The sequence below is a fragment of the Malus domestica genome, chromosome 04, assembly GCF_042453785.1.
Source record: "Malus domestica chromosome 04, GDT2T_hap1".
Lineage (NCBI taxonomy): Eukaryota > Viridiplantae > Streptophyta > Magnoliopsida > Rosales > Rosaceae > Malus > Malus domestica.
This window is the reverse complement of record NC_091664.1, coordinates 24005701-24069427: the sequence shown is the minus strand read 5'-3', so window position 1 is coordinate 24069427 and position 63727 is coordinate 24005701. Positions and strand designations below refer to the sequence as shown.

Genomic DNA, 63727 nt, shown 5'->3' with positions numbered 1-63727 from the left:
GTCACATGTTTGTCCACAAACATTACTGCTAAACCTCATGGCTGATTAAGGGTTCACCACCCTACTTATCCTTTAAGGTCCGGGAGACTGGATAATGCCGGAGAGTTTATATCGAGGGTTTTCGATAAAGTATTGCATGTATTTTGGGTTTATAATTGAACATCGAATTCCCATGTTCACCCCAAATAGCCTCACCTAACGATCATAAAGCATAATTTAAATGATCGCCTGAATTTTGGTAAACGTACAAAGTTTTCGGTTTCTCCGTAGGGCTATGCAATCCTTGTACGTAGTTATGTTGGTCCGCCTTGAGGCCCATTGCCACCTAACCTATATGACGTTACAGTTGGTTACTAGGTATGAACCTGATGATTTTCGTATTTACGCATTTGGGTGTGCATTCTATGTGCCAAGTTGTGCCGCCGCAACATACCACCATGGGTCTTCAAAGAATGATGTGTATCTTTTGTTGAACATGATTTTCCTTCACACTAGCTCTCTTCAGCCCTTGCACGCGATCTCTTTACTGCTCATTTGAGGGTTGTCACTTTAATGAGACAATATTCCCGTCGTTATGGGGAGATAAGAACGCCAACGTTCCTGTAGAACGACGTGAATTTGCGTGGACGTTGCCCACTATGTCTCATCTCGATCCACATACCGCACAAATATGATAAGCAAGTGCGATGAATTCTAGATTTCAGAATGTTGCTCCAGATGCATTCCTCTGATCTAGCTAAAGTGACAAGATCATACCATCTGCAAATATGCCTGCAAGGATAGACGTACTTAACGGACGTCGAGTCAACATCACTGGAAGGTATGCCGCCCCTGTTAGACGATTTAGACGTCATTGTTGGACGGTCCGGTACACCGGGGATAGCCAATCAATCTGTCTTGGCCTGGAGCACGACAGATCATTCGGTTCGTAGGATTCACTTCCCTAAAAGAGGAAGATACAGCACAACAATGAATCTAAACTCGATCGCTGTCTCAAATCATTTCCATCTCATGAGATTAATCTGGATTTCTCCCGAGACTTAAAGTTCTTGGTCCAGTATACTAGTTTGGATGAGCTAAATGGAATTGAAATGAGATTATCATCGATGATGTTTTCACTTATATGGTAACTACCGACATAAATGAAAAGCGCTGATATCGAACTGTGTTCCGTTGATTAAGTAGCAACGTAGAACTGATTGGACAACTAAAGTTACAATCTAGGTCAAATTCCTTACCAAAGTGTGTATTGGACCTGTCATTCCTACACTGCCCAAGGTAACCCCATTGTGTTCCGAGTGGGAAAGGAAACATTATGAGATGAATGAAATGGTGCGATATGATGCACGCCTTACGGCGCAAGGTTTCTCTCAAATGTCCTGTGATTGATAGCAGCATTATGAAATGTGGTTAGTGTTTTCTCCATGGGGATATAGATACGGAGATTTACATGTAAGTTCTTGAAGAATTACATGGACTGGTTTAAATAGTTCCAAAACCACGGAACACCCCTTTTAAGTTGTTTTGAGGCGTTCACTTACAATTCGACGGATGTGGTATACTCGCCTAAGTGATTATTTGATCAGTCAGGGATATGAATTATGCCTTTGCATGTTAAACTATGAAGTCTTATTCTAAATTACTAGAGTTACAGTTTATGTCGTTAACACGAATCTCACTAAGACTCTGGAAGAGCTTGAGAAAACTGTCTCGCACCTGAATATGGAATTTGAGATGAGATCTTAGGAAAACTCATTTATGCTTTGACCTGAAGTTAAAGCATTGTTCTGACGGTATTTTGGTCTACCAATCGAACTACACCCTGAATGTGTTGCCTTTAAGTATACCTATGATCGTCCATACGTTATATGCAAATGAGACCCTTGAAGAGGTTATGGAATATGAAATTCCATATCTAAGTTCAACTTTGCGCTTTGTTGTACTTAGCTCATTGTATTTAGATAGGACATCTCATTTGCTGTTGATCTTGGTAAAGATGCAGCACCGCGCCTACACGCAACCACTGAATTGGTCTTAAAGACGTACCCTGAAGGTACTACATGGGCAAATCCCAACGCATCTTAGCGGATCCAACCCCCCTGATCCTCAGAATGATGCTTGCCTTGTTTATTATGCTGACGCATGTTACTTATCAAACCCGCACAAGGCAAAATCCCCAAATGGTTATGTCTTTACCGTTAAGGATATCGCAATATCTTGGAGGTTCATGATATGACCTTAGTTCTGAAATATTCGAATCGTTCCAAGACTCACCTTACTTCACTATGCCATAAGTGAGATATAGTTAGGAGTTCTTGTTGAGCATTTCTCGAAGTACTTGTTGTTTTCATCCATCGTTGAAGTCCCAAAGATGATCCATGAAGATTATGTCGCATGTATCCATCCGACCAAGCCATGATACATCAACGAAGTCAACACCAAGACATATTGCATCCACATCTACATCAGCAAAGCATTAGGAGATTGAAATCATGCAAGCCTGTCCCAGACAACCTTGCTGACCTCTACACGACGTCATTGCCAAAGTCAACCTTCCAGAAGCTTGTTCGAGGAATTGGTATGCCTAACTATTCATATGCAATGCTTGTAGTTCTCATTTGGAAGTTATGTCAAACTCAGGGGGAGTATCCAAAAGTATACTCACTTGATCTTAATGTACTCTTTTTTCATACAATTAGGAGCATTTTTTCCCACTGGGTTTTTGCTACCTAACTAGGTTTTAAGGAGGCATCCATCTTGGGCTGATCATACCCTTGTGAGCTATTCTACTTGCGTCTAAAAGACGTATAGTTTTGACTTAATGCAACTTCTCACGTTTCTCCTTAGACTATAGGTTTTTCCCCACCTTGGGTTTTACTATAGCGAGGTTTTGTGAGTTTTACTTTTTATGCATTCTTCCAATGATTTGAGACTCACATTCACTCATTGTGCCGACGACTTCATCAACTGTATTTGCTTCATCACTGAAGACCTGATGCGCCATTTACTTGAGTATTTACACACTCAAGGGGAAGTGTTGCAGTCCTATTAGATTAGGAATGTGATTGTGTAAATCATAGTAGATATGAGAATGTATCTTATATTCCTATTAGGAGTAGATTACCTATTAAATGTTGTAATTCTAAAGGGAAAGGCTTTTACCTATCCTACTACTATAAATAAAGGCACAATAGGGTGGAATAGAACACACCCACAATTACATATCCCTCTCTTTCTCTCTATCTATGCCGCACCTATCCTCTCTCTGGCCTCCATAATTGTTCAGTAAATTATGCCTACAACAATGTGCCTATTTTTTACATACTATACCTTTTACTAACTATGCTTAACTTTTGACCTTATTTCTATTTTTACCACTTTCATTTTATTTTTTTGAGTCCTATCAAAACATGCCAATTTACCTTCCCACCATAAAAATAAAAAATTATAAGACTAATGAAAAATGCTTCACAAACTTATTGTTATCCAAAAATATCTGATGGAACTTTTTTTTAATCATAAGGAAAATTACAAATTTTATGAAGAAATAGTTGTCAATGACACTAAACTTTAACTTATTTACGACAATGCTACCGCACCCAAAGTTAAACTCATTTACGTACTATCACCACCGCTCTCTTGTTTTTGTCGCTATCATTTATAGTAATTCATTAAGTGTTTTTTAATAATTATATAAGCCATTTTCATAAAAGTAGAGTTATAATCATAAACATTTTTTAATTTTCACACAACCTGTTAAATCTTGTCAATTGTTTTCGTTTGATTTATTGATCTAACAATCAAAATTAAAAAGAGTGTGAGAAGTCAGGATAAGTGAAAATCATCTACCCAATAATAAATAAGAAAAAAAATTTAAAAAAAATGAAATTGTCTTGATTTTAATGAGATTCCAATTTTGTAGCTCTTGGTTTTGGCTTGCATCAAATCAAACAATGCAACTTCAATGTCCAGCTTCTTCCTCACTCCCTTTGGTCAAGATCAACATCATAATGTTGGTAAGAGGGTGAAGGGCTCATCAGCAAATGGAAGAGTGTTCAGAGGGGCAGCAGCTTTCAGAAAGTTCTGCAAGTCCAAGGGGCAAACCAAAAAAACACAAAAATTTATATGCACCAACCCCTAAATAGAAGACCAAATCCTAATTGCTATTGGTCAGGCGGTGTCGAAGATCAACTCTAGGACATAGACCCTCTCCTTCTGGTGAATCTCAACATGAACTCCAGCACTGTTGTTGTATACGTTGATGTAGCTCGGTGGTAGCAATGGACCCAAAGATTGGAAGATTGAATTGAGGTCATTGGACCTAAGCTTTTCGTCGGTCGAAATTTTGGGCCAGGGCGGGTCTGAGGTAGCAGTAGTAGTGGTAAACGAATGTTCATCAACAACATAAAGATCTCTCCTCTCCTTTCTTCATCTTCTTCGGGAGAAGATCGTCGTTGTGTCATGGAGAGAGGGGGAGACAACATAACAGAGAGATCCGGAAGATTAGACAGACAAAAGACTTGCCCTTATGGGTAAAATTTGAAACTCATTGTTTGGACCATTTTAATTAGACTAGTTTAGTGTTGGACTTTGTCCTAACCATTAAATAAAGTTAGTACATGGTTGTTTGTTAACATTTAAAGTTTTCAAACTTTTTTCATTAGTTTTTCTAAAATTATAAACTAATGAAAAATGCCTCGCAAACTTATTTTTATCCAAAAAATATTTCATGAGCTTTTTTCTAAACATAAGGACAATTAGAAATTTTATGAAGAAATAGTTGTTGATGACACTAAACGTCAACTTATTTACGAAACAACTACCGCACCCAAACTTAATGTTTTTTGTCACTATTATTTATAGTAATTGATTAAGTGTTTTTTTTTATTAAATTATATAAAGCCATTTTCATAAAAGTGAAGTTATATAAACATAAACTCTTTTCAATTTTCACACAACTTGTTAAATCTTGTCAGTTGTTTTTGTTTGATTTATCAAAATTGTTATCAAAATTAAAAAGAGTGTGAGAAGTTAGGGTTGATGAAGATCATGTACCCAATAATAAATAGGCTTAAATGTCAAAATGGTCCTTGTGTTATAGCCATATAGTCAATTTACTCCCTTTGTTTTCGATTTGATTAATTTAGTCATCGTGTTTATCTCTTTTAGCCAATTAAAGACATTTCATTCAATTTCTTTTAAAAAATTTATAAGAAAAATTATATGAGATATAGTTACCCTTCATCCAGTGGCGAAGCCAGAAATCGTCAGGGGAAGGGGCGAAACTTAAAAGGGTAAAATATCTCAAAAATGTAGACAACCAAATCGGAGTAGACAATATTAACGCCGTTCATAATTTATCAATACAAACCAAGGTTTTAAAAGACACTAAACACTAGCAGGGCGGCGGGCTGGAAGCTAGTCTAGGCTTAAGCGGATTTACGTAAATTTTGTTATGTATCATATAAATAAGTATATATTGCACTTAATAAATGTACTATAATCTATAAATAAACATTGAACCATACTTATATTTTTTTTTTAAAAGGATAACAAAATGTTTACACGTTATTTGGGAGTTTTTTATTTATTAACAAACAATATTATTTATCTTAAGGGGAAATTAGCTAAACTTCACATTGGGCTAGCCATAATAAAATGGTTTAGATTCGTTTTTGACGATAATCGAACCTAAGACCTGCTATTTGGGAGTTTTAGGTAAATATTTTTATATGGAATACAATTGAGAAAGAGGAAGATGGTGGAATAGAGAAAATGATGAGGAAATTAAAATGTTAAAAAAAAAGATAATACAAACAAAAAGTCAGCAAAATAGAATATGGTGGAGTTAAAACCGAAATGTGGCGGGCCCAAATTAAAAAGGAGAAGAGGGGATACAGTGATGACTGGTCCCCGTTTAAATAATTATTTTTTCTTTAACTCAATAACAGAACAACGTCGTCCCACTAAAGGAAGGATTTTTTAATTTTTTTCAAGCAGGACCAAAACGCCTTCGCTTTCTGGCCTGGTTTTTAAAAAAAAAATTAGAACCCTGCGCGCAGCAGCAAGGAAAACCCAGAAACATACAGCATTTCATCATTTCCGGCGGGACCAGAGGGGCGAAACCATCCCTCCAAGGCTAGATTTCCGACGAGGGGAGGGGCGGACACCCCTCCTTGCGCCTCTGTAGCTTCGCCCTTGCCTTCATCTTTACATAAAAATGCAAATCAATGAGCCAATATGAAAAATAATTAAGGTTGTGACATAAAAAAGAAGAGGGTAATGTTAGCAAGGAGGTCGGGGAATTGGGAGAAGAATAATTTTTCTTTTAATTTTTAATTTTATTTTATTTTTAAATATGTGAAATCAAATAAATAATTTTATAAATAAGTTTATAATAATTTATATATATTTTTTTTACAAAAATAAGATGGAAATGTCCTCAATTGGCTAACGAATATGATCAAATTGGTCAAATTTAAAACACATGAACTAAAATTGACTCAATAACTAAAACTCAGACGCCATTTTAACATTTAAGTCTAATAAATAAGGAAAAAAAATTTAAAAATTCAAATTGTTGTATGAATTTTTAATTGAAACTTAAAAGAAAACAAAACATTAGCCCTATTCGATTCTCGCCGAGCCCTACTTCCCCAATCGCGCCAATTCCCCCATTTGTGCTCTTATCTCTCATACAGTAGCAGCCCTTGATCCGAGTCCTCTCCAGCTATATTCGGTAAGCATTGGTCCCTTAGCTATTCGTTCTTCCTCTCTAGCTTTCGCGTATGTAGAAATTGCTGCTTAATTTTGAATTTTTTCCATCTGAAATTCAAATTTTAGCGGAATGCACATTCGATTACCTGTTTTTGTTTTCCTTTTCTGTTCAATTCATGAATCGTTTCATCTATTTACACAGCCATTTTAAATCCCACAATTTGTTTTCTGTGATGGGAATTAGGCAATATCGCAAGCGCCCAGAAGTTGAAAGAGTAATTAGAAATTAAAAAAGGAAAATAAATTGGATTTTTGTGGGTATGGGTCAATGAACTGCTTTTCATTGATGATTAAATTGCACATTTTCTTGAAATTACATTCTTTGTTAGTTCGTACTCAGATGAATTGGTGTTACAAAAGTAAACCACTTCTATTATTTTTGTGCATAGTTGCAAAAGAGTTTGCAAATATTCGTAGCTGATCGATCGATTTGGCGTCAGTTTCGTGATTTGTGAATATAAACACCTTGCAATTTGGCATGAAATTGTTGAAATTATGCAGATTTGCAAATTGGGTTAGTCTTTAAATTTTGAATTTGTAGAAGCGTTATCAGTTGATGCAGGAGCATTTTCTGAGGGGCTTCCGAAAGCTAAGTGAGTCCGCTTGCTAGATAGCTGGCTAGGGTTCTAGTTAATTTGGGAGTTTTTCATCTTTTCTTCATGTTTTATGTAGTCTTTATTTATAGGATCAGGATTTATTAAGTAGTAGGAATATGATTAAATTTTAATTTGGTAGTTCCTAGTAGAATAAGTATTTCTTAGAAATAAGGTTTGGGAATTCTAGGCTGCTGTCCTCTAGTATAAATAGGCTATGAATGTATTCAGAATTATCAATATATATGATCAGAAATCAGAGTTTCCTCATGGGTTTCTTGCCATAGGACTCAATTATCTTCGTTCCAACTTCGATTATATTGTTCTTTTATCTCCTTTTTGTGTTATTATTGTTTGGATTCTGTTTCTACTGCAATTTGGCTCTATTCTATCTGTTGGACAGCATCTTACTTTACCCTGTTGTTGTAGGAACATGGCGAAGCATCATCCTGACCTGATTATGTGCCGGAACCCAGAAGCAACCTGGAATAGCTATTGGAAGGTTGTGTGAGAAGTGTGACGGTAAGTGTGTAATTTGTGACTCTTACGTGCGTCCTTGCACGCTTGTTCGGGTTTGCGATGAGTGCAACTATGGATCTTTCCAGGGAAGGTGTGTTATCTGTGGAGGGGTTGGAATTTCTAATGCTTATTACTGCAAGGAGTGTACTCAGCAAGAGAAAGATAGAGATGGCTGTCTGAAAATTGTGAATCTGGGAAGTGCCAAAACAGATCTGTTCTATGAACGGAAAAAGTATGGTTTCAAGAAAAGATGATCTTAGTAGGTCAAGTTTCGTTTAGTTCCGGAAATCATTTTGTTGTGTTCACTATTATTGCTGGTATGTTTGACTCTTGTATTTTCTCGTTCGATATGTTTCCAACCAACTGTAATTCTGTGGCTAGTCTAGCTAAGTAATTTATGATTTCGGTAATTCTCCCTCGTAATCTTTGAAGTAATTTTAAATATGCGATTTTATGTTCATTATCTCAACTTGGCGTTTCCTTTTATCTTCTACTGAAGTTGCGAAGGGATTCTGCTAAAGATTGCTTGTTGGTTAATGGTTCAGTATGTCAATGCCATACTCTTTAAAAATCCTTCAAAATCTCAATTGAATTCATCCCGCTTAGTGATTTTGGCCAGGCAGTGTGTCTTGTCCAACCTTTTGCTCCAGAATTTGATCCCCTTCCCGTAGATTATGGTAGTTAACAGAAAAAAACCCGGGTATACAATGCGATCCGAAACTTATGCTCTGCAGGTGAACACCATACAGATTTCGATACCAACCATTCAGATTTCGATCAAGCCTTATACGGTTATGGAAAAACCGTATATTTCAGTATGTATATGTATATTACGTTTATGGTAAAATACAAATCATTTTGATGTGTACCGCAAACTGAAGCACTTGTAAATTTACGAACGAGGATAAACAATTAAAAAATAGTTATATTGTTGGTCGTGACATCAAACCTCATTGGATTTCCAGCTTTATGTATGAAAAAAAAAAATTAGAGACTTGCTGAGGTGATAAGGACAACCAAATTTTATGTCCCATGCCACGTGGTAGTCCCCTGTACAATCATTGGCTGGTCAAATTGCCAATTGGCCATACCAGCATCCCGTAAAAGATCATCACTTGCAGCAACTGGAACACGTCCTGAACCAATTTTAACAAAAATGTCAATTCAGCAGCAGGTTGCTGCTGAATTTATCTCATGGCAGCCAAATTCTGTCATCAGTAGAAGTCGAGGAAAATTTGTCACCTTCCCTTCAACTTCATTGCAATTCGCAATCACTTGGAACTGCGGTTTAGTTTGATACCTATTAAGTGACTGATCCATTGAATGACCTAACTCAACCTTTCCTCTTAGAGTAGATTATCCCCTCTGCTTAGACGTAAAGTATTGTGGTATCAGAAAAGATTTTTCATGCAGCATAAATGCTACCTCAAATTCGTATACTATCATGTGGAAGAGATAAGACACATAAAAATGTGTGATTGTTTCATCATAACATCACATGTGCATAGTGTACAAATCATCTGTAGAATGCAAGTGATCGGTCTGGAAGATGTGTTGAGAGACAAACAGTTTCCTCAATTCCTCAAATGAGTCTACTGTCTCAGGTGGAAGACGGCAATACCAGTTTAGAGCTCCGCCAGAGAGGGTGGAGGGGAAGAGAAGACATCGCTTATCGTCGGTGTGCATTCGATATGCCATGGTGGACTCAAAGAGGTTAAGGTGTTCAATTGGGTCCTCCCTTCCAGTATAGAGTTGTAAACCAAGCTTTTGTTTTGTCTTCGCTTGAAGGGGGGTGTCGAGGATCCTTCTTGTGAGAAGGCCATGCCTGAGTTGGTTCCAGTCAAGTATCTCGGCCTAACGTTCGGCCTTCAACTTGTTTACTTCCTCAAGGAGCTGTAGGATAAGGGGGTCATGAATGGAGTTATGTAGCACTTGAATTTTCTTTCATAAGTCTCCATCGCCTCTTGGAAGTAGGAAAGTTTGAGCATGGGCGTGTGGTTTTTTCTTGGACTCGCCGTACTGACTTCTAGTGCAAATTTGTCGGAATACCTCAGAGTCCCCTACCTTCATGTTCCTCTAGGACCTGTCATTCCTTCCCTAGATTGGCAGCTGGCCTGGGTCGTGGGAGGGGACCGAGTCTTTCAGAAACCCTTGGGTCATTGATCTTCGAGCATATGTGGAGGGGATTCTCTCGACGTTGCTTTAGGAAGTCTCGGCAGTCACGATAAACAGGTTTCGATCCTTCCAACCCTTCTGCAAGGAGGTTTCTTCCTCCACTTCTTCTACTTCAGGTCGAAGCATCTAGGTTGAGAGAAGTCTCATGTTGATCAATGTTTTGATGATTAGCTCGCTCCTCATCAGGAATACCCATGTCGAAGGGAGGTGGCCCTCCGTGTTGGGGGCACCCAGATGATGGTTGATGTCCACAGGGGCAACGAGCTCGCGTGTTTGAGTACGCCTAGTTTCGTGGAGCGTCTCAAAGAGCTTCTCATACTGCTCCTAGAGGACCTCATTCTTCATTGCTATCTTGTTGTTCTAAGCTTCTAGCTCATCGACTTTAGCTTGAAGAACAACCCTCTTTCATTCATTCTTTCGTTGCTTTGCACTAGGTGCAAGATGGGTGTCATTCTGTGTGCTGTGGCTTCCTTCGCTTCCAATGTTAGAAAGGGATGCTTGGTCAAAAGAGAGTGTATGAATGGTGGAAACCAGCTTGGCAAAGCTGAAGAGAGTGGGAATAAGTGTCGTTCCCACAGACGGCACCAAATGTTGATGCACAAAATCAGCGAGGACTTTGGTACAACAGAAAGTGTTAAGTTTGTGACCTTCGCTAGATTGCTCCGGTCACTAGTGTGGATAAGTAAGTAAATGGATAGGGACATGGAAGCAAACACAAGATGTACGTGGTTCACCCAGATTGGCTACGTCCACGGAGTAGAGGAGTTCTCATTAATTGTGAAGGGTTTACACAAGTACATAGGTTCAAGTTCTCCTTTAGTGAGTACTAGTGAATGATTTAGTACAAATGACATTAGGAAATATTGTGAGAGAATGATCTCTATATATAGAAGAGAGTTTCTAGTTTCATTCTGACATTGACACGTGTCGTGTTGTGATTGGCTTCTGATGTTGACACATGTCGCATTATGATTGGCTTCTGATGTCGACACGTGTTGCGCTGTGATTGGCCTCCTGGTTGGAGGGAAACTCTTCTGGGTCCTTAACGGTATAATGTTGATCGGTGCTCAGTAGTTTCGGGATTGGTCAAGTATGGTACAAACAGTGCTCCCTTAAGTTCCCGAGTGAGGGAAGTTCCTCGGTTGGGGACTTGCAAGATCCAAGCCATTGAGTAATCACAAAACTTCTAAGTACCGAAGTGTGATATCATTTTCACTTACCTTATCTGTCTCATATATAGATGTGGCATCTTCTCTGGAAGTACTTTTCCTCCATCCAGGGGTGGTATCTTTAACCGATGAAGATGCACAAGGTAATGTATCAATTTCACTTGAAGTTTACTTGTAGTTTCGGGCTTGGTCAAGTGCGATACAAACCCTATAGTAGGAGTCCCCCCAAGTCGCCGAGCTTGGAGATTTGCCGAATGAGGTAACAGAAAAAGTAAGCAATTAGACTTCCAAGCAAGCAACCTGGATCGGAGGTTCGACTTCGACTTTCGGTTGATTGTTCTCCTTCTCTTTATGTTGTAAACAGCAACAAGGATAAGGAGAAGCAAATGGAGAAGAGATGATATGAGATACTTTTCACTTGCTTTATCTGTCTCATATGTAGATGTAGCATCTTCTCTGGAATTACTTTTCCTTATCCAGGGGTGGTATATTTAACCGATGAAGATGCATAAGGTAATGTATCGATTTCACTTGAAGCTTACTTGTAGTTTCGGGCTTGGTCAAGTGCGATACAAACCCTATAGTAGGAGTCATCCAAGTCATCAAGCTAGGAGATTTGCCGAAAGAGGTAACATACAAGGTAAGCAATCAGACCTCCAAGCAAGCAACCTGGATCGGAGGTTCGACTTCGGTTTCCGGTTGATTGTTCTCCTTCTCTTTGTGTCGTAAACGATAACAAGGATAAGGAGAAGCAAATGGAGAAGAGATGATATGAGATACTTTTGCTTTTGAAGAAGTAACTTTCCACAGGCTTATTCTTGAACTGGGCTGGAGGGTTTTCTAGTTTCATTCAGAGTATAAGGCCGACTCAAGAATTTGAGGGTCAAAACAAGTCCATCAAATCTAGAATACGTTCGACCCTGATGATATGGGATACTTTTGCTGTTGACAAAGTAGTGGATGTATCGGCACGTGTTCTGTTATGCTTGTCTCCACATGCTTCCTTGTATCCTTCTCACTTGCCCTATCTGTTCCTCAGGCAGATGTGGTATATTCTCTGGAAGCATAAGATGTTGAAGATGAGTACTCGAGAGTAATGCCACGTAAGTAATCAGGCAAGGGGTTTCAGGTAGTCAGTTCCTGACTGGAAGCTTGATTCCAAGTGTTGACTAATTGCTCTATTTCTCTTTGTTTTGCAAATAAGAACAAGGCCAAAGGAAAAGACAGGGAAAAAGCATGATATATGATACTCTTGCTTTTAACCCTGATGATATGAGATACTCTTGCTCTGGTGTGGCTTGTTTGCGGATATATTATCGGGAGGAAAAGAAGCTGAGTATTTCGAGAGACTCTGCTGAGAGTGCCCTCTCGGATGTGAAGAAAGTTGAGCATTTTTTTTATTTGCAGGTCTGCCTGGTTGTGGAGGATGGCGGTCGACATATATAGGAGTCTCCCTAACAACAAGTAGTAGTGCTATTCATTTACCCTTCTTGGTCATAGCAATGTAGTGGGAGCTGCAAGCTTCACATGTTTTAACTTTGTCAAAGCACTTTGAAAAAGTGGTCTGTGGTATCTGGAAAGCTGATGTTGCGTGTGAAGTTTGCAGACAAGTTTTATCCAAGGAAATCTGGCTCTCGAAGTTTGGAGAGTGGTGCCTCTTCGGTTTTCGAACAAGCAATCCTGTCGGGGATTTGGCTCTCGAGATTCAAAGAACGGTGCCTCTTCGATTTTTGAGAAAGCAATCCTGTTGGAAGTTTAACTCTTAAGATTCGGAGAGCAGTGTCTCTTCGATTTTTGACAAAGTAATCTTGTTGGGAGTCTGGCTCTCGAGATTCGGAGGGCGGTACCTCTTCGATTTTTGAGCATGTAATCCTGTTGGGAGTCTGGCTCTCGAGATTCGGAGAGCGGTGCCTCTTCGATTTTTGAGAAAGCAATCCTGTTGGAAGTCTGACTCTTGAGATTCGGAGAGCAGTGTCTTTTCGATTTTTGAGAAAGTAATCATGTTGGGAGTCTGGCTCTCGAGATTCGGAGGGCGGCACCTCTTCGATTTTTGAGCAAGCAATCTTGTTGGGAGTGTTTTCTCGAATATGAGTAAAGGTTGGGCATTTTTACCAGTCTGCCTTGCCACGGAGCACGGAGGTTGACACACATTGGGACTTTCTAGTTATCAAGCAGTGGTGATGTTCCTTTACCATTGTGGGTAATAATAGGGTAGCTGGACCTTTCATGATATTGTTTGAACGATTTCATGATGTCATTCAGCACGTAATATGCCTCTCTCTTTCTCATACATTAAGCTTCAACTTTATATGATCCTTATGAATCTTTTTTGTAAGTAAATAAATAAAATATGATTCTTTCTGAGAAAATGAAGTCCCGAAATCAAATGGATATTATTAAATATAAGTTTAAGATAAAAGGTATTATTGAGGGATAGGGATCCTCGGATCCCTTCCATCAATTCCACCAAGTTTGAGAATCCGGACCGTTGAAATTTGATCCAATGACTACAAACAGGGAGCTTCTTTAAAAGGTATAATAACTATAATCGTTTGATCAAATTTCAACGGCTTGGATCCCCGGATTTGGTGGATTTGGTCGAAGGGATCCGGCTCTTTCCTTCATTGAGTTCTACAAATATAATTAATAAGTAAATTGTAGCAATGGTCCCTCAATTTTAATTAAATTGGAGCAATGGTCTCTCAACTAAAAATCTATTACCATTAGTCCCTCAACTCATCAAAATGTGTAGTTATGGTCTTTTTATTCAACTTTGTTAGAATTTTGTCAAAATAAGTTATGTTGGAAAGACCATTGCTACAATTGGGGTCTCTCAACTCATCAAAATGTGTAGTTATGGTCATTTTCTCCAACTTTGTTAGAATTTTTTCAAAATGAGTTTTGTTCGAACGACCATTGTTACAATTGGGTTAAAGTTGAGGGATTATTGCTCCGTTAAAGTTGAGGACCATTTTTCCAGTTAGATTAAAGTTGAGAGACCTGGTAATGGATTTTTAGTTGAGGGATTATAACTGCATGTTTTGATGAGTTGAGGGACCAATGGTAATAGATTTTTAATTGAGGGATAATTGCTATAATTGAGTTAAAATTAAGAGATCATTGCTACAATTTACTCTATAATTAATACATGTGTCATCCACCAATCGATTAAGATTGTCCTACAAACCAAAGAATTCAAGTGATTGAAATGATGACACTACTACAAAAAGGGATATCACTGGCGCTATACAAACAACAACAACAAACCCTGGCGCTATACAACCGACAAAAAACACCACTTACTGTCGGATTTTTGGTAAAAATCCGACATTAAATCGTGCAATGTCCGATAGTGGAAGCGACGCCAATACTACCGTCACAAATGGGTATTGACGTCGCTTATCTTCCTTAATCCGCTACCAAGAAGGAAAGTAATATAAAATAAAAAAGAACAACAGCGTCGCTTAAAAGAGACATCGGTTCTTACGTCGCTTAAAAGCGACATAGAAATCTGATATGATGGCAGTTCAAACCGACATTAAGTAACAAATAAACAATTAAAATATCACACTTACTGTCGGTTCAAACTGACTTCACCTAACTTAAATAAATAAAATAGTCAAGCTACTGTCGGTCGTAACCAACATTACCTACCATCTAGATAAATAAAATAATTAAGCTACTGTCGTCCATAAGCGACACCAAATATATTAATAATAAAAAAAATCCATTTTTAATTAATAATAACCAAAATGACCAAACCCATATGAAATTGGTAGCTAAAACCAGGTCTGTTGCTGGCTAGGTTTTCTCATAGTGGGTAAAGAACAAAACCCAACAATAATTCACAGTAAATCGCAAAACCCATATGAAATATAGAATCTTTAACAACAATTCACAGAAATTCGAACCTAATTTCATAGAGTGAAATTAGGATATGATCCTTTGGAAGCCCATGGTGAAAGAATACGTCAGCCACACAACTTGTCATCCCTTCATCAAGTGGGTATGTATCTGTCGATGTGTTTCGCATATCTATCATCTTATGCATTTCTCACTTTTAAACTTAAAAAGTACAGATCTAAAGTAAACCTTCCCCCTTCCCCTCAACTATGCAGCCGCCGCCACAGTGTCCCCGTAGCAGCAGAGGCCTTCCCCGGGAGAGAGTCACAGACGAGGCAGAGTTAGGAGAGATCATCTCTAGAAGACAATCTCAAAGGCTCGATCGGACATGTATCAGCAAAGCAGACCTGAGAAGGCAACTGAAAGACTTTCCATCTGGGTTCCGATAAAAAACCATAAACTGAAACTAAAAACTAAAAAATAATTATCAATTTCGGCATCATAATAGTTAGACTACAAAACCATAAACTGAAACTAAAAACCATAATAAAATGAAAAAGTACCACGTTTCCAAAAAAAAAAAAAATTAAAAATGGACAACCTTCAACTTCTTCCTCTTCGAATTGGAGTTCATAATAAGTGAAAGTTGGTGTCGGTTTAAACCGCCACTAACTTCTCACATTCATTATACACCACTTTCTGACAAAATTTATTGAAGAAAACCTGGCATCGGTTTAGTTGTACTTGATGTCGGTTTAAACCGACACCACCACTGACATGGATTAAATCAATCACCTACTTCTGACATAGTTTTTTAGTCTTTTGAACAAAACTGGCGTCGGTTTAGTTACACTTAGTGTTGGTTTAAACCGACACCACCACTGACGCATTAAATCAATCAATGACTTCTGACATAGTTTTTTGAAATTAATAAGGCGTCGCTTTAATAAACATTGGTGTCGATTAAAACCGACACCATGGTCTGACAAGCTTTAATGAGGTGGCCTTTGCGTCGGTTTAGTTTCACTTGGTGTCGGTTTAAACCGACACGACTACAAGCGGGAAAGTTCCTGCCTAGTTTATTTTGAATATCTAGAGTGCAAAACAAATTAATTTAATATAATATATTCTTATATTACTAAATATTATAATTTTATGTTATATTTAAGGGTTTTTTTAATAACACCCCACTTAATATTTAATGTTAAATGACTTGTATAAAATGACTATTTAAACTCTATTTTTCTCAAAAAAAAAATCTAAAATAAAAAAAGAAGCAATTATTTTCTTCATACACCCAAATCATGAAAAATAAAATCCTAAAACTACCCGTAAGTTTATTTATAATTTTGTAGTTTGTACACACCTGCACTCACAATGTCTTGTCATTATGTTTTTTTATTAACTGTAAAGTATTCTGCAACATAATAGACAAAGATATATTCTGAATTATTCAAATCTTCTTTGAGATAGTTTAGTGGTGTTTTTTTTTCTTTTGCTAAACTTTTTTAAGCATGCTTGCTGCTTATTTCTTAGGATGGGTGGGGTTGCAATATCATTCAAGCATGATTGCAAAACTGAATTTTTAACTTGGGAACAATAGGGTATAAATGGTCTCTGGTAAAAAAAATGATCTTTGTGGCTAAATTGGTAGTGGGCACTGAACTTTTCGGATTTGACATTTAGATAGATTAGTAAATTATGAGCTCTGGTAAAAAATGATCTTCATGGCTAAATCGGTATTTAAACAAAGCAAGTGAATATCATCATCCCTAACCAAGATGCCAACACATAGTCCGCTACGTTAACACGAGTCACCGAGAGATAGTTCAACATGTTAAATGAAAGCAAAGGAGAAAGCCAAAGTAGCAAAACTATCTGTTGGACAAAAAGAAGGAAACGAAAGATCATTCATACAAAGATTTGTGGTATCCACTAGTGTAAATATTTTAAATTGAAGATCAAATTGATTCATTGTATTCATATAGGGTCAAGGAGTGTAACTATAAAAAATCATCAAAATTGAAGTTAAAATAACCATTAAATCGTGATTTTTCGTTTATCACCGTCGAAAAGTTTTGTCCCGTTACTTGATCTTTGAATGTTTGTTTTTTACGATTTTTGGCGTATGTGATCTCGAATCATATACAAACAAGTTTGACGGTTGGATCATAGAAATTAGTTTCATAAGATGCGTATCTCATCAAAACGATATATTCACTAACACTTAAGAGTTTATTTATACTTTCATTAAGTATAACATAAGATTTGTGGTATCCACTAGTGTAAATATTTTAAATTGAAGATCGAGTTTATTCATTGTATTCATATAAGGTCAAGGAGTGTAGTTATAAAAAAAATCATCAAAATCGGAGTTAAAATAACCGTTAAATTGTGATTTTTCGTTTATCACTGTCGAAAAGTTTTGTCCCATTACTTAATCTCTGAATGTTTGTTTTTTACGATTTTTGGCGTATGCGATCTCGAAGCATATACAAACAAGTTTGATGGTTGGATCATTGAAATTAGTTTTGTAGAATGCGCATCCCATCAAAATGATAGATTCACTAACACTTAAGAGTTTATTTATATTTTCATTAAATATAACATAAGATTTGTGGTATCCACTAGTGTAAATATTTTAAATTGAAGATCGAATTCATTCATTGTATTGATATAGGGTCAAGGAGTGTAGCTGTAAAAAAATCATCAAAATCGGAGTTAAAATAACCGTTAAATCGTGAATTTTCATTTATAACCGTCGAAAAGTTTTGTTCCGTTACTTGATCTCTGAATGTTTGTTTTTTGCGATTTTTGGCGTATGCGATCTCGAAGCATATACAAACAAGTTTGATGGTTGGATCGTTGAAATTAGTTTCGTAGGATGCGTATCTCATCAAAACGATATATTCACCAACACTTAGAGTTTATTTATACTTTCATTAAGTATAACATAAGATTTGTGGTATCCACTAGTGTTAATATTTTAAATTGAAGATCGAGTTCATTCATTGTATTCATATAAGGTCAAGGAGTGTAGTTATAAAAAATCATCAAAATCGGAGTTAAAATAACCGTTAAATCGTGATTTTTCATTTATCACCGTCGAAAAGTTTTGTCCCATTACTTAATCTCTGAATGTTTGTTTTTTACGATTTTTGGCATATGCGATCTTGAAGCATATACAAACAAGTTTGATTGTTGGATCGTTGAAATTAGTTTTGTAGAATGCGCATCCCATCAAAATGATAGATTCACTAACATTTAGACTTTATTTATATTTTCATTAGTGTAAATATTTTAAATTGAAGATCGAATTTATTCATTGTATTCATATAGGGTCAAGGAGTGTAACTATAAAAAATCATCAAAATCAGAGTTAAAATAACCGTTAAATTGTGATTTTTCGTTTATAACCGTCGAAAAGTTTTGTTCCGTTACTTAATTTCTGAAGGTTTGTTTTTTGCGATTTTAGGCGTATGCGATCTCGAAGCATATACAAACAAGTTTGACGGTTGGATCATTGAAATTAGTTTAGTAGGATGCGTATCTCGTCAAAACGATAAATTCACTAACACTTGGAGTTTATTTATACTTTCATTAAGTATAACATAAGATTTATGGTATCCACTAGTTTAAATATTTTAAATTGAAGATCAAATTCAATCATTGTATTGATATAGGGTTAAGGAGTGTAGCTGTAAAAAAATCATCAAACAGAGTTAAAATAACCATTAAATCGTGATTTTTCATTTATAACAATCGAAATTAGTTTCGTAGAATTCATATCCAATCAAGTTCAATGGTGTGTGTGTGTGTATATATATATATATTTATTTATTTATTAAGTAGATTTAAATTTATTTATTTTGTATGTATAACACTTAAGAAATTGAATCGTATGTATATTTAAGCCAATCCAATGGTCACCAATTTTTAAAATTTAATTTAATATATATATATAATTATTATAGTTTTTAGGGGTATAAAATTTAATTTAGTATATATATATAAAATTTATGTCGCTTAAAAGCAACTCCAGTATTTAAAAAATACTTTATGTCGCTTAAAAGCGACACTAGTATTTAAAAATTATTAAAATGTATGTTTACATCGGTTTAAAAGTGACATAAATATTTTATGACGCTTATAAGCGACAGTAAATCCGACGTCATGTTCAGTTAGTGTCGCAACTATCTTATCCGCCACTATATTAGATTAAAGCGACACCACCCACTGACACTATAACACCCTTTTGTAGTAGTGTGAAAGCGCATAACAAAATTTATCCAATATATTAAGACAAAATCAAAACACGAACAGATACCTTCTAGCATAATATTCATGTAGAGAAAATTTTCTTAAAAAAGGAAAACAACTAAAATTATTGACAAATAGATACAGCAAAAAACAAAATTCACTGGAACTCCTGTAATGGAAAAGAAAACCTCATACCTAGTTTTGGTTGTGTTTTTGCTGTTTATGAGAGGGATAAACAGAATGCAGAAAATAAGAAGTAATATTTACCGGAAAAAAATCATCAAATGCATCTCATTCAACCCAAGCAAATACAGATTACAAAAAAAAAAAAAAATTAAAAAAAAATAAAAATAAAGAACTTCTAATTAAATCCAAGTTGATGGGTTTAGAAAGAAGACTAATGCCAAACATATATAGAGCTACAGTAAAACAAAGCACAAATTGTTTGATTTCCTTAAACATACCTGGCTTCAACAACTTTCTTCTTCACTTATTTAACCTTCTTGTGATTGTTGACTACAATATCAACTTCACAAAAAATTAATTATGAAGAAAATTTGATATAGAATCAAAGATATTGAGAAAAGAAAACAGTGCAAAACCTTTGAGCTGGTTTCTCATCTCCTCACAAATATACAACAACAACAACAACAAAGCCTTTTCCCACTAAGTGGGGTCGGCTATATGAATCCTAGAATGCCATTGCGCTCGGTTTTGTGTCATGTCCTCCGTTAGATCCAAGTACTCTAAGTCTTTTCTTAGAGTCTCTTCCAAAGTTTTCCTAGGTCTTCCTCTACCCCTTCGGCCCTGAACCTCTGTCCCGTAGTCACAAATATACGAACAAAAAAAAAAAATGAGTGCAAATAAAACCTTTTGAATTTCAATACAATTTTTATATTTTCATACTTTCTGCATATCCCAAGAAAGCTTATAACTTAACTTCATTTTACTGTAGTGTAAGCATGTTCAAAAGGGAGGTGAAATGATTTCTTAACAAAAAAGGTAGATACAAAAAGAAAAGGAATAGTGAGTCAGACTTTTATGGACACGAAATGTATCTCCTCTCAGAATTTTCAAGGGAAATTTGTATTATGTCTAACATATTGTTGTACAACGATATTTTACATGAGTATAAGATCCATTTTGTTATACAACGATATTTTATTTTAGACAATAAGGTGAGGCAATTGACTATCACAGAATAAAAGTCAAACCTAAAACCTTTTACTTTTAACAGAAAATGATATGTGCAAAAAAATTGAAATCATTATTGTTCATCAAACTAATAAAAAAAAGGTACACATCCATAAACATTATATATCTTAAATACAAATATATAATCTCTTATTCATTTTAATTGTGCAATATCTCTGTTGTTTTTCTTTTTGTTGTTTCACTATCTTTCATAACTATTAATAATAAATTCAATATATCTATATAGTAGACTGGTAATTATCATTTCAAAAGTTATTAAGTATAGAACTTTTCCTGACCTAATTTAACCAAAAGCCAAAACAACATTAGTAAGGAATTCAATAATTACCAGGCGACAGGGTTTAGAACTGAACAAACTTAGCAAAATGTTAGAAGAAGAACTACATTGCTACCCCTTTTAAGCCTTAATTGGCTCCGCCCTTGGCTCCATACGTATATGATAATGATAATCAAGGAAAGTCTTTTCTGACATACAAAAAAAAGAGACATGACCATGCATTATACTATAATCCATCAACAATATAATCCATCAATATATACTATAATTATCACATCCTGATCCGGGCTCCTACCACATTCCGGGGTTGACTCTGTCATAGCACGATATTGTTCGCTTTGGGCTCCAACCACGCCCTCACGGTTTTGTTTCTGAGAACTCACACGAGAACTTCCCAGTGGATCCCTTATCCTGGGAATGCTCTCGCACGAACTCCTCGTGCTAGATAGAGATGTGAATATACATATAAAGCTTACAAGATCCACTTCCCTGAGCGATGTGAGATGTTATAATTCACCCCCTTAAGGGCCCTACGTCCTCGTCGGCACACTTTCGGTCAGGGATTGGCTTTGATACCAAATTGTCACATCCTAACCCGGGCCCCCACCACATCCTAAGCTTTACTCTATCGTAGCACGATATTGTCTGCTTTGGGTCTCGACCACGCCCTTACGGTTTTGTTTCTGGGAACTCACACAAGAACTTCCCAGTGGGTCACCCATCTTGGGAATGCTCTCGCGCGAACTCATTTAACTTCGAAGTTCTGATGGAGCCCGAAGCTAATGAGCTCTCACAAGGTCTCGTGCTAGGTAGAGATGAGAATATACATATAAGGCTTAAGGGATCCACTCTCCTGGGCGATGTAGGATGTTACAATAATCCATCAACAATATAATCCATCAATATACTTATATACATTATATTATTAATATATTATAATACAGTAATATACTTTTATATTGTAATACAATAATATACTTATATACATTAAGGCCTGGTAATTATAGTATAATGCAAGTCTGGCACAAAATCAACAAAATAGAGGAAAAGATGACTTACACATATTTAAGGTCTACTGCAAGCGTGGGACTTCCCCTTTGTTTATCATCATTTTCTCATCCAAAACCAAATTTTAGAAAAGAAACAGTTTGTAAAATTCAAATTCAAACTCAGCACAACGCACACACCAAATTTAGAATAGGAAAAGCCCTCAATTCCCCAAAATCCCACCATATTTTCATATCGACTCTACAAATTCAAAAACCTCCACATGCAATCACTAAAACCGATTAAATTGGTTCAAAAGAACCGGTTTCTCACAACTACTTAAAAAATTAGCAAAAACAAAACCGGAAATTGAGAGCTGTTTATCAAAACATTAACTCCCAAAATTTCAAATTATTCGGAGCCGATAAACCTTTTCAGAACCCTAAGGCCATCTCCAACTGATGGCTGGCCAGATGGCTCGTTTTAGCCCTCTAGCCCTCCAAGATTCTCCAAGATATTAATATTTTAATGAACAGTACAGGGCCATATTTACCTCCGTCTCCAACCGAGGGCCAGAGGATTCATTTTAGCCATGTCACAAAAAACCGTCTCCAACCGAGGGTCAAAGGGTCATAGGGTCAAACATAATTTATTATTTAAAAACTACAACAACTTAAATTTAAAAACAACAACAACTTAAATTTAAAAACTACAACTAAAATTTAAAAATGACAAATTAAATTTAAAAACTACAAATTAAATTTGAAAACAACATTAACTTAAATTTAAAAATTTTGTGAGGAATGGTGAATGAATGGTTTAGGTATTGATAGGTAAAAAAATAGATTTTTTGTGAATTAAAAAACCTATAAAAAAAAATTGAATCCAACGGTAACTGGCGCCAGCTAGCCGTTGGATTCAAAATTCTTTTTAAGAATTCATGTCGATTATAATCAACATGAATACATTTATATTAAATAATATAAATGTATTCATGTTGGTTATAACCGACAATATTAAGCAATTTTCTGGCCAACCCCGGGCTGGCTAGTTGGCTGCTTATAGCCAGCCCTGCAGCCCTCTCCGATTCCGTGGGGCCCTTTCAGATTCCACAGCCCTCTGGCCTAGCCCTTGGTTGGAGACGATTTTCGGACTATTTTCAACTCTCTGGCCCTCTGGACCCTTCAATTGAAGATGGCCTAAAAATCACATATCGGAGGTACTTACTCGTTATAGGATTTAAGCAGACCCGAATTGAGCCATCAAGGAGAGGACAACGGCGAGGAATTTTCGAAGGAGAGAGAAAGGGACTTTTAGAGAGGAACCAAAGACACCAATCATCTCCCCTTCATCTCAGAAACTAACATCACTCGATACATGCCTCGTTACGGTTCCGGGGAGGAGAGGGTTTTTTTTTTGTTGGTTTGGTTGTCGTCGCCAGTTGAGTCAAGGAGAAGAGTGAGAGGAAGAGAGAAAGGAGAATGAAGAAGCCAATACAAGTGAGACTTAGGGCTGGTTTGGTATTGCTGTGCTTTGAAAAAAAGCTGCTGTGAGAATAAGCGGCTGTGCTGTGAGAATAAGCGGCTGTGAAATAAATCAGCAGAGTGTTTGGTAAACTTTTTTGTAAAAGTGCTTTTGGAAAAAAAAGCAGTCTAATAGTGGGTCTTTTCATTAAAGAAGCACTGTAGCTTCGAGTGCTTTGAAAAAAAGCCAGTTTTCCAAAGCTACAAATAGCAGCTTCAGCTTTTTCCTTTGATTTCAGCTTATTCTCACAGTAGCTTCCAAAATAAGCCCTTTTTTTTCAGTTTACCAAACACCTAAAACTCTCACAGCTTTTTTTCATGGGTGCTTTTTTTTTAAGCACCTCACTCCCAAACTAGGTCTTAAACTGTCAAAAGCTCTCCGGTTAATAATCCCAATATCCTTTAAACTTTTCCTTCTAAATGTTACTTGGGAACGATCGCATCAATCAGACTCTTGTGTGTCCAAAGATTAATTAAGAATTGACAAGGTTTCCTTTACATTTGAAAAATCTCCTTCATTCCTTGTAAGATGTATGGCAGGACAGAGCTCTATGATTTTTGGTACTTATAGTTGCCATCTCATTTTTTGTAAACATACTGAATCAAGTTTTTCTTCTATGTGATAACATTTCTTCTCTTTTATGCATTTGTGCAAATTCAACTTCGTTAATTAACCTATTTTCCTCTCTGTCTTAGAACAATGATGGAGCATTCACGTACCAATCGTAAGCTGGTTTTGTTCAAATTCTTGCATGGGTTCATTCTTTTATGCATGACCACATGCCTTCAATCTGCAGCACTTCGTAGCCTTACTATGCTTGGAAATGAATCTGATCACTTGGCACTGCTAGACTTCAAGAAAAGAATAACCGATGATCCCTTTGATGTCATGAGCTCGTGGAATCATTCCATCCATATCTGCAGTTGGGTTGGGGTTTCTTGCCACCGTTCCACCAAAAGAGTCTTGATGTTGAACCTGAAATCTAGAAAATTGGTAGGCTCCATTCCACCTTCAGTTGGAAATCTTACTTATCTTACTGCAATCAATTTGAGAGACAACAATTTTCATGGGAAAATTCCTCTAGAAATGGGTCGACTACTAAGCCTACAATATATCAACCTTTCTCATAATTCCTTCCGTGGGAAATTTCCAACTAATTTGTAGCAATGCACATAACTAAGATGGCTTGATCTACAAGTCAATCAGATTAAAGGCTCCATTCCGAACCAACTCAGTTCATTGTTCAATTTAAAATATTTATTGCTTTATGGTAACAATCTCACTGGAACCATCCCACCTTGGATAGGAAACTTTTCTTTGTTGAGCTATCTTTATCTTGGCGACAACAATTTTCAAGGCAACATACCCAATGAGCTGGGGCATATACCAGGCTTGGAGAGGTTTGTAGTTGAGCTGAATAATCTATCTGGTATGGTCCCTTCTTCGATTTATAATATTTCCTCCATAGAAATTTTCAGTGTTGTTAGCAACCAGTTGCATGGAGAGCTACCACCAAATCTCGGCACTATGCTTCCTAATCTCGTACAATTTTATTGCGGTGCGAACAAATTCGAAGGAAACATTCCTATATCATTGTCAAATGCTTCTAGACTTCAGGTGCTTGAACTTCCTCAAAATGACCTCTCTGGGACAGTCCCTGGTGAAAGTCTAGGAAGCTTGCAAAGCTTAGTTCTGCTAAACATTGCAGATAATCAATTAGGAAATAGAAAAGTTGGTGACTTGAATTTTCTCAGTTTATTGGCTAATTGCACTAGTTTGGAGAATTTGTCTTTTGGCTATAATAATTTGGAGGAGCAATCCCAGGATCCATAGCCAACTTTTCGACCCAACTTAATTATCTCACATTGGGGGAAAATTTTATACATGGAAACCTCCCTAACGGAATTGGAAACCTTATAAACTTGACCACTCTAGAATTAGGAAATAACTATTTGGGCGGTAGTGTCCCACATGAAATTGGGAAGCTAGAGAAGTTAGAGAAATTGTATTTGGATAGTAACATATTTTCTGGGTCAATCCCGTCTTCCCTTGGTAACATGACTTCATTGTTAAACCTCTACATGGGGGGAAACAGGTTTGAGGGTAGTATACCTCCGAGTCTTGGAAATTACCAAAACCTATTAGATCTTTCCCTTTCCAGTAACAACCTTATCGGCACCCTCGAGTCTATCTGATAATTATTTTATTGGTACGCTGCCCTTTGAGGTAGGTGATTTAGTGCATCTAACGAAGCTAAATGTATTAAGAAACAATTTATCTGGTGAAATCCCGAGCAGCCTCGACGATTGTGCTAGTTTGGAGTGCTTGTATTTGCAAGGTAATAAGTTTCAAGGAACAATTCCTCAATCTCTTAAAGATTTAAAAGCCTTGGAAAAACTTGATGTTTCAAGCAACAACTTGTATGGGCAGATTCCTGAATTCATAGGCAAGTTTGGTGTTCTCAAGTATCTCAATCTTTCATATAATGATTTTGAGGGCGAGTTGCCCAAAGAAGGTATTTTTACAAATGTAAATGGTGTCTCTATTCTTGGAAATCATAAGCTCTGTGGTGGCATCCCACAATTATATCTACCTCCATGCCCCCCAAAAAAACACCACTCATCTCGAGGATTACATTCCCCAAAAGTAGTCATCCCCATAGCCTGTGTACTTGGAATCATAATTGCCTTAAAAGTAGTCATCCCCATAGCCTGTGTACTTGGAATCATAATTGCCTTATCTTGCTTCTTTGGTGCTTGTTCAAAGCTAAAAAAGTCAAGAGATAGACTTGCAACTTCACGTTCTTATAAGGATTGGAAATTAGGTGTCTCATACTCACAACTCGTTGAATCAACTAACGGGTTCTCTGTGGATAATCTTATTGGTTTGGGAAGTTTTGGTTCTGTATATAAAGGGGTAATTCCTAGTGATGGAACAACAGTTGTTGTTAAGGTATTAAACCTTCAACAACAAAGAGCTTCCAAGAGTTTCATAGATGAATGGAAAGCTTTAAGGACTATAAGGCACCGTAGTCTTCTCAAGATCATAACTGCATGCTCGAGCATTGATAACCAGGGCAAGGACTTTAAAAGTCTAGTTTTCGAGTTGATGGCAAATGGAAGTCTAGACTCAATGTTGTATCCAAGATATGAGGAGAAATCTCCAAGTAAAAGAATGAGTTTTATGCAAAGATTGAACATTGTCATTGATGTTGCTTCTGCGCTAGATTATCTCCACCACCATTGTGAAATGACCATTATTCATTGTGATTTAAAGCCGAGCAATGTACTTCTTGATGAAGATATGGTAGCTCATGTTGGGGATTTTGGTTTAGCAAGGTTCCTCTTTGAAACATCAGATGATCCCTCCTTCAATCAAACAATGTCATCTTAACTAAAGGGTTTTATAGGCTACATTCCTCTAGGTATGAGTTTTTATCAGTCTAACTTCCTTTTTATGTTCTTAGTAAATTATCACTAAAGATCAACTAATTAATCTCTATTTATGAAAAATACATTACTTCCTCTCTTTTTTCTTGGAAAATAAGTAGCCTGTAAATCTAAAAAAGATATTGTTCTAATAGTCAATTGCATACGACATATTGTATGTATGTCCTGGCAAAGTACGGCACAGGAGGCCAAGTTTCCATACTTGGAGATGTTTACAGCTATGGGATACTATTGCTGGAAATGTTCACAAGAAAAAAACCTACCGATGACATGTTTAAAGGCGGTCTAAGCATTTACCAATTTGTAGCCATGGCTTTGCCTGACCATGTCATGGACGTTGTTGACCATTCAATTATCCTCGACCTCGAAAAAAATGGTGATGTCAACAATGACATAGTGCGAGAACGAACTCCATCCAGACGTAACAATGATGCAGATAGGACTCTCTTGCTGTGCAATGTTACCAAGGGAGCGGATACTGATGGACGCGGTTGTCAGAAAAATGAGCGCAATCAAAGTCTCGTACCTCAAAGTTTAAGAAGACTTGAGAAGGACAAAGCATGTTGCCCAAAAGAGAAAGGACATGATCACTCATCGATAATATTTTCCACTCCCTACTCAACAAAATTTCCTTTCTATTTTTGCTTTCTTTCTCTTGGTATCACTTTGAATTTTGTCTGGTTGATGTTTGTGGTGTGTTTTACTTATATGACCAAGCTTTCAAATTTTAATTTGTGTGGTGCTTTTTAGAATTTTAATGATTAGTGGTTTTTGTTCGATAATTGTTTTTTTTATGTTCTTTGTTGAATGGCTAATTATGCAAAAAGAAGAGTTTAAATATTCTAACCTCACTCCAACTAACACTGAGGTCTTTTGTGATAAAACCCCACACCTGACGGATTGTGCATGTGGTAATTACAAGTTGGGGACAATATCGGTGTTGTTGGAAGTGGGCCTTTGGCCCAGCTCTTTGATAATTCTACATGGTATTAGAGCCAGAGAGCGGGCCTGTACAGTACTGCCATGTGATGGGTTAGTCCCCTTGGCCCCGTGCGATGTGTGGATCACCCAATTAGTGTGACCCACTAATTGGGTCTCACGTGAGGGGGCGTGTTGACATGTCTCATATCGACCGTATCATTGAGAAAAGAATAGTTTAAATATCTTAATCTCAATCCAACTAATACTGAGGTCTTTTGTGATAAAACCCCACACCTGACGAATTGTGCAGGTGGTAATTACCAAATTGGGGATAAAATCTCACACCTGACGGATTGTGTAGGTGGTAATTACCAAGTTGGGGACAATATCAATGTTGTTGAAAGTGGGCATTTGACCCGTCTCTTTGATAATTCTACAAATAGTAAGAAGCAGAAAGTTACGTGATGGTGAAAGCTTAAGATTAAGGTTTAGTGCAAAGGGTTTGGAGTACGCTCATGTTAGGAGCATTTTTTGTTGTAGTTGAAGTTCTAGGATCGATTTTCCACTCCATAAAATCGTTTTTGTATAAAACAAAACAATATATTTAATATAAAAATTGCTAACATTTCTTACCATATGTTTTATTAGAAAAGAACATAATGATTTTTTCTTTTTGAAGTATCAATACCAATTTTCATAATATTTAGCATTGTCATAGTAAATTTGCATATAATATCCTTATTATATATGTACATACGTATTTTAACAAGTTTTGTTTTCAGTACACGTATTAATGATCCGTTAAATTGTATGTTTTTTAAAAAGAAAAACTAATGAAAAGAGCTTGAAAACTTTGAGTTTTAATGATAAGGACAAAATAAAGAGTAAAGTGAATAGTACCAGGATTGACTTTTTAGTGTAAAAATATGGTTTTTCGTTAAAGTGAACAGTACCGGATGCTTTTCGTTAAAGTTCCCTTTTTAAAACTCCAATGTACAATACATTTTTTTTTCATGTTTAAAACATGTTATTTTCACCTGTCTTTCAATAATACATATAAAATTCACACACTTTACCCATATTTTTAACATATTGTCGATTAAATAAATATTAAAATTAAAAAAAATGCCGAAATTTTCAAAGTATTATTTGAGTAAAGCTATACACGTGCTTCACATACTATACTTTTTACTAACTGTGCTTAGCTTTTGACCTTCTTTTTATTTTTACGACTGAGTCCTATTTAAACGTGCCAGTTTACCCTCCCACCACAAAAATAAAAAATTATAAGACTAATGCAAAATGTCTCACCACCTTATTTTTATCCAAAAATATCTAATGAATGTTATTTTAATCATAAGGACAATTACAAATTTTATGAAGAAATAGCTTTTAACTTATTTACAATATAGTTACCATACTCAAACCAAGGTCTAAAATATTAATATTATCCCGATATTTCTATCGAAATTTCCGTGTATTTGGACTACAGATATTTCTAATATCATCGATATTTTAGACCTTGATAGAAACTCTATGTGGTACTAAGTCACTCATGTCTTACCATGCAATGTATAAAGTGTAAAATATTGTACTAATTCATTATATATAAATGATTATGGTGTGTTTAAACATTTTTCATTAATTACTACATATTTTATACACTCACAATGTTTGCCAACTCGCTATATAATCAATTTAAATCAGTTAAATTCATCATGCAATGCATTTCCTTCTAATTTTTTTGTGGTAAACTAATAGATAATTGACTAAATAAATATCCTGCAAAGTTTCAATAAAATTTTTCAAGTTTTTCTTACAATTTCAGTGGTTTTTATTCAATTTTTATCGATATCAATAATATTCTAATATTTCCATTGAAATTTCCGTATTTTTAGGTTACCGATATTTCCGATATCATCGATATTTTAGACCTTGACTCAAACTAAACTCATTTACAATACTATCATCACCGCTCTCTTGTTTTTTGTCATTATTATTTATAGTAATTCATTAAACGTTTTTTATTAAATCATATAAAGCTATTTTGATAAAGGTGAAGTTATAAACATAAATACTTTTTAATTTTCACACAACCTGTTAAATCTTGTGAATTGTTTTCGTTTGATTTAGTAATCTGGCTATCAAAATTAAAAAGAGTGAGAGAAATCATGATAGGTGAAAATCTTCTGCCCAATAATAAATAAGAAAACAAATATAAGATAATTGAAATTGTTGTAAGAATTTTTAATTGAAACTTAAAAGAAAACGAAACATTAGCCCTATTCGATTCTCTGTGTCATTTGAGCTCTCATCTCTCAAACCGTAGCAGCCCTTCGTCCGAGTCCTCTCCAGCTATCTTCGGTAAGCATTGGTCCTTTAGCTACTTGTTCTTCATATCTAGCTTTCGCGTATGTGGAAACTGCTGCTTAATTTTGAATTTTTACCATCTGAAATTTAAATCTAGCCGAATGCGCATTCGATTAGCCTTTTTAGGGTCCCTTTTCTGTTCAATTCATGAATCGTTTCATCTATTTACACAGCCTTTTTAAATCCCACAATTTGTTTTCTGTGATGCGAATTAGGCAATATCGCAAGCGCCCAGAAGTTGAAAGAGTAATTAGAAATTAAAAAGGAAAAAAAAAGGGTTTATTTTTCTGTTTTTGTACTTATGGGTCAATGAACTGCTTTTCATTGTTGCACATTTTCTTGAATTTACATTCTTTGTTAGTCCTTACCCTCATGAATTGGTGTTACAAAAGTAAACCACTTTTATTATTTTTGTGCATAGTTGTAAAAGAGTTTGCAAATATTCGTAGCTGATCGATTTGGCGTTAGTTTCATGATTTGTGAATATAAGCACCTTGCAATTTGGCATGAAATTGTTTAAATTATGCAGATTTGCAAATTGGGTTTGTCTTGAAATTTTGAATTTGTAGAAGATGCAGGAGCATATTCTGAGGGGCTCCCGAAAGCTAAGTGAGTCCGCTAGCTACGTAGCTGGCTAGGGCTCTAGTTAATTTGGGAGTTTTTCATGTTTTCCTTTACGTTTTGTGTAGTCTTTATTTATAGGATTAGGATTTATTTAGTAGGAATAGGATTAAATTTTAATTTGGTAGTTCCTAGTAGTAGTAGAATAAGGATTTCTTAGAAAAAAGGATTGGGAATTCTAGGCTGCTGTCCTCTAGTATAAATAGGCTATGAATGTATTCAGATTTTATCAATATATTCTCAGAATCAGAGTTTCCTCTTGGGTTTCTTGCCATAGGACTCAATTATCTTCGTTCCAACTTCGATTATAACTTCGATTATATTGCTATTTTATCTGTTTTTTATTGTTTGGATTCTGTTTCTACTGCGATTTGGCTCTATTCTCTCAGTTGGACAGCATCTTACTTTACCCTGTTGTTGCAGGAACATGGCGAAGCATCATCCTGACCTGATTATGTGCCGGAAGCAACTTGGAATAGCTATTGGAAGGTTGTGTGAGAAGTGCGACGGTAAGTGTGTAATTTGTGACTCTTATGTGCGTCCTTGCACGCTTGTTCGGGTTTGCGATGAGTGCAACTATGGATCTTTCCAGGGAAGGTGTGTTATCTGTGGAGGGGTTGGAATTTCTGATGCTTATTACTGCAAAGAGTGTACTCAGCAGGAGAAAGATAGAGATGGCTGTCCGAAAATTGTGAATCTGGGAAGTGCCAAAACAGATCTGTTCTATGAACGGAAAAAGTATGGTTTCAAGAAAAGATGATCTTTAGCAGGTCAAGTTTCGTTTAGCTTCCGGAAATCATTTTGTTGTGTTCATCATTGAGGCTTAGGCTATATTACATTCAGGTATTTTTCTTAGGAAGCTTGCTTATCCCTCCACTTTGCCGCCTTGAGACGTGCTGCCCCGTCATCCGGGCAGATCCTAAATCCCCCATTAAGCTAACACAAAACCACCTTCCCTTTCTTGTCAAATCGAAATCCCGCTCTGACAAAAACAATTGTGAAAAAAATACACACCCCCAAAAGAATCACATAATAACAAACCTTTTTTTAGAGTAGGCTAAAACCTCACAATGAGATACCCATAATAATTTGGTTCGAGTTCGCATTTGGCGAGAATTGAACAAAATAAGAATATTACTAGACCATAGTACTAAGTATCGTCTTTATGTATTTGTTCTCTTTTAATTTACTAAATCAATATGTTAAAATAAATAAATAAATAAACATAAAAAGAGAAATTGGGAGTTTTTTTTCTTTCCCAATAGGGAATGTGCACATATTAATAAATTTTCTTATAACATATGTTTACCGTATAAATTTCTTAATGAAAACCATTCAATTTCTTAATCTTGGTTTGAAAATTATTTTTACAAAAAAATTATTTGCATTGGCGTGTCATGATGAGTGCTAAACTTTGGCAAGCAGCTAGTAGTGTGTGAATGTGACCCATTGTCATTTGCTTTCTTCAACAATGTGCAGGGAGAGTTCAAATCTTCTTCACCCATTAGTACACGTAGGATCTCTTGAAATTTTGACACATCTAAATTACATATTAATAAAAAAAAATTTGTCCACCAAAAGAATGTAAAAAAACTATTTAATCTTCTATTATTATAAAAAAAATTATGAGCAGTAATAAAATTCATAAAACCAAATTTGTTGTTTTTTATTTAAACCTCGCCTACATATATTTTTAGCATATTTCGAATATTAAAATAAAATTAAAAAAAAAAAAAAACCTTTCTTCCCCTCCCACTTTCTCATTCTCCCTATCTCCTTCCCATTTTAAAAACAAATAAATTTAAAAAAAAAAATTTAAATGTTAACACACACAAAGTGTGAAGGCATGTGTTAGTGTCCGCTAACTGAACCAAAACCTAACAGAGTTAACTCTAATTAAAAAAGCATATTAATGGTAAAAATAAAAAATAAAAAATAAAAAATCTCGGAGTAGTTTCCAATGCCGTAGCCTCCGGTTTTGAGTGGGTTTGGTAATGTGGAGGATCTGGAAGGAGATGACGATAGTTGGGCTTCTAGATTTGTGGTGTGGAAGATCTGGAAGGAGAAGATGGATGTTCGTTGGTGCAGTGGTGGTGGTCGGTGTTGAGCGGGAGTGGCTGGGCAGTTGGCCTTCTGCCTTTTCAAGTTCCATTTTTGTTATTTATTTATTTTTTAATTATTTGTCAAAAAGTTGATAGTGTTTAAGCGTTGAGTAAGGGGTAGACGGGTGTCAAATTTCCCTTTCCTTAGGTACCGTTTGTTACGTGGGACAGGATGGAACGAAGTGGAACGAGATGTTCCGTCCCACATTTGGTGTACCTAACACGGGTGGAATGCGTTGTTCCACGGAACGAATTTTGAATGAATTTTCGTTCCGCCTCACCTTCCTAGAACGACTCGTTCTACATATGTGGAACACAAAATTATAACATTTTCGTCTTCTTCTTCTTCGTCCTTGTTTTCATTTGAGAGTATCTTTACTCCCTATCTGTTTCGTCCGGTCATATATCGTCCTGTCCGCATAACAAATGATACCTTAGTTTCGGCGCTTTCTTCCACTTTCCACCAGACAAATTGCAGCAGGGAAGACTTAAAGTCAACATATCAATCCATAAAGCAATCTCATAATTACACGATGATGGGACTCATCTCACACTGTTACATTGACCATTGAAACATGAAGACAAATTTAATGCAAAGTTGGTGTAAATTTGTAACCTTTAATTATGTGCCATTTTCTACATGTTATATGATACAACTCATAGTACGTTGTAGGAATGATTTTTCATTTTGAAGAGACTAAAAACAGTAGCAAAGATTAGTGTAAATATAGCGTTTTTCCACAAACAAAAAAAAAAAAAAAAAAAAGCTCTTGCCTCTAGACCCCAGTTGTGGATTAACATTGGCCTTACTCTTCCATGATTTAAATTTTACTTAAAATTGTATTTATTTCTGCTTCCTAAATGAGCTCGCGTGTTTGAGTACACCTAGTTTCGTGAAGCGTCTCAAATAGCTTCTCATACTGCTCCTGGAGGACCTCATTCTTCATTGATATCTTGTTGTTCTGAGCTTCTAGCTCATCGACTTTAGCTTAAAGAGCAACCTTCTTTCCTTCCTTATTTCGTTGCCTCGCACCAAGTGCAAGTGGGGTGTCATTCTGCGTGCTGTGGCTTCTTTCGCTCCCTATGTTGGAGAGGGATACCTGGTCAAAAGAGTGTGTACGAATGGTGGAAACCGGCTTAACAAAGCTGAAGAGAGTGGGAATAAGTGTCGTTCCCACAGACGATGCCAAATGTTGATGCACAAAATCAGTGAGGACTTTGGTACAACAGAAAATGTTAAGTTTGTGACCTTCGCTAGATTGCTCCGGTCACTAGTGTGGATAAATATGTAAATGGATAGGGACAGGGAAGCAAACACAAGATGTACGTGGTTCACCCAGATTGGCTACGTCCACGGAGTAGAGGAGTTCTCATTAATTGTGAAGGGTTTACACGAGTACATAGGTTCAAGTTCTCATTTAGTGAGTACTAGTGAATGATTTTGTACAAATGACATTAGAAAATATTGTCAGAGAATGATCTCTATTCATAGAAGAGAATTTCTAGTTTCAGTCTGACATTGACACGTGTCGTGTTTTGATTGGCTTCTGATGTTGACACATGTCGCGCTATGATTGGCTTCTGATGTCGACACGTGTCGCGCTGTGATTAGTCTCCTGGTTGGAGGGAAACTCTTCTGGGTCCTTGACAGTATAACGTTGACCGGTGCTCAGTAGTTTCGGAATTGGTCAAGTATGGTACAAACAGGTTTAAATTCATAAAAAAAAAAAAGAATTGAATACAACGGCTAGTGACTGGCTAGCCGTTGGAATTCAAATTAGAATTCAAATTAGTGTCGGTTTTAACCGACATTGTTCAAACTGATATTACACTAACATTGCTATTAGTGTCGGTTATAACCGACACTAATAATATAGTATATATTATTTCTGTCGGCTATAACTAACAGAAATAACAAAGCATTAAAAAAATAGCCAGCCCACCAGCCCTCTCCGATTCCGTGGGGCCCTCCCAGATTCCAGAGCCCTCTGGCCTAGCCCTCGGTTGGAAACAATTTTCGAATTATTTTCGGTCCTTTGACCCTCTGACCCTCTGAACCATTCGGTTGGAAATGACCTAAGCGTTAAGTAAGGGGTAGTTTCAGATTCCCCTTCCCTTAGTTTCGCCACTTTCTTCCACTTTCCACCAGACAAAGTGCGCAGGTAAGACTAAAGTCAACAAATCAATCCATAAAGCAATCTCATAATTCCACAATGATAGGACTCATCTCACACTGTTACATTGACCATTGAAACATGAAGACAAATTTAATGCAAAGTTGGTGTAAATTTGTAACCTTTAATTATGTGCCATTTTCTACATGTTATATGTTTATACAACTCATAGTACGTTGTAGGAATGATTTTTCATTTTGAAGAGACTAAAAACAGTAGCAAAGATTAGTGTAAATATAGCGCTTTTCCAAAAAAAAAAAAAAATGGCTCTTGCCTCTAGACCCCATTTGTGGATTAACCTTGGCCTTACTCTTCCATGATTCCTTAGTTGAATTTACTTAAAAACTACTGAGGATTAAACATTTAAATTTTACTTAAAATTGTATTTATTTCTGCTTCCTAAATGTGGCCACTAAATTATTTATAGCATGTTTACTTCCTTAATGAGTTGGAATTTGTTTTGGAATTATTTTCATTCTTCATTGCTCTACATTTGTTAACACATTTAAAATTTAAATTATGTGGATCTCACATTGCAACGGGTAATTCAATATACACCTAAAAATTCTGGATTAAATTGATTAGAAGAAAGAGGAGATCATGATCTCATTACCGATTTCACAAATTCCAGTGAGGAGTGAGGACACGACAATTTGTCGACAAGTAGGGCAAAGACTCCAAAGTCAACACATCAACCCAAAAAGAAACCGCACAATTCCAATTTCCACAATGTGACATAATCAATGTTTTTAAATATCGGTTTTAACATATATTCCCTCAAGTAGAAATGCTACGGAGACTCTTAAATGTAAAACTCTCAATGGACTCTCTGCCGCCTCATGTTTTTTATACAACATTTTATAATGTTAGCACGAAAATTGACGTTAAAATGTAAGGTGACTAAGAATCCATGAAGTATACTACTTTAAGAGTTTCCTTAGAATTTCACTTTCTCGAGTCTATGAAAATGAAAGTGAATTTGGTTAATATTTTTAACAAGACTTAAACATGTTTTCTGTTTTTCTTTCAAATTTTCCTCAAAAAAGATTTATTTTTTTATTTTTTTTAGTAATTACTAATTCAACAGTTTCCATTACATGATTCCCATTTTCTCATAGAAATTTCCGAGTTGATGATCGCTTTATTCCAAGTCCTTGGCCACCCCTCTTTGAATATGACTCGTTTAGTGCTAGACTTAGATTGGGTTGGTTAAGTCATAAAACTCAAGGTATATTAAAAGGAAAAGTCTTTTGTCACTTAGTAATACTAGTTAAAGATATTTCTCTTACAAGAGCTCTTAGATTCGAATATCGAGAGTGACGAGTCTGCAACCAATTTATTCTGCCCCCTTAGAGTGTGTATATATTGATTACCACTCTTGCTTTTGCTTCCTCTCCTTACTCTGCCCTCACATTTAAACCCCATCTCTCTCTCTTTCTGCATACTTCTTTTGCTTTCCGTTTCTAGTTAATAGTCTAGAGTCCACACACACCCTCCATTTCTAGCTTTGCCTTCAAAGCCTTTTCTTCTCGTGACAAGGAGGGAGCAATTATGTCACCATCCTTTTATTCATGACTGCACGGTGACTCAAGCGATTGGTCATGGAGTAGGCACTCAAAACATGCCGAAGGTTATGAAAGAAAAAAAAAGGTGACCGCTGCTTGTTTTGTTTTTGTTTTTATTTGTTTGATATTTTTGTTTAGTATGTATGATTTGGAAGAACTTTTGAAGACAGATTTGAGTGCTCTTTCATGATATTATTTGAAAATTTTCATGATGCCATTCAGCACGTAATCTGCGTCTCTTTCTCAAATACCAAAGCAATTGGTAACGAAGTAGGCACCCAAAACGTCACTGCAGCGGCCAAGGTTACGAAAAAAGAGGTGACTACCGCTTGTCTTGTTTTTGTTTATATTTGTTTGATATTTTTGTTTTGTATATATGATTTGGATGAACTTTTGAAGACAGATTGAGTGCTTTTTCATGAAATTATATTGTTTGAACAATTTTCATGATGTCATTCAACATGTAATCTGCGTCTCTTTCTCAAACATTAAGCTTCAATCTTATATGAATCTAATGAATCTTTTTGTAAGTATTTGAATAAAATACAATTCATTATTTATTAAAATAATTCCAATCCCTTAAGTTTAAAATGATGTTATTATAAATAATTGTCTCTTTAATGACAAAATTTACAATAAAAATTAAATTTCTTTCTAATTGTCTCTTTAATTATTTATTCTTACTTATTTTTCTTTTTGTTATGTATGTTCTTCTTCTTCTTCCTGCTCTAAACCCCATTTATAGATTTAGTTTTTAATTTTTATAATCTATCTATATCACAGGTAAATTGTATTTATCTATTATATGACTGATTCTTTTTTTATCATCAACTTATATCACAAATTAATGTCTTGTTTGCAGGTATATTATTTTTATATATTTTAGTTAGGTTTCATATCTCGCTTATAGATACTAAATGAATATTCATGCAGTTGTAACACCATATCTGCAAATATAATATTTATATGACTAGAATGGCCAAAGACTAACCTGTAGAAGCTCCAGAAGATGATGCCATAGTCAAAAACTCTCCTAACAAAACTCAGTGAACCTTTCCTCTCTTGCAGAAAATAATACGCTCGACTCATAATAGTTTTAAGTCCAATAATGAGCTTAGTATCTGTGACAGTAGTAGAGACCACCATATATCGAACATAATCCTAGACAAAACTAATGAGGAATCCGTATTAAAATCCATATAGGAAACTGAATATATTTCCCTGTCCAGTAGGAAAATCAATTCCAACGTCATAATACAATGCTAATACAACAAGGACTAGCATTCCTCTTTTAATAAGACTTTTCTATATCAATTGAACCTTGTATAGCTGGCCTTAATGTTTAACCTCATATTTATAATCTTATAGCAGTAACTGGGAAGGAGAAGTCATGAATGAAAATAATTCCAATTCCATGTGTTTGAAATTTCGCATATACGAGCTTTATTGAATGGACTATATTCATAAATATTAACCGCGTAGGAAAAGTGAAATTAGCATTTAATTGTTGCTCATGTTGGTTAACCCACTTAATTAGCACTTTAATTGTTGTTAGTTCTGTTGTGCTAGGATAGCACCAAAACCTTATGGAACCAACTCTTGATAACTCACAGAAAATATATCAAATGAAATGCAAGAACAAAATATTAAAGACACCAAGATTTTAACGAGGTTCATCAACAGTCAGTGTAACTGGAGTACGTCATCGGAGCAGTAGGAGCTCACCCAATAATCCACTATCAACCAAATGGGAGTTTACAAAGTGTTGGCAATCTCACAATCCAAATAACCCAATACACCCAATAGCTCTCACACACCAAAGAAACAAATAGAGGAAGAAATATCTATACATATAGCTCAAAGCTATTACAACAACAACTACTTTGGTAGATGATTACTAACCAATAAAGCAGCAGCTTCTTCTTTCTTTTTGGGCTCTCTGCAACTCTCCTTGCTCTCGGTAGCTCTAACTTCTCTCTTCAGAAAAATGAGCCCTCTTTTCTTCTCCTCCTTTCTTCTACCCGAAAACCAAATAATTATGGCTTTAAAAAAGCCACAAAACAAGGAAACATAATCATGTTGTCCTTTCCCTTTTTTAATTTGTTTTGTTGTCCACTTTTTTTCTTTATAATTTTTTATAGCCAAAAGTTGGCCACTTGGCCACATACTCCAACAATTTCCACCTTGGCCAAGTTCCGAAATCACCATGATAAGCCAACCAACACAAAAATACTCCCAAACACTCCCAAACACTAGCAAGAGAACAACTCATGCAGAGCCAAATGCTCCAAAACTCCTACTGCTCAACGCCTTCTTTATATAGGCAAAATATGAGCCAAGTTCAAGCAATGAACAAACTTGGCTACACCAACAACCTTAGTCAACATATCAGCGGGGTTGTCTTTAGTTGGAATCTTCTGGAGAATGATTTCCCCTTCACCAACAATTTCACGAACAAAGTGATAACGCACATCTATGTGCTTGGTCCTCGCATGATGAACCTGATACTTAGCCAAATAAATAGCACTTTGACTATCACAATGTACCTCCACCTGCTTCTGATCAACCCCCAAATCTCTAATCAGCCCATGTATCCAAATGGCCTCCTTTATAGCTTCAGCAACTGCCATATATTCAGTCTCTGTAGTAGACAAGGCAACAGACGACTGCAAAATGGACCTCCAACAAACTGGTCCTTTAGCCATAGTAAACACATAGCCTGTAGTAGACTTTCTTCCATCCAGATCACCTGCATAATCTAAATCAACATAACCAACTGCAAAATGACCAATACCAGAGTCATCTGTCTCAAAGCATAAACCAACATCTCGAGTACCATGGAGATACCTCAATATCCACTTAGCTGCTTGCCAATGCTCTTTACCTGGATTATGCATATATCGACTCACCATGCCAACTGCATAAGCAATATCCGGTCTAGAGCATACCATTGCATACATCAAACTACCAACCAAATTTGCATATGGTATATTTTTCATTTGCAGCTTCTCTTTATCAGTTTTAGGACACTGTAGAGAACTCAATTTAAAATGAGGAGCCAAAGGAGTACTAACCGGTTTGGTTGAATCATGAACTCCAAACTTCCGAATCAACTTCTCAAGGTATTGTTTTTTATTTAAACTGACCAAACCCTTCTCTCTATCTCTAGTGATCTCCATGCCAAGGATCTTCTTCTCTTCACCAAGATCCTTCATCTCAAACTCATTCTTCATTTGCTTCTTCAATTTTTCAATCTCTTCAACATTCTTTAAGGCAATCAACATATCATCAACATATATCAACAAATAAATGAAAGACCCATCTTGCAACTTCTTGAAGTACACACAATGATCATATTGACTTCTAGAATAATTTTGGCTTCTCATAAATTTATCAAACCTCAAATACCATTGCCTTGGAGATTGCTTCAAGCCATAAAGTGATTTCTTCAATTTGCAAAACAAATTCTCCATCCCTTTCACTATATACCCATCCGGTTGACACATATAAATCTCTTCATTCAAATCACCATGTAGGAAAGCCGTTTTCACATCAAGTTGCACAAGCTCAAGATCATACTGTGCAACAAGAGCTAACATAATGCGAATTGAGGAGTGTTTCACAACTGGAGAAAAGATTTCATTGTAGTCAATGCCCTCCTTTTGTGCATACCCTTTAGCAACTAATCTTGCTTTGAATCTCACATTGCTTTTCTCATCAGCATCTTCCTTCTTGGCATACACCCATTTGCAACCGATAGCTTTCTTGCCCTTAGGCAATTTAGCTAACTCCTAAGTCTTGTTCTTCAAGAGAGAATTCATCTCATCACCCATGGCATTGCACCACCTCTCCTTTTCTTCACTCTCAATAGCTTCCTCAAAATTGGATGGAATCTCATCAGTGATAATAGGAAGAGCAAAAGAAACATAGTCACTATACCGAGCTGGCTTGGTAATTTTTCTCTTTCCTCTGTTCTTGGCAATAGACTCTTGAGGTGAAACTTCATCTTCAACTTGAATAGAATTTTCAAGTTCAACTTCTTCAACATCCTCATGGTCTCCAACTTCTTCACTTGTAGTGGCTTCGACATCAGCGGAAATAGGATTTGAAGTACCAGAGGCAACTTTCTCAAGCTCCACATGTTGGACATCTTTCACATTCTTCTCAGAGACTTTGTACATACTTTCTTCATCAAATGTCACATCTCTGCTGATTACAAGTTTTTTCATCTCTGGGCACTACAACCGTAACCTTTGACACCACTACTAAAACCAAGAAAGATAGCCTTTTTGGCTCTTGGATCAAGTTTATTTTCAGGCACATGAAAATAAGCAGGTGAACCAAAAATACGGATATAGTCATAATCAGAAGAAGGTTTTCCAGTCCATACCTCCATTGGTGTCTTACCCTGAACAGCAGCTGAGGGTAACCGGTTGATGATGTGACATGCATAATTAACTGCTTCTGCCCAAAATGACTTGCTTAAACCCGACTGAGACAACATACATATAACCTTCTCAAGCAAGGTTCGATTCAATCTTTCTACAACTCCATTTTGTTGTGGAGTTCCCCGAACACTAAAATGTCTCACAATTCATTCCTCTTTGCAAACTTTAAAGAAAGGGTCGGATGTTTATTCACCATCATTATCCGATCTCAAAATCTTAATCTTTCTCCCAGTCTGGTTCTCAACCATTTTCTTCCAACTCAAGAAAATGCTCAATACCTCACTCTTGTGCTTCATAGTGTAAACCCAAGACCTTCTTGAATAATCATCAACAAAGGTCACGGACCAATGTCTACCACTCAAAGAGGGAGTCTTTGTAGGACCCCAATGCACATAATCAAGAATGCCCTTCGTCTGATGTACAACAGTACCAAACTTCACTCTAGTTTGCTTCCCCAAGACACAATGCTCGCAGAAATCAAGCTTACAAGTCGTGGCATCTTTTAGAAGACCTTTTTTCACAAGCCCTTGTAGAGCTTTCTCACCGGCATGGCCTAATCTCATATGCCACAATCTAGTAGTATCTGAATCAGATGTGCCCATATTTTCAGAGACTACAGATGCTTCACCTGTCACAGTGCTTCCCTGCAATAAATACAAATGGCCACATCTAGGAGCTTTCATCACAACAAGTGCACTATAAGTAACTTTCAATGTCTGTCCATCTGAATGAAACCTAAAACCCTTGGATTCCAAAGTACCCAAAGAAATAAGATTTTTCTTCAAATTCGGTACATACCGAACACCTGTCAACTCTTTAACCATGCCATCATGCAACTTCAACCGAACTGTACCAATCCCTTTTGTTGTGCAAGGATTGTCATCTCCCATGAACACAACTCCACCATCAAACTCTTTCAAGCTTGAAAACCAATCCTTGTGAGGAGTCATATGATGAGTACAACCCGTATCCAACACCCATTTAGTAGCACAATCAAATGATGAGGAAGTGGTTAAAGCAAAATCAGAAAAATTTGTTTCAACCTCAGCAACATTAGCTTCAGAACTTTCTTTGCCTTTGGTCTTCAACCTAGGACAATCTTTCTTCCAATGGCCCTTATTATGACAAAAGGCACATTCATCCCTTTCCAAAGGTTTTCTACCTTTAGAGTTTCCTCTAGGTCAAGACTGTGATTTTTTCTTACTAGAAGATGATCTTCTCTCCGATGATCTACCTCTAACAAATAAAGCTTCAGATGTACTATCATGATTTTTATCTCTATGCCTCATTTCATAATTCATCAAGGCATTTCACACATCTTCAAATTTCACAGTTTCTTTACCATGCATAATAGTGGTAACAAAATGCTCATAAGAGTCCGTCAATGAATTCAACAATATTAAGGCCTTATCTTCATCCTTAATATCCTCATCTAAATTTAACAAGTCGGCAATCAACTTATTAAAAGCATCAAGGTGTCTAATCATTTTTGTACCTTCTTTGTATTGGAAGCGGTAGAGCTTTTTCTTCAAGTGTAGCCGGTTCTCTGCACTTTTTGTCATATACTTGTCTTCCAATTTTTGCCACAACACACTTGCTAATGTCTCCCGCATCACAAAATACTTCTGAGTTTTTGCAAGGCACAACCGAATTGAAGAGCAAGCCCACAAATTTAATTTCTCCCATTCCGGCTTCGACATAGCTTCCGGCTTCTCTCCCAAAGCGGCAAGTAGATCTTGTTGAGCCAACACATCTTTGACCTCACATTGCCACATCCCGAAGTTGTTTGTGCCATCAAACTTTTCCACTTCGAACTTTGCATTTTGCACCGTAGTTCTTGCAAACCCGGAGCTGCTTCCAAAAGGATTCTCATCTTGCCCGTCTGACATCTTTGGCAACTAGACAGTACCCAAGAGCAACCAGTGCTCTGATACCAATTGTTGTGCTAGGATAGCACCAAAACCTTATGGAACCAACTCTTGATAACCCACAGAAAATATATCAAATGAAATGCAAGAACAAAATATTAAAGACACCAAGATTTTAACGAGGTTCCTCAACAGTCAGTGTAATTGGAGTACGTCCTCAGAGCAGTAGGAGCTCACCCAATAATCCACTATCAACCAAATGGGAGTTTACAAAGTGTTGGCAATCTCACAACCCAAATAACCCAATACACCCAATAGCTCTCACACACCAAAGAAACAAATAGAGGAAGAAATATAATGAATAATTTCTTCTCTATACATATAGCTCAAAGCTATTACAACAACTAATTTGGTAGATGATTACTAACTAATAAAGCAGCAGCTTCTTCTTTCTTTTTAGGCTCTCTGCAACTCTCCTTGCTCTCGGTAGCTCTAACTTCTCTCTTCAGAAAAATGAGCCCTCTTTTCTTCTCCTCCTTTCTTCTACCCGAAAACCAAATAATTATGGCTTTAAAAAAGCCACAAAACAGGCCACAAAACAAGGAAACATAATCATGTTGTCCTTTCCTTTTTTTAATTTGTTTTGTTGTCCACTTTTTTTCTTTATAATTTTTTATAGCCAAAAGTTGGCCACTTGGCCACATACTCCAACAAGTTCTATTCACTATTCACAAAAACTTTTTTTTTTTTTTTTTTTTTATTTACAAAAATGTTACTCTTGCCACATATTTGTACCATTATTTATTCCATTTCTCTAATAAAGATGAGACTCAAATGCATTGGCAATCCCAACCTATATTAAAGAGATGATATAAATGATGGTTCAAATAAATAATAAGTGTAAGATTATTCTTTTGTTTTTAGGGAAATGATAACGGACTCTCCCTCTACCTATGAGTTCGGCTCAAAAAATAAATGTTGTATATGGGTTCCACTAATAACACAATAAAAGGTAAAAGTTGGAATTAAAAATTTCTCTATCTTCCCTCACCCTCTCTCTCTCCTCCCACCTTCTCTCCTTCCCAATAAAACCCAGAAAATGCAAAAAATGCAACCCAATGGGGTGATCTAAAATATTGGGGTTGCCAAAAAATGCAACTCAATGGGGAGATCTAAAATTCCAAATTGTTGTCCCTCCACCTGTTGATTAAGATTGTCATAGAAACCAAAGAATTCAATTGATTGAAAAGATCAAAACTCATATCCAAATTTATCCATTATATTAAGACAAAAACAAAACCCGAACAGATACCTTCTAGTATAATATTCATGTAGAGAAAAATTTCTCTCAAAAAAAAAAAAAAACTAAAATTATTGACAAATAGATACAGCAAAACTAAAATTTATTGGAACTCCTGTAATGGAAAAGAAAACCTCATACCTGGTTTTGGTTGTGTTTTTGCTATTTATGAGAGGGATAAACAAACTGAAGAAAATAAGAAGCAATATTTACCCAAAAAAAAATCATCAAATACAACTCATTCAACCCAAGCAAATACAGATTACACAAAAAAAAAAAAAAAAAAAAAAAAAAAAACCTTCCAAGTAAATTCAAGTTTATGGGTTTAGAAAGAATACTAATGCCAAACATATAAAGAGCTACAGTAAAAAGGCACAAATTGTTTGATTTGCTTAAGCATACTTGGCTTCAACAACTTTCTTCTTCACTTATTTTACCTTCTTGTGATTGTTCACTACAATATCAACATTCACAAAGGATAATTAATTATGAAGAAAATTTGATATAGAATCAAAGATATTGAGAAAAGAAAAAGTGCAAAACCTTTGAGCTTGTTTCTAATCTCCTCACAAACATACGAAAAAGAAAAAGAAAAAAAAAATGAGTGCAAATAAAACCTTTGAATTTCAATACAATTTCCTTTGATAATATTCATATTTTCATACTTTCCGAAAATCCCAAGAAAGCTTATAACTTAACTTCATTTTACTATAGTGTAAGCATGTCCAAAAGGGAGGTTAAATGATATCATAACAAAAAAGGTGGATATAAAAAGAAAAGGAATAGTGCGTCAGACTTTTGTTGACACAAAATGTATCTTCTCTCAGAATTTTCAAGGGAAATTTGTATTATGTCTAACATATTGTTATGCAACGATATTTTGCATAAGTATAAGATCCATTTTGTTATGCAACCATATTTTATTTTACCCACTGAGGTGAGGGAATTGACCACACAGAATAAGAGTCAACCTAAAACATTTTACTTTTAACTGAAAATGATCAGTGCTAAAAAAATTGAAATCATTATTGTTCATCAAAAAAACAAAAAAGGTACACATCAGTAAACATTATATATCTTAAATACTAATATATAATCCCTTATTCATTTTAATTGTGCAGTATCTCTGTTGTTTTTCTTGTTGGTGTTTCACTATTTTTCTTAACTGTTTATTATAAATTCAATATATCTATGTTGTAGACTGAAGGGTTTAGAGCTGAGCAAACTTAGCAAAATGTTAGAAGAAGAACTACACTTGCCATCTGTTTATCATCGTTTTCTCATCCAAAACCAAATTTTAGAAAACAAATAGTCTGTAAAATTTAGAATAGGAAGAAACCTCAATTCCCTAGAATCCCACAATATTTTCAGATCGACTCTACAAATTCAAAAACCCTCTACATGCAATCACTAAAACCGATTAAATTGGTTCAAAAGAACCGGTTCTCACAACCACTTCAAAAACCAGCAAAAACAAAAACCGGAAATTGAGAGCTGTTTCTCAAAACATTAACTCCCAAAATTTCAAAATTTCAAAATTTATGGATTTGTGCAAATTCAGTTTCGTTTATTAACCTGTTTTGCTCTCTGTCTTAGAGCAATGATGGAGCATTCACGTATCAACCGTAAGCTGGTTTTGTTCAAATTCCTGCATGGGTTCATTCTTTTATGCATGAGCACTTGCCTTGAATCTACAGCACCTCGCAGTCTTACTCTGCTTGGAAATGAATCTGATCACTTGGCTCTGCTAGACTTCAAGAAAAAAATAACCGCAGATCCTTTCGATGTCATGAGCTCGTGGAATCATTCCATCCATTTCTGCAATTGGGTTGGGGTTTCTTGCCATCGTTCCACCAAAAGAGTCTTGATGTTGAACCTGATATCAAAAAAGTTGGTAGGCTCCATTCCACCTTCCGTTGGAAATCTTACTTATCTTATTGCAATCAATTTGAAAGACAACAATTTTCATGGGGGAATTCCTTCGGAAATGGGTCGTCTACAAAGCCTACAATATCTCAACCTTTCTCATAATTCCTTCCGTGAGAAAATTCCAACTAATTTGTCGCAATGCGCACAACTAAGAATGCTTAATTTGCAATACAATCATATTAAGGGGTCCATTCCGAACCAACTCAGTTCATTGTTGAATTTAGAACATCTATGGCTTTATGGTAACAATCTCACTGGAACCATCCCACCTTGGATAGGAAACTTTTCTTTGTTGAGCAGTCTTTATCTTGGCGAAAACAATTTTCAAGGAAGCATACCCAATGAGCTGGGCCTTATAACAGGCTTGGAGGAATTCGTAGTTGAGGGGAATAATCTATCTGGTATGGTTCCTTCCACAATCTATAATATTTCTTCAATATACACTTTTAGTGTTACTGAAAACCAGTTGCATGGAGAGCTACCACCAAATCTCGGCATTATGCTCCCTAACCTCGTAAAATTTTTCTGTGGTATGAACAAATTCACAGGAAATATTCCTGTATCTTTGTCAAATGCTTCTAGACTTCAAAGGTTTGATATTGCTGCAAATAAGCTCACTGGGTCAGTCCCTGGTGAAGATATCGGAAGCTTGAAGAGCTTAGTTTGGCTAAACTTTGAATCCAATCGACTGGGAAATGGAAAAAACGGTGATTTGAATTTTTTTAGTTTCTTGGCTAATTGCACTAGTTTGGAAACATTGAGTATTTTCCAAAATCATTTTGGAGGAGGAATCCCGGGTTCCCTTGCCAACCTTTCAACCCAACTAAAGTCCCTTACTCTTGGGGAAAATTTGATACATGGAAGCCTCCCTAATAGCATTGGAAATCTTATAAACTTGAACCGTCTAGGAATGGAGCGTAACTATTTGGATCATAGTGTCCCTAATGAAATTGGGAAGCTTCAAAAGTTAGTGGTACTTTTTTTGGGTGGCAACAAGTTTTCTGGGCCAATTCCGTCCTCCTTGGGTAACATCACTTCGTTAACAGAGCTCTACATGGAGGACAACGGGTTTTCTGGAAGTATACCTCCACAACAACAACAACAACAAAGCCTTTTCCCACTAAGTGGGGTCGGCTATATGAATCCTAGAACGCCATTGCGCTCGGTTTTGTGTCATGTCCTCCGTTAGATCCAAGTACTCTAAGTCTTTTCTTAGAGTCTCTTCCAAAATTTTCCTAGGTCTTCCTCTACCCCTTCGGCCCTGAACCTCTGTCCCGTAGTCACATCTTCGAACCGGAGCGTCAGTCGGCCTTCTTTGCACATGTCCAAATCACCGGAGCCGATTTTCTCTCATCTTTCCTACAATTTCGGCTACTCCTGCTTTACCTCGGATATCCTCATTCCCAATCTTATCATTTCTCGTGTGCCCACACATCCCACGAAGCATCCTCATCTCCGCTACACCCATTTTGTGTACGTGTTGATGCTTCACCGCCCAACATTCTGTGCCATACAACATCGCTGGCCTTATTGCCGTCCTATAAAATTTTCCCTTGAGCTTCAGTGGCCTACGACGGTCACACAACACGCTGGATGCACTCTTACACTTCATCCATCCAGCTCGTATTCTATGGTTGAGATCTCCATCTAATTCTCCGTTCTCTTGCAAGATAGATCCTAGGTAGCGAAAACGGTCGCTTTTTGTGATCTTCGCTAGATTGCTCCGGTCATTAGTGTGGATAAGTATATAAATGGATAGAGATAGGAAAGCAAACACAAGATGTACGTGGTTCACCCAGATTGGCTACGTCCACGGAATAGAAGAGTTCTCATTAATTGTGAAGGGTTTACACAAGTACATAGGTTCAAGCTCTCCTTTAGTGAGTACAAGTGAATGATTTAGTACAAATGACATTAGGAAATATTGTGGGAGAATGATCTCGTAATCACGAAACTTCTAAGTATTGGAGTGTGGTGTCGTCTTGACTTGCCTTATCTGTCTCATAGGTAGATGTGGCATCTTCTCTGGAAATACTCTTCCTCCATCCAGGGGTGGTATCTTTAACTGGTGGAGATGCACAAGGTAATGTATCAATTTCACTTGAAGCTTACTTGTAGTTTCAGGCTTGGTCAAGCGCGATACAAACCATGTAGTAGGAGTCCCCCAAGTCGCCGAGCTAGGGGGTCTGCTGAAAGAGGTGACAGACAAGGTAAGCAATCAGAGCTCCGACTGATTGTTCACCTTCTCCCCATCTTGCAGCAGCATGAAGGATAAAGAGAAGAAAAATGAGAAGAGATGATATGAGATACTTTTGCTTTTGAAGAAGTAACTTTCCACAGGCTTATTCTTGAACTGAGCTGGAGGGTTTTCTGGTTTCCTCCAGAGTATAAGGCCGACTGAAGAATTTGAGGGTCAAAACAAGTCCATCAAATCTAGGGTACGTTCCACCCTGCTGATATGGGATACTTTTGCTTTTGACAGAGTAATGGATGTATCGGCACGTGTGCTGTTACGCTTGTCTCCACATGCTTCCTTGTATCCTTCGCACTTGCCCTATCTGTTCCTCAAGCAGATGCGGAATCTTCCCTGGAAACATAAGATGTTGAAGATGAGTCCTCGAGAGCAATGCCAGGTAAGTAATCAGGTAAGGGGTTCCAGGCAGTCAGTTCCTGGCTGGAAGCTTGATTCCAAGTGCTGACTGATTGCTCTCTTTCTCCTTGTCTTGCAGGTAAAAACAAGGCCAAAGGAAAAGACAGGGAAAAAGCATGATATGGGATACTCTTGCTTTTAACCCTGATGATATGAGATATTCTTGCTCTAGTATAGCTTGTTTGCAGAGGTATTATCGGGGGGAAAGAAAGCTGAATATTTCGAAAGGCTTCGTTGGGAGTGCCCTCTCAGATATGATGAAGGGTTGGGCATTTTTGCAGGTCTGCCTGTCCGTTGGGGATGGGGGTCGACATATATAGGAGTCTCCCTAACAACAAGTAGTAATGCTATTCCTTTACCCTGCTTGGTCATAGCACGGTAGTGGGAGCTGCCAGTTTCACATTTTTTAACTCTGTCAGAGCACTTTTGAAAAAGTGGTCTGTGGTATCTGGCTCTCGAGATTCGGAGAACGATGTCTCTTCGATTTTTGAGAAAGCAATCATGCTGGGGGTCTGGCTCTCGAGATTCGGAGAGCAGTGTCTCTTCGATTTTTGAGGAAGTAATCATGTTGGGAGTCTGGCTCTCGAGATTCGGAGGGCGGCCTCTTCGATTTTGGAGCAAGCAATCTTGTTGGGAGTGTTGTCTCGAATGTGAGTAAAGGTTGGGCATGTTTGCTAGTCTACCTTGCCACGAAGCACAAAGGTTGACACACAGGGACTTTCCAATTATCCAGCAATGGTACTGTTCCTTTACCCTCTCTTCGATTTTGAGAAAGTAGTCATGTTGGGAGTTTGGCTCTCGAGATTCGGAGAACGGTGCCTCTTCGATTTTGGAGCAAGCAATCTTGTTGGGAGTGTTTTCTCGAATGTGAGTAAAGGTTGGGCATGTTTGCTAGTCTACCTTGCCACGAAGCACAGAGGTTGACACACAGGGACTTTTCAATTATCCAGCAGTGGTACTGTTCCTTTACCCTTGTGGGTAATAATATGGTAGCTAGACCTTCAAAATTTATGTGTCTAAACTTTGTTAGTGCTGTTTCTTTGCTATTCTTTTACCTTTCTTGGTCAGAGCGATGTAGTGGGAGCTGCAAGCTTCACGTGCTCAACTTTGGCAGAGAACTTTGGCAAAGTTATCTGTGGTACCCATGAGCTATTGTTGCGTGTGGGAAGTGGGTGATTGAACAGTAAGATTCATGTGCTTTCTACTTCACCAGAAGTCTTCGACAGAATGCCCATAATTTCTGCAAAGCTGAGTGTGCGTGTGACAGGTGCTGACAAGGCTAGAAAAGTAGGTGCCTCTTCGATTTCTGAGATCGGCCCTCGTGGTCTCTGAGCAGCCCAGCTTTTGAGAAAGCGAGCGCCTCTTCGATTGATTCGGAGAACGATGCCTCATCGATTTTTGAGAAAGCAATCATGCTGGGGGTCTGGCTCTCGAAGATTCGGGGAGTAGTGTCTCTTCGATTTTTGAGAAAGTAATCATGTTGGGAGTCTGGCTCTCGAGATTCGGAGGGCGGTGCCTCTTCGATTTTGGAGCAAGCAATCTTGTTGGGAGTGTTTTCTCGAATGTGAGTAAAGGTTGGGCATGTTTGCTAGTCTACCTTGCCACGAAGCACAGGGGTTGACACACAGGGACTTTCCAATTATCCAGCAATGGTACTGTTCCTTTACCCTCTCTTCGCAATCTTATTGGGAGTGTTTTCTCGAATGTGAGTAAAGGTTGGGCATGTTTGCTAGTCTACCTTGCCGCGAAGCACAGAGGTTGACACACAGGGACTTTCCAATTATCCAGCAATGGTACTGTTCCTTTACCCTTGTGGGTAATAATATGGTAGCTAGACCTTCAAAATTTATGGGTCTAAACTTTGTTAGTGCTGTTTCTTTGCTATTCTTTTACCCTTCTTGGTCAGAGCGATGTAGAGGGAGCTGCAAGCTTCACGTGCTCAACTTTGGCAGAGAACTTTGGCAAAGTTATCTGTGGTACCCATGAGCTATTGTTGCGTGTGGGAAGTGGGTGATTGAACAGTAAGATTCATGTGTTTTCTACTTCCCCAGAAGTCTTCGACAGAATGCCCATAATTTCAGCAAAGCTGAGTGTGCGTGTGACAGGTGCTGACAAGGCTGGAAAAGTAGGTGCCTCTTCGATTTCTGAGATCGGCCCTCGTGGTCTCTGGGGAGCCCAGCTTTTGAGAAAGCGAGCGCCTCTTCGATTTCTGAGATCGGCCTTCGTGGTCTTTGAGCAGCCCAACTTTTGAGAAAGCAAACGCCTCTTCGATTTCTGAGATCAACCCTCGTGATCTCTAAGCAGCCCAGCTTTTGAGAAAGCAAACGCCTCTTCGATTTCTGAGCAGGCGCCTCTTCGATTTCTGAAGCTCCGTCGAGTGCAGATTTTTATAGGGGCTGGCATTAAGTTCCAAAGCACACTTGAATCTCCACCAGTAGAAGCTTCATTCTTGCACTTCTAAGATCTTGATTTGTCCGACCTCTTCTCTCTTCAACACCTTTGAAAATGTCTGGCCCCTCCGACCGTCGTTTTGACTTGAACCTTGTTGAAGAGGCAGCCCCGCCTTCTCCAGACAACATATGGCGCCCATCCTTCGTCTCCCCTACTGGTCCTCTTACCGTTGGGGATTCCGTGATGAAGAATGATATGACCGCTGCGGTGGTGGCCAGGAACCTTCTCACTCCCAAAGATAACAGACTACTTTCCAAACGGTCTGATGAGTTAGCTGTTAAGGATTCGCTGGCTCTCAGTGTTCAGTGTGCAGGTTTTGTGTCTAATATGGCCCAACGCCTATTTGCTCGAACCCGCCAAGTTGAATCATTGGCGGCTGAAGTGATGAGTCTCAAACAGGAGATTAGAGGGCTCAAGCATGAGAATAAACAGTTGCACCGGCTCGCACATGACTATGCTACAAACATGAAGAGGAAGCTTAACCAGATGAAGGAAACTGATGGTCAGGTTTTACTTGATCATCAGAGATTTGTGGGTTTGTTCCAAAGGCATTTATTGCCTTCGTCTTCTGGGGCTGTACCGCGTAATGAAGCTCCAAATGATCAACCTCTGATGCCTCCTCCTTCTAGAGTTCTGTCCAGTACTGAGACTCCAAATGATCCCCCTCCGGTGCCTTCTCTTTCTGGGGCTCTACCGACTGCTGAGACTTCTCCTAAGCAACCTTTGTGAAGGCTCTCTCTTGTGTGTTTATTTTGACTCATGTATATGTACATATTTGTAGCTTATCGGGGATATCAATAAATAAGCTTTCCTTCATTTCAACGTATTGTGTTAAATACACCAAAGCCTTCTTCGCTAAGTTCTTTGAATTTTCTTTTGTTGAAGCTTGTATGTTGAAGCTTTCTGAGTGGAGCATGTAGGTTGGGGTAGTGTTCCCTTAATTTTCCGAGTGAGGAAAACTTCTCGGTTGGAGACTTGGAAAATCCAAGTCACTGAGTGGGATCGGCTATATGAATCTTAGAACGTCATTGTGCTCGATCCTGTGTCATGTCCTTCGTTAGATCCAAGTACTCTAAGTCTTTTCTTAGAGTCTCTTCCAAAGTTTTCCTAGGTCTTCCTCTACCCCTTTGGCCCTGAACCTCTGTCCCATAGTCGCATCTTCTAATCGGAGCGTCAATAGGCCTTCTTTGCACATGTCCAAACCACCGTAACCGATTTTCTCTCATCTTTCCTTCAATTTCGGCTACTCCTACTTTACCCCGGATATCCTCATTCCTAATCTTATCCTTTCTCGTGTGCCCACACATCCAACGAAGCATCCTCATCTCCGCTACACCCATTTTGTGTACGTGTTGATGTTTCACCGCCCAACATTCTGTGCCATACAGCATCGCCGGCCTTATTGCCGTCCTATAAAATTTTCCCTTGAGCTTCAGTGGCATACGGCGGTCACATAACACGCCGGATGCACTCTTCCACTTCATCCATCCAGCTTGTATTCTATGGTTGAGATCTCCATCTAATTCTCCGTTCTTTTGCAAGATAGATCCTAGGTAACGAAAACGGTCGCTCTTTGGTATTTCTTGATCTCCGATCCTCACCCCTAACTCGTTTTGGCCTCCATTTGCACTGAACTTGCACTCCATATATTCTGTCTTTGATCGGCTTAGGCGAAGACCTTTAGATTCCAACATTTCTCTCCAAAGGTTAAGCTTTGCATTTACCCCTTCCTGAGTTTCATCTATCAACACTATATCGTCTGCGAAAAGCATACACCAAGGAATATCATCTTGAATATGTCCTGTTAACTCATCCATTACCAACGCAAAAAGGTAAGGACTTAAGGATGAGCCTTGATGTAATCCTACAGTTATGGGAAAGCTTTCGGTTTGTCCTTCATGAGTTCTTACGGCAGTCTTTGCTCCTTCATACATATCCTTTATAGCTTGGATATATGCTACTCGTACTCCTTTTTTCTCTAAAATCCTCCAAAGAATGTCTCTTGGGACCCTATCATACGCTTTTTCCAAATCTATAAAGACCATGTGTAAATCCTTTTTCCCATCTCTATATCTTTCCATCAATCTTTGTAAGAGATAGATTGCCTCCATGGTTGAGCGCCCTGGCATGAACCCGAATTGGTTGTCCGAAACCCGTGTCTCTTGCCTCAATCTATGCTCAATGACTCTCTCCCAGAGCTTCATTGTATGACTCATTAGCTTAATACCCCTATAGTTCATGCAATTTTGTACGTCGCCCTTATTCTTGTAGATAGGCACCAAAGTGCTCGTTCGCCACTCATTTGGCATCTTCTTCGTTTTCAAAATCCTATTGAAAAGGTCAGTGAGCCATGTTATACCTGTCTCTCCCAAAAGTTTCCACACTTCGATTGGTATATCGTCTGGGCCTATTGCTTTTTTATGCTTCATCTTCTTCAAAGTTACAACCACTTATTCCTTCCGGATTCGACGATAAAAATAGTAGTTTCTACACTCTTCTGAGTTACTCAACTCCCCTAAAGAAGCACTCATTTCATGTCATTCATTGAAAAGATTATGAAAATAACCTCTCCATCTGTCTTTAACCGCGTTCTCTGTAGCAAGAACCTTTCCATCCTCATCCTTGATGCACCTCACTTGGTTTAGGTCCCTTGTCTTCTTTTCCCTTGCTCTAGATAGTTTATAGATATCCAACTCTCCTTCTTTAGTATCTAGTCGTTTATACATATCGTCGTAAGTCGCTAACTTAGCTTCTCTGACAGCTTTCTTCGCCTCTTGCTTCGCTTTTCTATACCTTTCACCATTTTCATCGGTCCTCTCCTTGTATAAGGCTTTACAACATTCCTTCTTAGCCTTCACCTTTGTTTGTACCTCCTCATTCCACCACCAAGATTCCTTTTGGTGTGGGGCAAAGCCCTTGGACTCTCCTAATACCTCTTTTGCTACTTTTCGGATACAACTAGCCATGGAATCCCACATTTGGCTAGCTTCCCCCTCTCTATCCCACACACATTGGGTGATTACCTTCTCTTTGAAAATGGCTTGTTTTTCTTCTTTTAGATTCCACCATCTAGTCCTTGGGCACTTCCAAGTCTTGTTCTTTTGTCTTACTCTTTTGATATGTACATCCATCACCAACAAGCGATGTTGATTAGCCACGCTCTCTCCTGGTATAACTTTGCAATCCTTACAAGTTATACGATCCCCTTTCCTCATTAGAAGAAAATCTATTTGTGTTTTTGACGACCCACTCTTGTAGGTGATCACATGTTCTTCTCTCTTCTTAAAGAAGGTGTTGGCTAAGAAGAGATCATATGCCATTGCAAAATCCAAGATAGCTTCCCCATCCTCGTTTCTCTCCCCAAAACCATGGCCACCATGAAAACCTCCATAGTTGCCTGTCTCCCTGCCCACGTGTCCATTTAAATCTCCTCCTATAAATAACTTCTCCGTCTGAGCAATTCCTTGCACCAAGTCTCCAAGATCTTCCCAAAATTTCTCCTTTGAACTCGTATCCAACCCTACTTGAGGTGCGTACGCACTAATCACATTGATAAGTTCTTGTCCTATTACAATCTTGATTGCCATGATTCTATCTCCTACCCTCTTGACATCTACAACATCTTGTACCAAGGTCTTGTCCACGATGATGCCAACACCGTTTCTCGTTCTATTTGTGCCCGAATACCAAAGTTTAAACCCTGAGTTTTCTAGATCCTTTGCCTTACTACCAACCCACTTAGTTTCTTGTAGGCACATAATATTTATCCTTCTCCTCACCATAACTTCCACTACTTCCATAGATTTTCCCGTTAAGGTTCCTATATTCCACGTTCCTAAACGCATTTTGCTCTCTTGAACTCTACCCTTCTGTCCTAGCTTCTTCACCCTCCCCCGTCTAATAGGATCAAAGTACTTCTTTTGTGTGTCCCGGGTAAAGTTGATAGGAGCATATGCTCCCAAACAACTTTGAGTGGAGTCGTTCGAAAAGAAGTTTCTATGGCCCCCTTGCTCATTTAACACTGCATCCGGGTGCCGATGGAGATACAGCGACCCTTGCTCACTTATCACTGTGCTCGGGCCACACAGCGCGCCACTTACGGGTGACGCCCTAGCTTTAGCGCGATTTTGTTCTGGATTCATTTTCATAAGGATTCGACGTGATCATGGAGTGCCGGCTGTTGACTACCTGACGCCCTCCCCCTCCAATCGAAGTGTGGAAACTTTTGGGAGAGACAGGTATAACATGGCTCACTGACCTTTTCAATAGGATTTTGAAAACGAAGAAGATGCCAAATGAGTGGCGAACGAGCACTTTGGTGCCTATCTACAAGAATAAGGGCGACGTACAAAATTGCATGAACTATAGGGGTATTAAGCTAATGAGACATACAATGAAGCTCTGGGAGAGAGTCATTGAGCATAGATTGAGGCAAGAGACACGGGTTTCGGACAACCAATTCGGGTTCATGCCAGGGCGCTCAACCATGGAGGCAATCTATCTCTTACGAAGATTGATGGAAAGATATAGAGATGGGAAAAAGGATTTACACATGGTCTTTATAGATTTGGAAAAAGCGTATGATAGGGTCCCAAGAGACATTCTTTGGAGGATTTTAGAGAAAAAAGGAGTACGAGTAGCATATATCCAAGCTATAAAGGATATGTATGAAGGAGCAAAGACTGCCGTAAGAATTCTGGAAGTATACCTCCAAGTCTTGGAAATTGCCGACAATTATTTGACTGGTTCACTGCCAAGTGAAGTAGGCGATTTGGTACATCTCACAATGCTAAATATATCAAACAAGTTATCAGGTGAAATCCCCAGCACCCTCGGCAGATGTGTTAGTTTGGAGTTCCTGTACTTGGAAGCCAATAAATTTGAAGGAAAAATTCCTCAGTCTTTTAAGGATTTAAGAGCCTTGGAAGAACTGTACATTTCAGACAATAACTTATTTGGACAGATTCCTGAATTCATAGGCAAGCTTGAAGCTCTAAAATATCTCAATCTTTCATATAATAATTTCGAGGGTGAGTTGCCTAAAGAAGGGATTTTTTCAAATGCTAGTAGTGTCTCAGTTGTTGGAAATCATAGATTATGTGGTGGCATCCCACAATTACATCTACACCCATGCCCCAAAAATTCGCAGCATTCATCTCGTGGACTGCTTTCCTCAAAGGTAGTCATCCCAATAGCTTGTGCACTAGCATTCATAATTGTTGGATCGTGCTTCTTTATTGCTTGTTCAATGCTCAAAAAGTCAAGAGATAGACATGCAACTACACGCTCTTATAAGGATTGGAAATCAAGCGTATCCTATTCAGAACTCGTTAAATCAACTAATGGGTTCTCTGTGGATAATCTGATTGGTTCAGGAAGTTTCGGTTCTGTTTATAAAGGGGTAATTCCTAGTGATGGAACAATAGTTGTTGTTAAGGTATTAAACCTTCAACAAGAAGGAGCTTCTAAGAGTTTCATTGATGAATGCAAAGCTTTAGGAAGTGTTAGGCACCGTAATCTTCTCAAGATCATAACAACATGCTCAAGCATTGATAATCAATGCAAGGACTTCAAAAGTCTAGTTTTCGAGTTCATGGAAAATGGAAGTCTAGACTCATGGTTGTATCCAAGATGTGAGGAGGAATCTCCAAATAAAAGATTGAGTTTTATGCAAAGATTGAACATTGCCATTGATGTTGCTTCTGCATTAGATTATCTCCACCACCATTGTGAAACGTCTATTGTTCATTGTGATCTAAAGCCAAGCAATGTACTTCTTGATGAAGATCTGGTAGCCCATGTTGGGGATTTTGGTTTAGCAAGGCTCCTCTTTGAAACATCAAATGATTCCTCCTTTAGTCAAACCATGTCATCTCAGTTGAAGGGTTCTATAGGCTACATTCCTCCAGGTATGAATAATGAGTTTCTTTTTTCTGTTCCTAATAACTTATTACTAAATTAGCTAATTAATTCTTATTTTTAACAAACAAAAAATCATAACATAAAAATTTGTAACGACGTTATTGATTTGTAAAAGTCAAATTGCATTTGCATATGATATCTTAGTTTATAATGTCATGGCTAATCGAATTCCACATTGACTTCATGAATCGTACTTAGAAAATGTTAATAAACTTTATCCTTAGAATTGATTGAATGAACGTCTATAAAATACAAGTCTGGATACTCAGCTAAGTTAAGGTTTGATTAATTAGAAGTAACACTAAAGGGATTAGTTTACTGAGTAATTAACCATGCTAACTTACAACCAACTAATTCTTAAAGTGCTTTGTTGAGCTGGACTATGAGTGCTATAATAAGATACACATGTTTGCTAACAATGGCAGAGTATGGCATGGGAGGCCAAGTTTCAATTCTGGGAGATGTTTACAGCTACGGGATAATGTTGCTAGAAATATTCACCGGAAAAAGGCCCACTGATGACATGTTCAAAGATGGTCTAAACATTTACCAATTCACAGCCATGGCTTTGCCTGACCATGTGATGGACGTTGTTGACCCTTCATTGCTCATTGACCTCAAAGCAAATGATGATGTTAACGATGACATAGTACGAGAAAGAGTTACGCCCAGACGTAACTATCATGGTCCAAACAAGGCGAAGAAATTAGAGGAATGCTTGGTTGCAGTGATGCAGATAGGATTCAATTGTTGTGCGATATCACCAAGAAAGCGGATGCTTATGGATGTGGTTGTCGGAAAAATGAGTGCCATTAGGGACTCATACCTCAAAATTTAAGAAAAGACTGAAGGACAAAGCAATGTTGCTCAAAGGGGAATGGGCATCGCTGAGAAGAACGTTTTCCACTCTGTACTCACCAAAGATGTTCGACCTTTGCCGCTCTGCTGCTTCACATGAGAAGGCATTGCTGTTTTGTGGTTTTTGTTTCTCTTTTTCTTTTTCATGTTATATTGCTTTTAACTTTGCCTTGACGATGTTGTGTATGTTAAAATTGAACATAGTACTTTCGTTTGTATGTTCTATTTCAAATTCGTACTGACTATTTCTTATTGTATATGTATGAATTGGAGGAACAATGAAGGGTGAGCAGTGTGCTTTAAATCTGAAGGCCGAAAACTGAGAGAAGTGTGTGAGAAGTAAAAATGAGTGTATAGGTAACAATACCCATTATTTGTAGCGTGCTTGCTTCCTTGTAAGGAATTGGATTTATAGTGTGCATGCTTTCTTACTTTAAATTTTAATTTTTATTAGTAGGTTAAACAGTTAGTTATTAGTGGGGATAAGAATTGGCACAATTAAGTCACATCAACATTTTATATTGATTTTTTTGTAGAGACAACAAGACAAAAAGCATAGTGTGAGGGGAGGAGAGGGAAGATGATGTGAATAGGATGAGAGATAATCATACTCTTAATATGAAACCATAGAGATGAGAGTAATTCAGCAGGTGGGCCATGTATCCTAATTTTCATTTGATTTTTAGTTTCTAAATTTTATTTAAATGTATATGTGGTATGATAAATTTTGTATTTTTAAGGGATCAATTATTGAGTTTGATGTGCTTAAAATTCATACGTTAATATTTAAAAAGTGAAAATTTAATTTGACAGAGACCATACAGAGTCACATTTGAAAAAATCTCCTTAGCATTTCTATAAATTAAATTGGTCCCCAAATTCCAGTGTGGACATGACAAATTCTCGATAAGTAGGGCAAGACTTCAGAGTTCATAAGTCAACTAGTAAACCCAAAACTCACAATTCCAATTTCTACAATGTGACTTGTTTTTTGTTTTTGTTTTTGTTTTTGTTTTTTTTTTTTTGGACAAGAAACGATAGACTGGTATTTCATTGAATTTCACAAACAATTACACAAGATGCCAATCGGGTACATAAGCTTCAGTGATCAAGAAATTGGTTGGAGTAAATTTGTGCAAGTAAACAAACAATAAACCCCTAAATGGCTAACACAAGCATTGCCTTACCCTACAAGATGTCTCCAGTTCAAATTTGTCACAAAAGCACGATAGACGCAACAAATTAACACTGGCAAACACATAGGTCATCGCACAAGTGTGAAGCCACATAAAGTCATCGCAAGCGAGATCACAATAAATCATCGTTGAAAGACGAGACTACATATCAATCGTATAAAGCAAAGACAAATCCAGCAACCACAAAACACGCGACCACAATTTACAGGGGGAGGTAACAAAACCAACTACATACTACTCCGAGAATGAAAGGACCACCGATCAATTCATCTCAACGACCAAGACCCAAACCAGGACCAAACCATTAGCACACTAGTGAGCTCAACAACATCCCTGAGAAGATCGGGCCACACAAGGCGGAGTCACCTAATATGGTTGCATAAGATAGCCGCCCCGTCATTGAACGCCCTAGGCGGCGGGTCCGCAGGATCTAAGCGGGCAAGGATGCAACCACCAAATTGGAGTGGAGAGGGTCACAACCACAAAAACAAGCTGATGGAAGTGGAACCAACCCACCAATAGCCACAAAGCCTACCCTGACCGCCAATCAAGCCCCAAATCAAGGAAAGAACCTTGAAACAGGCAACTGCAAATCTAGGTAAAGGCACAAAATAATGGGAAAAAACTACGGGGGAGGGAGATGGTAGACAGAGATGCAAGGAAAGGGAGAGACACGAGGGAGGGGGCAGCGCAGGGAAAGGGGAGGGAGTGAAAGGTGAAAAACTGAGGTGGAGGGGTTGGCAAAGGGTTAGGAGGGGAGAGAGAGGCTAGGAGGAAGGTGAAGAGTGGTTGTCACCAACCCTAACCCAAAGCAAGCAGCCGGCGGCTGAGATTACAGAAAAATTAGGGTTTGTTTTTAGGAAGGAGAGTCGGAGAGAGAGAAGGTTTGGTTTTGAATAATTCAGTATGTGTTATACAATAATTTTTCAGTTCCAATTACACTATTGTTGCCGATAACCGTAAAGGAACAGCACCACTACTTGCTTAAATCCCTACACATGTCGACCTTCATCTTCCATGTCAAGGTAGACCTGCAAGAATGCTTAACTCTTCCTCCTCTCCAAGAATACCTCTTCAACCAAATCACTCAAAATGTTCAACCCATTTCCTCAGCAAATACCTCAGAACAATTGATATGATGTTGGCTCTTTACACCCAAGATGCCAAGCATGGATAACTCTGCCATTTTTCTACATATTACTTATATATTGCCGGTTTGGTGTCTAGAATTTATTGAATTATATACTTATTATAAAATTTAAAGTACATTGAAAAGATTTGTATTTTAAAAGGATAAAAAGGGCAAAGGAAAAAAGATGTTTGCCACTTAGTAATACTGTTTAATGATATTTCTTTTACAATGTTTTAAATTTGAATCTCACAAGTGACAAGTTTGCAACCAATTATTCTCCCCTCCTTAGTGTTTTGTAGATATATTGTTGTATATAAAAAAAATTGAGATAAACGATAACTTTAATGGATTAAATTGTTCAATATTAGAGGGAGAGGAAGATCAAACCCGCATTAGGGTGTATAAGTATTATTACTATCCACAGGTACATTAAGAGAAAATGTGAGTGCATTTGACCCCTACAATGACATTTTTTTTCTCTCCACTAATTACCATTGATTACCGCTCTTGGTTTCTCTCTCTCTCTCTCACTAGAAACAGTATCGGAGAAAAAGTGAGAGCATTTGATGTTTTAGTACCGGAATGTGCTATTCACACACCTCATTTTACTTCTCTCACATCCTTGAAAATTTTTGTCCATTGATCTTCTTCAATTCATCTGATCCAACGGCCGAAAATTAAAATGGTGTGTGAGAAATAAAATAGAGTGTGTAGATATCACATCCCTTAGTACCAAACAATGTCACCTTCGTCTCCACTAATTATCACTCTAGATCCCATATATTGTGGACATATGTTGGTTCTAACTCTTCCTTTATTCCTGAAGTAAAAGACACGGCAGTTAAGGAAAAGATGTTTGTCACTTACTAATACTGTTCAGTAATCTTTTCATTACAAAATGTCTTAGGTTCGAATTTTAGAAGTGCCTAGTTCATGACCAATTTATTCACTCCAATGATATTAGAGGGAGCGAATAACGTTACTATTTTCTGGCCCTAAAATTAAAAGAAAATGTGAGTGCTTTTGACCGCACCAATGACATTTTTCACTCCACTAATGATTGATTACCACTCTTGCTTTTGCTTCCTCTCCTTACTATGCCCTCATATTTAAACCCCATCTCTCTGTCTCTACGTATTCTTTTGCTTTCCCTCTCCGGTTGATGGTACACAAAACCACACACACCTCCATTTCTAGCTTTTTCCCTCAAAGCCTTTTATTCTCCTTCAGAATTTATCAACCTTTTTTTTTTTTTTCTTCTTCCTGTATAACTGCAATTAATCGTGACAAAGAGGCAACAGTTAATCCCCTTAATTCATAACTGCACGGTGACTAAAGCGATTAGCGACGGAGTAGGCACCCATAGACGTTACTGTAGCGGCCGAAGGTTAACTTCGGAAGACAAGTTCAGTGCTCTTTCTTGATATTGTTTGAACGATTTTCATGATGCCATTCAAGACGGGATCTCCCTCTCTCTTTCACATACACTAAGCTTCAACTTTATAAGAATCTTATGAATCTTTTTTGTAATTAATTAAATAACATATGATTCTTTCTGAGAAAGTGAAGTCCCCAAATCAAATGGAGATTACCAAATATGATTACTTGATATAAGTTTAAGATAAAAGGTATGCATTGAGTTCTACAAACATAACTAATACATGCGTCATCCACCTGTTGGTTAAGATTGTCATAACAAAGTTTATCCAGTATATTAAGACAAAAACAAAACACAAACAGATAATTTCTAGCATAATATTCATGTAGAGAAAAAAACTACCGAAAGGCCAATTTTATAGGTTTTGCTTGCTTTTAGCAACCCAACAACAAAAACAGAATCATTGTGAACCACAAAATATCCAGAGCCAATAACTCAGTAAAAACGCAAGGAATGGATAACCCATTAAGAAAAAATAACAAAGAAAGCCATTAGGTTTAAGAAAAAATAACAAAGAAAGCCATTAGGTTACCATAGTCAAGTGTTCTCATTTGCCTTGAAATGGGGTACCACCTTAGACACACATCCAAACCAGACACAACGGCTCGTATTCTACCAATGCACTGACTTATTAAACACAAAACACTCAGCCCTAAGATCCTGTATTACAATTTGGAATTTTCTTACGCTTGCATACAATACAAAAGTAGTATAGTTATTTAAAACAATTACTATGTCTTATCACTTAGCAACCATGTTTCCAATTGCTGCATTTCTTATGTTTTATTAATTTTTATGCTAATCAAACATAAATCACATACATATTCCTAAAACAAAACAAAAAAATGTTGCAAAGGGGAAATTAGAAAATCATATTGAAAACCCCTACCAAAGCACATTAATAATATTACTAATGAATGTGATTCGAGAAACAAACCTTGTTCGAGTGCAACCGATCAGATCTCGCCCTTGCATCGCTGGTTACAACACATCACTCTATACACAAGATCGCCCCAAAAAATTGATAAGTTACCTACTTAATAGATTAATGTAGACAAATGTGAATTTGGTTAGTAATTAGTAATCTTTGTTTAACAGGTATTTTTATTCCTACTTAACAAACCATTTTGAATGGCTTAAAACTCAAAAAATGCAAAATTTAATAGAAAAGTTTCAGTCAGACCTTATTTCAAACACATTGCTCTGTTCTTCTTGAGGCTGCGGAACAACACCTCCACCAACATTGATTTACAGAATCTGTTTCAATCACTTTCTCATCAACCCAATAGAGCACAGTGTTCAAAAGTTACTATTTACAGAATGTATTGTCCAGTGAGGCTCATCATGGGGAAAACACCGTCCGAAAACTTTGTCCACAAACCCCTAAAACCTGTATCAAGCAGATGAAATAGACTTCAGTTTCGTTCGGGCAGAATTCAAAACCTAAAACCGGGTCTTAGAAAAGCTTATTAATTTCTCAACCAACAACCTTAAGCTCCAAAGCAGTTCATTACCCTAATCTCTAAATTCCTCCACCCTTCTTTGTGAGTATAAAGTCATCCTATTTTTTTACCACATAAACAACAAATCACATGTGCAATATACATTTTTCTTTTCAAACTTGAAATTGGCGTATCACTACCAAAATCAGAAATTTAATTGTACAAAGCATACTAAAAAACTACTAAGTTCAGATAAAGGAAAAAATTTCTCCAAAACCCAGAAAGTTAAAGGAAAAAATCTACAAAATGATGAAAAACTTACTAAAACCCAATTATATTTAGTGATAAATTTGAAGTAGATCCAAATTTTACATGAGTATAAGATCCATTTTGTTATACAACGATGTTTTATTTTACACAATGAGGTGAGGTACACATCCATAAACATTATATAGCTTAAATATTAGTACATAATCCCTGATTCATTTTAATTGTGCAGTATCCCTGTAGTAGATTGATAATTATCATTCCAAAAGTTAGTAAGTATAGAAC

The 63727-nt window shown here is 37.2% G+C and overlaps 2 protein-coding genes and 2 pseudogenes across 4 annotated transcripts; all 4 read left to right on the top strand.

Moving 5' to 3' along the window:
* The first annotated feature begins 6588 nt into the window (after positions 1–6588).
* On the top strand, positions 6589–8312 carry LOC103427624 (PHD finger-like domain-containing protein 5A; annotated as a pseudogene).
* On the top strand, positions 6649–31576 carry LOC108170117 (PHD finger-like domain-containing protein 5A). Of its 2 annotated transcripts, none has more exons than XM_070820669.1 (2): positions 6649–6739; positions 31124–31576. In XM_070820669.1, exon 2 carries the CDS (start codon positions 31128–31130, stop codon positions 31458–31460), a length of 333 nt encoding a protein of 110 aa, XP_070676770.1. In that variant the 5' UTR covers positions 6649–6739; positions 31124–31127; the 3' UTR covers positions 31461–31576. The 2 variants fall into 2 exon arrangements, with proteins under 2 accessions (XP_070676770.1, XP_028957103.1); XM_029101270.2 differs by lacking the exon at positions 6649–6739 and adding an exon at positions 29877–30073.
* LOC114824517 (probable LRR receptor-like serine/threonine-protein kinase At3g47570) lies at positions 24771–27326 on the top strand (annotated as a pseudogene).
* Positions 31577–36263: 4687 nt separating the features above from the next.
* LOC114824409 (probable LRR receptor-like serine/threonine-protein kinase At3g47570) lies at positions 36264–58212 on the top strand. 2 transcript variants are annotated; one of them, XR_011580140.1, is made up of 3 exons: positions 36264–36626; positions 36764–36859; positions 57535–57673. XR_011580140.1 is itself a non-coding variant. In XM_070820667.1 (2 exons), the coding sequence occupies exons 1-2, from the start codon at positions 55476–55478 to the stop codon at positions 57945–57947; spliced, it is 2034 nt and encodes a 677-aa protein (XP_070676768.1). In that variant the 3' UTR covers positions 57948–58212. The 2 variants fall into 2 exon arrangements, 1 of the variants encoding a protein (XP_070676768.1); XM_070820667.1 differs by lacking the exons at positions 36264–36626; positions 36764–36859 and adding an exon at positions 55476–57096 and having other exon boundaries at positions 57535–58212.
* The last annotated feature ends 5515 nt before the right edge of the window (positions 58213–63727 follow it).

What these genes read in the sequence shown, in the direction of transcription:
- LOC108170117 (XM_070820669.1), top strand. Translation starts at nt 31,128, where the DNA reads ATGGCGAAGCATCATCCTGACCTGATTATGTGCCGGAAGCAACTTGGA.
- LOC114824409 (XM_070820667.1), top strand. Translation starts at nt 55,476, where the DNA reads ATGCCAAATGAGTGGCGAACGAGCACTTTGGTGCCTATCTACAAGAAT. An exon ending in TATAGGCTACATTCCTCCAG is followed by an intron (nt 57,097 to 57,534) that starts GTATGAATAATG and finishes TAACAATGGCAG; the next exon opens with AGTATGGCATGGGAGGCCAA.